The 72,089-nt window shown below is 47.7% G+C and overlaps 1 protein-coding gene across 1 annotated transcript; it reads left to right on the top strand.

Moving 5' to 3' along the window:
* The first annotated feature begins 42,912 nt into the window (after window positions 1-42,912).
* Window positions 42,913-62,410, top strand: LOC147748402 (CCN family member 1-like). The gene is made up of 5 exons (XM_086961207.1): window positions 42,913-43,123; window positions 46,603-46,816; window positions 56,042-56,365; window positions 58,655-58,857; window positions 59,709-62,410. The coding sequence occupies exons 1-5, from the start codon at window positions 43,073-43,075 to the stop codon at window positions 60,009-60,011; spliced, it is 1,095 nt and encodes a 364-aa protein (XP_086817333.1). The 5' UTR covers window positions 42,913-43,072; the 3' UTR covers window positions 60,012-62,410.
* The last annotated feature ends 9,679 nt before the right edge of the window (window positions 62,411-72,089 follow it).

Here is a 72,089-nt window from a genome sequence, read left to right as displayed (position 1 = left end):
GGGAAGATAGTTTAAGTGTCTCTGTGCCCTTAGCTTCTGGTAATGATGATCAGGAAGTGCTGGTAACTTCACCCATCCCCTCTGTACCTGTGCCCCTGAGCCATTTATCTTCGGCGGGGTTTCCCCTAACAATATAGAACTTCTTATTACCTCATTTACTGATATCCTTAAGAGCTTTCTAAATCCCCTTGCCCTCAAACTAGACTCAATCGAATCTAGACTAATAGCCCTTGAAAGACCAAGTGCGGGTACTTAGGTTCAGTCTGGGAGGGGAGTCAGTACACGGGCATTACAGGGGCCCACTGCCGGAGCATCCCATTCTCCCCCGACCACACTGGCCATAGTTGCAACCACATTGACAGCTCTCCCTGGGGAAAACATTAACAATAGCGCTATACCGGTGCGCCAAACAGAACCTGTACCACCTCCCAGGTCAGTCCCACCGATACCCGTTCCCAGGAGGTTGAAGCAATTAGCTTCGGCCACTTTACCTAGTCAGGAGAGACCATCCAACGGGATGGATAATGGCTCTAAAAGGCCGGATGGCCCTAAAACCAGGCATTAGGCAGTTCATTTACCTCCAGAGGCGGTGGGGTACACTGTAATCTTGATGGGGGCACCTGAGCTCGCAAGCGGCGTAATGGAACCTTATGATTCCTTACACAACAAGGTAATCAGCTGGCTAAATATTTATAGACCCCTACCACCGCATTTAAAGGGAGAGGTTCTTATTGTCAGAAGGGTCCCATGGGTTGGGTACACCGCTAAGAAAAGTGTGGGGGACTGTATTATTGTCAGCTTCAAGAACCCCCAGGTAGTCACATATATTTGTAACTGGCTTGGTAATACAGGTAATACAACTATTGAGTTGGTCCCTCTCTCACACTTCTATCCTAATGTCCCAACCCACACAGCGAGGAGGGACGAAGGTTGGACACGGGTGGGCTTTGCTGTGGATGGGACAAGATATAGGCCTAGGCACAACATCTTCCCCGCCCAAGTTAATTACGCACATCCCAACAGATACACTTGCCTTGATGAAGTGGATTGACTCTGTAGGGGTGTCCCCTCACAATCCAACGGAAACATTGAGACTGAATCTGTAGGACAGGGGTGGTAACTAGTGTGCTGGAGACTCGTAATAGAGACTTGGAACTTTTCCAAGGGAGTATACTAAAGTCCCCCATCGTTAGGGGGGTTGCAGTCACTTCACCCCAGAGTCAATCCGACAGCATCCCAACACCTCCAGCCCCATGTGTCCTTAACACTACTTCTATTTTGCAGCCCACTCTGGAAAGTCCTGTGCATCGTCACGCATCTCGACCAGTGGACGATGATGTGGAAATCCCATTGGGAACAACCGGAGGGCAGGCACCAAAAACTTCTACTGAAGTTCTTGTCCTGGAACGTGGCGGGTATTGCAAATAAAATCCACATAGTGGACTGGGATCTCCTAGTGGAAAGGAGCGATATCTGTCTCTTCCAGGAGACTTGGGCAAGGGATCCCCTGAGTAGAACGGGCTATGCAGTCTTTGAAATCCAGGCTAGGTGGAGTGGCAGGGGGAGGCCTTCGGGGGGTTTGGCGGTTTGGGTGGCTACTCACATTGGGTGTTCTGTGGAGAGTGTACCTACGTTCTCCCAGGACATCCAGTATGTGCTTCTCAAATGGCCAAATGCTGTAAATCTGGCAATTATTAATGTATATTCCCGCCCTGTTAGTGTGACCTTGGAATCACCTACTCTTGAAGATCTTTCGTCCTTCCTGGGCCAACTTCCGAGTGACTGTAAAATAGTGATGGGCGGTGACTTTAATTGTCACTTTGAACCTCTGGAAGGCTTAAAGGAGGGCGCCATCACCACTGAAGATGATTACTGGGGTGTTCCACCTTGCCAATCCCCTCACCCAAAATCCTGGTCCCCTCTTGCAGTTCAAATCATGTCCCTTACTTTAAACTATGTGATAAGGGCTTGTAACGGACGAACTCCCTCCGACAGCCCTTCATTGTGTACTTTTAACAGGAAGGACCATGAATCGAGGCTGGACTATATTTTTGTTGACATTTCCCTATGGTCCAAGGTCCAGGATTTTAGGATAGTGGCAAGAACAGACAGTGACCATAATGCACTGTTACTAGAAATGAAACACCCTGCCCCTGTTGGCGAGTCATCGTCTTCCAACCCTTGTGGTGACCCTGGGAATTTGGTTCTTACCTCCAACAGACGAAGGGTTAAATGGGGGAAAATAATTAGTGCAGAAGATAATATAAGTAGAATTTATGAAGTAGCACTCCCCAACCTTGAAGAAATGGAGGATTTAATTAATCTGCCCAGACAACCAGATTTTAATGAGCGTCTAGGCCAAATTCATGACAACCTGGTGGGAGCACTAGGTGAGGTTTTTTACCCCGTGGTAGCCCCACGACGCAAAAAGACCAGAACCTCAACCTGGTACAATTCCTCTTGTAAAAAGGCTAAAACAGAGCTCATCGCCTCAATTAAAGCAGGCGCAGACAGGGGTAGGGTAGTCGAACTTAGGCGGGAGTACAAGGCGGCCCTGGCACTGGCAAGGTCAGAGTGGGACTGGAATCGTTGGCAGGAGCTCTCCCTAGCACTGGAAGCCAGGGATCTTAAAAAATTTTGGTCCCTGGTGAATTTTGGTACAGGAGAACCTAAAGCTGCAGTAGAGCCAAACATTGCATCCTCTGCTTGGGAAGACCACTTTGGTAAACTATATCAAGAGATCGAACAATTCACAAATGATGAAAATGCCCCAGGCGATTTATCCACCACTGCAGCTGGTTTGGAATTCACCCTTGGGGAGGTGGTGGGTGCAAAGGAGAGGTTAACAATGGGGAAGGCCCCGGGACTGGATAGATTGCCTGGTGATCTTTTCAGACACCATCCGGAGATCTGGGGCCTGTACTTTTTAATTCTTTTCAATGCCATCTTGGGAGGCATGAAGATCCCCTGTACTTGGCTAGGGGCAGAGATAGTGCCCATTTTCAAAAAGGGTTCTCCCCTTCTCCCAGCCAACTACAGGCCGATCAGCCTTATAGATGTTCCCCAAAAACTCTTCTCCCGTCTTCTCCTGGACCATCTTATGGACTAGATGGAGGCTAATGAAATTTTGAGCCCACTCCAGGCTGGCTTCAGGAAAAACACATCCACCATGGATCAGATCTTCCGCCTCGTCCTCCTGTACTGGAAAACGGTGAGGATAGAGGGGGGGAGACTGTACATGGTGTTCGTGGACCTGAGGTCAGCCTTTGACATGGTCCCACGCAAGAAACTATGGGAGGTCCTAAAGAAGCTAGGTGCTCCTACACAAATACTGCATGCCATAATTAGGCTCCATGACAACAACTACGCGCAGGTTAGGTGCGGGAGGAATGGAGCGTTGTCATCAAGGTTTCCTGTTCTCAGAGGGGTGAGGCAGGGTTGTGTCTTGGCGCCAACCCTGTTTTGCCTCTTTGTTAACAGTGTCATATCCCACCTGGACAATGTTAGAGACAATGACGCCCCCCTTTTGGCAGGCAGGAGGGTGCCAGCTATTATGTTTGCTGACGACACCCTCCTGCTTTCCAAATCTCCGATGGGGATACAAAGGATCTTAGATGGATTTGGTCTCTTCTGTATACAGCATGGTCTAGAGATCAATACTGAGAAGACCAAAATCATGATCTTTAACCCATCCCTAAAGACCAGACCAAATCCCACCTTGGGCGAAGCCAGCTTGGAAAGGGTTACAACCTTTCAATACCTGGGGGTCACATTACATGAGAATCTATCCTGGGACCCCCAAATAGTAAAATCCCGGTTGAAGTTGTGCCAACTTTCAGGTGCCATCCTAAAGGCTGTGAACACTTCCACCTTTAAACCCATAAACCCGGCATTAGAGCTTTACAAAACTCAAGCTAAAGCGGCTGCATCCTATGGCAGCGAGCTTTGGGGGTATAAAGCGGGGCGTGTTCTGGCCAATGTGGAAAATAATTTTTTAAGACGCCTTTTGGCACTTCCTCGTGGCACACCTCTGCTCCCCCTAAGATTAGATGTGGGTTTACCCTCTATCGCTGTAGAACTGGGGTCAAAGCCAATAAGATTCTGGCACAGGCTATGGACTACCAGCGAGCTTGCTCATTACAGGCGTGATCTCACCCATGTAATGAGCCTGAATAAGTGCAAAAGAATCCCATGGCTGGCCTTTGTTAAAAAAGAATTGTACCGGTTGAAACTGGTTGAGCTATGGGAGGACCCAGAGCAGGGATGTCGAACTATTTTCCGTAAAAATCTGGTGCTAATCCACAAGGAATATAGTTTAGCTCTTCTCCTGTCCGCCTCTACCAACGGCACCCTGACTGACCGCTTTTTGGAATTTAAGAATTCCTATGAATTCGAAGGTTTTATGGACATTATATTCCCCATCCTAGCGAGAAAATTGTTTATACAGTGGAGGTTAGGCACTTTGCCCATAAAAACCTTCACCTGCAAATGGCTTAACGGGGGGGATAGATCTTGTCCTGGATGTAATACACATGACGAGGAGGAAATTCATCTTCTTTTCTTTTGCCCTGTCTACAATAGACCTAGGAAATACTGGCTGGTGCCCTTATGCAGGAACCTGGGATCTAGGTCTTGCCTGTTTGCATATAGAATTTTAAAAACAAGCACTTTGCCCCATATTGTATTTGCAGTGGCTAAATTCATTATGGCTATGTGGCAGATAAGGAAAAAACTATTACACGCCTAAATGTAGAATACATGAATGTTTCTCTTAATCAGAATTATCCTTTTTAACCCTGAAACTATTCTTCCTAAATCATGTAATTGATCTTTCCAATCCATTTTTATCTCTGGCATAACATGAAAGCTATTTTTATTTATTCTATTTTAAAAATGTAATGTGTTTTTCTAATGTGGATGTATAAATGTATTTTGTATGAATCTTTTATGGTCTTAAGGACCGAAATAAAGAAATTTTGGATTGGATTGGATAAATAAGCACCACACATGGATGATGTATGGGAAACATGACAAGGATTGCAAGGGGAACTGAATGAGGCCCGGGACACTCTTGGGAAACATGATTACAAAATCTACACTGAAATTCAATATGAACAGTGCGATCACCCAGGCCAACTCTTGGCTTGGTTAGTCAAAAGCGAGAAGGGCGGGAATGCGGTAGTGTCTGTTAAAAATGCAAATTGGGTGACCCTGACCACACAGGAGGGTATCCTGGCCCAGTTTGCTGAATTTTACTCAACACTCTATGCACAAACAAGTCAGGATGATGAGGCTGCCATAGCGAATATACTGAACGAGGCTCACCTCCCTGGTATAGATGTAGACACGAGAGCCATACTGAATGCACCATTCGATGAATCGGATATAAGTTGAGCCATTAAGCACATGAATACAGGAAAGACCCTGGGTACTGATGGGGTTTCTGTTAAGTTTTACCAGGCATATGTACACTTACTGTGGGCACCGCTGATGGCCATGTACACAGAGGCCTTTAAGACAGGTGTTTTACCGGCATTGTTGAGGGTGGCTAAAATAGTATTCCTACCTAAGCCAGGCTAGGTTTCCCACAGATTGTGAATCATACCGCCCGCTATCAATGATAAAAGTAGAAGCAAAAATACTGGGGAAAATATTGGCGCAGAGGCTGTCAAATATTGCAGAGGGGGTCATACATCCGGATCAACCTGGTTTTATGGGTTGTCTTATCACCACCATGACATCCGTAAGGCATTTCTTGTAATAGAACAGGCTACGGGGGAGGAACCCTGCGCGGTGGCTAGTCTGGATGAGCACAAAACCTTCCATATGATCAACTGGACATTTATGCACCATGTGCTCCATTGGTACACCTTGGGTGCAGATAATCTGCGATGGATGAAATTGCTATGTGTACAGACAGCAGAGCGAGAGTGGCGGTGGGTCACAGAATCTCGGACAGTTGGCCGGGGGAGAGGGGGACTCAACAGGGATGCCCCCTCTCACAGCTGATCTTTGCTTTAGTTATCGATCTATTGGCTCAACTTATAAGTCTCAGACATGAGGACGCCGGGATGATAGTCGGAGGCAAATGAGATCATCTCGCTATATGCTGATGAAATCCTGTTGACACAGAGGAACCCAATAAACACATGAAGCCCAGTATGCAACACACTGATGGAAGTGCTGTCAAGGTTCTGGCTAAATGCTGATAAATAAGTACGGTACGTTATACGGGTTGCTGTGACCGCGGATACAGACTTAGCTAATATAAAAGTACAACCAACACTGGTCAAATATCTGGGGTATATCTCAGCTCAGACATGCCTGAGGCTTATGCCTTAAATGTGGGTGCACTTCTGGATGGCCTAGAAAGAAGCTTATAAAAATGGTTTCGGTGCCCGATGTCCGCTATGGGCCATACAGCTTTAAGCAAAATGATCATGTTACCTCGGGTACTATATGTGCTACAGCACATGCCAATGCGAATTCCAGAATCATGTTTCTGCAAACTGGATGAGCTCCTAAGCCTATTATACTGGAGACATGGAAGGGCACGGATCAGTCTGGAGGCCTTCAAGAGTCCTTGGGACAGCGGAGGCTGCAGGCTCCAAATGTCGGGGTCTATTACTGTGCAGTCAATATCCAACACACAATACCATGGTTCCAGGAGGGGAACGCTTATCCTGTAGCCAGGATGTTGACTCGCATGACTCGACCCCGGAAGCTCCTAGTGCTGTCTCTGGAAACAGGCCAGAGCAGGGCGACTCTACCAGAACAAACTTGCACACTACTGCATATATGGGTGCGCACGCCAAGGCGGGAAAACAAAGAGTCTATATACATGCAACAGCTGGTTCCCTGGAGTTCTGGAATTAGTCCCACAATGCCCGCATTTCTCCAATGTCGGGGGGAAGGAGATGCTCCACGTAACTTAGGAGATCTATATGAAGCTGGTGGGTTATGCAGACTTCTGCACTTGATGGGATGTTGAGCGTAATTGTTTTTCTAGTGTATGCCAGTTTGGCAGCGGCCATCTGGAAGGCCTGGGAGGGGTTCCTGTAGGTACGGATACGCATGTACTGAACCAGGCACTGCTGGACATGTGGGAGAGTGCAAACTTATCACAAGCCTATTTGCCTTGCTCTTACCTTGCACAGCCACTCGTATCACAACCCTGAAAACACTATGGTAAGGCGATGTCGGTGAGGAGCTGGGTGAACGTGAGTGGGCATCCATATTAGGCAATTGTAGAAATATGACCCGTAATACATTCTTGAAGTTAAAATATTACAAGTGTGTGCACAGAGATTAGGTCATGCCTCAGTGGCTACAAAGACTGGACCCAAATAAACAGGAGCACTGCCCCAGATGTTGGTCGGCTACTGGGACCTATATTCATATATAATGGACATGGCCTTCTGTAACGAAGTAATCCAGGTGCTGGGAATGCTGACTTAGCTGCCACTATTGCCAACAATTCAGCTATGTCTTCTAGGTCTAGTAACCAGATCTAAACACACTAAATATGCAGAAAAGGTGTTGGAGTTAGGTCTTGCAGTGGCAAGGAACTGCATAGCATTACAATGAATGAGTAACCGACCACTCACTAGGAAGCAGTGACTCTGGGAATTAGCGAGATGGGTACAGGCGGAATGCATGATGAGACATAGATTGGTGGATAGTGGGACTGACCAAGGGGGTAGAATGGAGTCGAACCTGGTTGAGGTTCGCCTGCAACAGGACCTGGAGGAAACTGTTGTGGAGCAGGAAGCATATCCTGGAGAGGATTGATATGTGAATATGCCTAGGGATACACAAGGATTAGTGATGGATTAGTATTAACATATTTATAGGCACTATGTACAACCTATTTACTTTGCCTGCAAGCAATGTACTGGTCCTTATTTTCCTTTATATTTAAAGTGCTATGTCAGCAGGGACTTGCCTCTCTAGGCTTGTGGGGCGGTGGGTGAGAGGGGATGGGAGGAAGTGTTACTGAATTGAATTGTTATTTAATTGCAAAAAACAATAAATGAAATATGAGAAAAAAATAAGTAGTCACAGCATGTCGCTACTAGTTGGGTCCTGTACTGGTGGAGTAGATTAGGGTTCTCTGATTGGCCTGCATTATGTTGCAGATATCTTCTATTATTCCATGCCTCTTCCATTGGTGATGGCTGGTTTGTGGGCTAGTATAGTAATAAGTGATAGGCAAGAAGTGCAGCAGATAAGTCTTACATGGGTGTAAAAAGATTACGATTACAATTAAGCAGTGCCAGCTTATCCGCCCCACTGCTATTTCAGCAGTGCAAAGACGATAAAAAGAAAATTATAAAAACAGGACGTTATTATCATTTTCTTTTCTTTTGGGAGTCGGGCGGGGCTGGTTCTGTGACGCCAGAGCAGGAAAGGAGTGGTTTGCACTCGTCTAAGTGCACATGACGGTTTGGGCGGTCATCTAGGGCCAGCTAAAACAACATGTGCACTTGCCATGTTCTCAGAGAACATGCCCCGCCTCCCAAGGCACTGGCTGAGCGTCCAAACAGGACGTTCAGGCCAATCACGACGCTGCAGCGTCATGATTGGTTGGGACAGCCTGGAAGCCTGAGTATTTTCCGTGCTGTTGCAGACCTGAAAAGGACGGAGGAAAGGCAGCAGCCGCGTGGCGGAGAAAGTACTTTTTTTTGTACTTGTTTTTAATCCACTCACCCACCACCCCCCTTCCAAATGAGCCACCACTGCAATTAAGAAGTATCAGGGTGGTATGTAGCCTGTATGAAAAGCAATTGGATGCTGACCACTGAATGTTACAGAATTAGTAATAATGTGTGCCCGAAGGATTATATGTGCATTGCCATTACTATATAATGACCAGGCTAGCCACAGGTCAGCCCATTATAACCTACCTGGTTATAGAAAGTAGTGTGCTGGTTGGGCTATTCCATTTATCTGGGCTGTAAACTGCAGATTGTACTTGAAGGAGCAATTAACATTGTGGATTCTATCCAATGGTTGTGGGAGGAGGTAGTTCTTTCAGAAACAGCCATGTATTCAACTGTTTTCTAGAATGTATATGTTCCTGAATGTTTTCAGTCTTAGATTGTAGTGAGTCCCAGAGCTTGGCAGCGTGTAGTGAGAAAGCAGTGTCTCCTATGGATTTCTTAAAGCAAGGTTGTATGTTTTTGTTTTTAATATAGCCTTATTCATCTTTTATTCAAACATCACAGATATCGGCATGTACCACAACTGGGCATACAATACTGATTGATCAAATTCCAGATACAATTGACCATCGCCCAAGTACAATCGCATCAAGTTCAATCAGTATTCGGGCGTCTCCCCCTCCTGTATCTTATATATGAAGCCTTGGTAATGAACAATCCCGCAGCAAGGTTGAACGATGATCTATGGTGCAAACCTGAAGCATAGCAACCTGTTTGTTTGTGTTTCTTAAATTTTACTTGCAGATACAGCATTCCTTTTCGTTGGGAGGCCCTGTGGACAAGCAGAGTGCCTTGAACTTTGCCCTTCTAGCTATAGGCAGCCAGAGGAGAGATTGTAGGACTGGGGTTATGAGTTCTCTTGGGTAAAGACGGAGAAATAGTCTTTTGGCAGAATTTGGGATTACCATCTTTTGTATACGATGATATTGGATTGCCAATGTAAAAGCTTGGACATTACAAGTATAGGGAGATGTTTTGCAGTGTTGTCATTGTGTAGAAGGTGTTCTTTGTTGTCTTATTAACATGTGGTATCAAGGAAAGGTTTCAATCCATGTTTACCCCTAGATTTCTTACTTATCTTGATGTTGATGGAGGGGTCTTACGTTCCTTGTGCCATATGGCAGTAGGCTGGTATTTTGGACATTTTCCAGAGCTGGTGTTCTCTGTCTTTGTACTGTTGAGCTGTTGTACTGTTATTCGTCACCCATGTATTTATGCTGCAACGGTTGTTGTCAAGTTTTGAATTATAGTGGTCTTCTGGCCTTTCCATTTTTAGAAAGATTTGCATGTCATCGGCACAGTTGTAACAGGTACGGTTGAATTATTTAATCAGATCTGGTAATGGGATAGGTAGATGTTGACCAATAGAGAGATATGATGAACCCTGTGAGGGATGCCACAGTGCTGGGTGTGAGGAGCTGATGTGAAAGGTAAATGTAAATTGATACTTGTATAGCGCACTACTCACCCGCAAGGGTCTCAAGGCGCTTGTACGAATACCGCTGTGGAACCCATCCTGGCTTTCCCTGTGAGGGGTCCACTCCTGGGCACCCCCAAGGTGGAGGCCAGGCATCCTTAACGTTGTGGGGGCCGTTGTGGAGATTAAGCAAGCTATTGCCCAGAGTTGCAGAGTGGGACTCCATGATTGGAATAGGCACCGAGGCGAGAATTATCAGGTCCGTGGAATTTTGAGCCCAAGACCCGCCGAGGCGGGGAATTGAACCCTGGTCCCGGGCCAGACCTCTGCATCAGGGTCTGCCGCTCTAACCATTGAGCCACACTTCTCCACTGGTAGGTATACCACACTATGTCGTCGTGCCATGTAGAGCACCCTTGAGTGTAACCTTCGTTCTATGTAGAACATGTGTGTGATATCTTCATATTACAAAGACCCAGAAAACAATACAATGTGGACAAGCTATGGCAATGGCAGCAGTTATGGGCCACATGATATCACGAGTGCCATAAAGACACAGTAGAAATAGGAAAGGAGCAACCAACCCTGCAACAACAGACAGAACAAGCTTGTTTTTGGTAACTAAGTGTACAGCCACAAATCTACAGAAAACTGAAGTGAAAATACCTGCAGCCAACACTGAGATGGAATGACATCTTCAGCCGGATTTGGAATGGGAGACGCTATTGGCTGTAAAATGGAAAAAGAGTGACGGCAAATTTGCTAAAAGAACCTCTGCCAGGTAGAGAAAGGGGATCTTCACACTTATGGAAATCTGTGAAATATCATGAAATGGAGAGATATGTATGACCTTCCTAGGCTCTTAACCTAAGTCCTGTTTCTGTCTCTTTAAAATCATGTTCTAAGTATTTGAAGGTGATTTTTTTAATAAAAAGTAGTAAGATTCCTGATGAGAACCATCAGAAGATCAGCAATGTGCCTTATTGACTTCTGGCCTGGTTGAATTACAGACTAACAGCCATGTTTTGCAATATCTGACCTACAGCACCTTTGAGAGCTCTGATTTGCGCCTTGAAAAGAGTAGATGCTGATTTCTAGGAGCTGTTTGAATCACAAAATCCTGTGATACTTCTAGCAAGTTGACCGAAAGCAATTCTTCCTCGACAGCCTGGTCAATCTATTGCTTTCCAACAATGTACATTCAAATCACTGAAGAGACAAGGTGGCAAGGAACCACAGAGTTTATAAAGAATCACATCAGTCATATTTCATGGTCCTTCGATGATGATAGAGGTGGCCATATCTCTTGTTCCAGGTGGGCATAGCATTCAGCTTGGCAGCTAATGGTGGCTTTGTAGGGTGTAATGAGGGAACACCAGTCTGTTGATGGCTTTGATGGCTCTTGCAAACATAGTGAGATTGATTCTAGCTGGGGTAGGATCCAACAAGACCAAGGAGGGTGTGGCGATATCTAGCTTACCATATGCAACTGGCGTTCATCGTTGCTAAGATGTTTTTGGAGGACTAGCGCCCATCAGATTTTTCCTTAAAAACGGAGGTCACAGGGCATTATCATAACTCGGCCTTGGAGAGGGGGGAATTGAAGCCTTAACATAATATAAAGTTCAGAGAGAGACAGAAAGGATCTGATCCATTGGAACATGCTTAGTTAAATGGAACCCATCCTGTTGACAGATTTGGCTAGTATAATTCTTTACAGGTGACATACAAACAAAGACAGCTACAGGGGTTGCTCCAAGACAGGGAACCCATAATGACCACACTGTATGCAGAGTAAGACATTTATGCTACAGATAGTGGACATCAGCCATTCCATACTTAGTTTCCATGCACCCTACATATGAGCCTAACACACAATCTTGTGCTCAAACACACAGACTGCTACATGCACATAGGGGATGTGAAGGGACCTGTTATGGTGAAATTCCGGAATGACCACAGGAGACAAGGTAAGATTAGATAAGTAGTTTAGTCGGAGACACAACATGACATCCGACCACCTCGGGAAGACAGCTGCAACTGCCAAACCTCGAGTGCGGGCGTAACGTAACGACGCACGCGCTGTGATGCGGTGCAATGACGATACCTCAATACGATTCAAAAAAGGGGGGGGGTGGTGATGAACAGAGTGTCTGAATTAAGCAGACCACTCTTACCCAGTCCAAAGATCAGGGCTTGATCCATCACCGTTATTTATCTCACTGCCCCATCCCAGCTCAGAACCTGGCTATATGCAAATCAGTCTGTCCCTGGCCCAGTGCATCATGGGAACAGGGCAGACTAAACTACCAAGCCAATTCTTCACCAGAAAGGAGACAAGCTACCGGGGACCGGTTTCTGGCATTTCAGCCGTCTTCGGCCCGGCTTGCTTGAATCCTGATGGAGCAGTGAGAAAGGGACTCATGTCTGAGTATACCCTGCCACATCTATAGTGGCCAAAAACGATTCAAAAAAGGGGGGTGGTGATGAACAGAGTGTCTGAATTAAGCAGACCACTCTTACCCAGTCCAAAGATCAGGGCTTGATCCATCACCGTTATTTATCTCACTGCCCCATCCCAGCTCAGAACCTGGCTATATGCAAATCAGTCTGTCCCTGGCCCAGTGCATCATGGGAACAGGGCAGACTAAACTACCAAGCCAATTCTTCACCAGAAAGGAGACAAGCTACCGGGGACCGGTTTCTGGCATTTCAGCCGTCTTCGGCCCGGCTTGCTTGAATCCTGATGGAGCAGTGAGAAAGGGACTCATGTCTGAGTATACCCTGCCACATCTATAGTGGCCAAAAACGATTCAAACAATACATCAGGAACAGAAACCGAGTCTCGAGCGCAAGTCGTTGAGCGAGACTGCAGCTGTCACACTAATGAGGTGAATTTCTCCCAAGAGAAAACAAAAGAAGGCAGTACCTCAATATGAATATGAAGGAGAGACGAGCATCAGCACAGTGGTTGCACTTGGCAAGAGAACTCGAATACTGTCCCATGAAGAAAGCGCACACCAAACCGTCGGATCCCAATTTTTGCCAGATTGTGCCTCTTAGAGTGAAGAATTTGCCACTGAAGATCGCTGCCAAAATGTTATAGTGAAATTCTGGAATGACCACAGGAGACAAGGTAAGATTAGATAAGTAGTTTAGTCGGAGACACAACATGGCGTCCGACCACCACGGGAAGATAGCTGCAACTGCCAAACCTCTGGTGCTGTCAGTCTAACATTCTAGACTGGATATTCCAGGTAAGAACACGACATAACAGGACCCAGGAACGGGAGACTAAGAGGATTTTGCTGGGGTGAGGTTGGCAGGCCTTGGATGCACAAGAAAAGGCTAAAATGACCATTGTCACACATGTCATGGCAGAGGAGCGTCGCTCCACTGCTTTTAAGCAGTGCAAAGAAAGGAAGCATAAAATGATAAGACGCTGGACCCGGTGGACAGGTAAGTGATTCGTTTTTTAACTTTTTTATTTTCATTGCGCCCCCCCCCCTTCCCAACCCCTCCCCCCGCCAGCGAGCTGTGCCGGTCGCCACTGTTGACACAAATGATTTGGTTGCTACAATCGCCAACCCATGGCTCGAGTCGGGGTACCACGCTGGTGGACGGCGTCCCCCTACTTATTTTACTGGGTGGACGCCGTCCCCCCTGCCCAAAATTGCATGGAAGTATCCAAGAAGTACAAAAAGCTTTTACTTTCAGGGTACGACAATAACAACCAAGTGTTCCATTTACATTTTGCACTTGACTTGATGTCTGCCACGATATTGCGATGCGAAGTTGATAGCCGCCAAGTTATATCAGGTGCCAAGTGAAGCGGGACTCCCTGTAATAAGAGGGGACTGGTGGAGTCAGTTGTTGTGTCTTTGTTGATGAAGCGCAACAGGGACTACCTTTCGTGACGTCACTTCCTATCGTGACATCACTTCCTATGACACCACCTAACTTGGGCGTCCCCGCAATTCTTTTTTTAGGATTTGTGCCCTGCACCAACCCTACGTCTTTCAATAGTCTGTTTTGAAGTGGAAATAGCATTCTCTACAGTAGGTGGTAGTAGTTTGGGTTCCTCCTACGTCCAGAAAACCCTACTGCTCTGCTGGTACTGCTGGTAAAAAAATTAAACATGGAGTAGCCTTGGCGGGTTTGCAGATCATCAAACCAATGGAACGAAAAGTAAAGGGCATGCCACGAAAAGCCCAAACAGGTGAAGGGTCAGTCAGATGTCCTTGCTATGCAAGGACTTTTATCCTTACAGTGCTCCCTTAAGCCTGCCTGCATCACGCCATCCCTGTTACAAACATATGCTTATGGCCAGGGTCTGAGATGGCGAGCTGGACAGCAAAGACTCTCAAGAGAGCTATATTGTACCGTGACGGCCAGCCTGGTGAAGATGGAGCTATCTTATCTCATTGTTGTGGTTTCGGGTGGTCAGCTCTCTTGCTGTACCCTGGTAGTCTACTGCAATGTAGAGTTCCGCCCCAGCAGTAATCCGCACGCGGCCACCCATAGGCCCCAGGAGCAGGTCATAACCACAGGAGCAGTGCTCTGGCCTCTCCCCTTGCAGGCCTGGCCTGGCCGCTTCATTTAAGGCTTGTGGTTCGCAGTCACCAAGGGAGTCATTCCTTCATCGCCGGCTACTGGTTGGTGAGCAAAAAGCCCAGGCCTAGGGTCCGGCGATGAAGAGGCTTAGCTGCACTCCGTGTCACGCTGTTCTAATGGGGGTGTCGTCATATGCCGAAGTGGAGACGAAAACATCTGAGCCGGAGCCCCCGCTGCCAGAACAAAGAGAGCTCTTGTTTCCATTACAGTGCACGGAGCCCCCAGAGCTGCTCACACTTTGCGCCGGAGTCTGGGTCGGCTCCGTCTGGGTTCCGCTTGGCGTGAGCTCCAACTGGGAGGTCCCGGGGGTGGGGTGAAGGAATGTTCCGGTAGAGCCCCACTTCCGGTATTTTCCAGACTTTGGCCTAGGTCCCGGAAATGACCCTTCTCATTCTTTACGGGAAGAAGGCCGCTTCGAGGGGGAGCCGACGCCGAGGGGTGGGATATTCCTCGTTTCCGGCCACCCACCTTTGTGCTTCGCCGGCCTGACGCCCCGCCCTTTCACACATAAACGTGCCACATATTTCCCTCTTTAGAACATTCTATTCTCGCGCAGATGTAATATCTGAAAAGGCACTCACTGGTCCTGGGTGAGTCTATTGGGAGATACATACTGTGTGCGCAGATCAACGTACAGGCAGAGGAAGGACTGCTAATTGCGTGCACCTGCGCACATATTGAGCAATGATCAGCCAAGACCTATACCCAGGGCTCGAGTCGGGGTACAACGCGGGTGGACAGCGTCCCCCCACTTATTTTACCAGGGGCTCGATAACTGGAGCCACCCATTCATTCTTTGGCCTCTCTGGGGCGAGATCAGAGCCCATTCAGAACGCTGCTCACGCGCTGGCTTCTCTGATACAATCGCATCTAAGGAGTGAGCAAGGGGAGGCAATGGGTCTGATGGTGCAAGCCACTTTTCGTGATGTCACTTCCTGTCGTGACATCAGCGTCTCCCCCACTTCTTTTTTTTGGGACTTGTGCCCTGCGCGGCTACACCCCAATGCTCTGTGATGTGGAGAGGAGAATCAATGGATGCTAGGGCAGAATGTTCCTCTTTACTACACTACTGTATTTATTACGGCATGACTTCCAAAGTGGTCATAGAAACCTAATACCTTCTTGCACACCCTTGCACTTTCAGATGTGCACCCTCCCGGAAGGGTGCCAGAGAGAGGTGAGAATTCACATCCTTCGTGAATCCCACCCCTCACTAATGGAACAGACATGCTTTTTTAATCCTCCAAATTTTTAGAAATGGAGGCAGAGGGCAGTGACAGTCTACCTCTTACACACGCCAACACCCCCGTTCCTCTATCCCACGTGGTTACTTAGACCTACCTAGAAAGGGAAATCGGATATAGCTTGCACAGCCACCAATGAAAACAGTGCTCTTGTTGAATAATAAGTCGAAGCTTAGGATACAGTGCAGATTTCTGGTTTGCTACAGACATCTTGGGGATAGTCAGAAAGCTAATCTACAAATGAATTCCACCCGTTGCTCACCATTAACTTTGTGGTTTGTAACTCACATTTTCTGGCTTTATTTGCTCTAGGCTGTCCAGCTCAACTTTGTCCCTCCCATTACCCAAACCTTGTTTACTGTATTCTTCTGCAAACTCGCTTTCTGTAAACAAGCCTTTAAATCTTGTTTTTAACTTGTCACATTTGCTATGCATTCAAAGACAGAGGTCAAATGCCAGGCTCCCTCTTCCAGGGAGCTTGGCATTTATTTTTCTTTCTCTGACTTCAAAGTGAGAGAATTTATGTGACAGTCCTGCTGAGTACCCATGTAAGAGGAGAGGGTGTAGGATGTTTTTTGTTCAAGCACACAACAAAACAAATGAACTGTGCTGGGGTTTCAGAATATATAAAAATGAGTACAAATGAAGCGCAATTTTTGGACTATTGAAGTGAAATTGTAATTGCAATGTTACTTATATAGCACTTACTATCCCTGGTGAGGTGCTGAAGCGCTTTTCAGCCAGTAGCATGCTACTCTGGAACCCAAAAAGATAAGTGGTGAATTAGTATAGGGAAATATGAGTTAATTTGAGCAGTGGACACGTGAGATTGTTAGTTGGATTAAAAGGGATAATGTATGGATAGAAGAGGGAATAGTCTAGAAAGTGTTTATTGGGAGATCATAGGAGGAGGAGATTTGGGATGAGTAAGATAGATAGAGGAGAGAAGAGTCTTTATATATGGATTAGGGAGATCATAATAGTAAAATGAGATTTCAGATGAGTCTAAGGAGGGAAGCATAAGGGAAGAATTTAGAAAGGGTTGTTTGTAGATCATAGTAGTAAAATGAGGTTTGGGTGATGCAAGGTGAGATGGAGGAGGGAAGAGTTTAGAAAGGGTTATTTTGGAGATCATAATAGTTGAATGAGGTTTGGGATGGGTCAGAGAGTGGAGGTAGAAGATATATTAAGAGAGGTATAGGGTGAAACACAGTGTAATGGAACCAAATATTTGAGTACGATCAAAACACCCAAGTACACTAGGTGATGATATTTGCACTCATTATCGTTTGTGTGCAGTAAAACCTTTTTTCAGTGCAATTGTAATAGTAATTTCAAATGAAAATGTGTTGTCTATAATGGCAGTGCGCTACCACCCCATGCATACTCCACATTATGCCACTCTACTCTCCTCTGTGCCCTTCCATTCAATGCCATGCCACTCCATTGTACAACACTCCATTCTATGACATGCCACTCCACTCTATGCCCCTCCACTCTAAGATTCTCTGCGATACGCCACTCCACTCGACTACACACCACTCCAATCTACACCACTCCACAACACGCCACTCCACTCTACCCCCTCCACTCCACTCCACTCTACCTCACTCCACTCCAATCTATCCCACTCCACACCAATGTACCCCACCCCACTTCACAACAATCTACCCCACTCCACTCCACCCAATCTACCCCACTCTAATGTACCCCACTCCATTCTACCCCACTCCACTCTACCCTACTTTAATCTACTCTTCTCCACTCCAATCTACCCCAATCCACTACCCTCCAGTTTCCCCCTTCAACCTCACTCCACTCCAATCTATCCTAATGTATCCCACTTCAATCTACCCTACTCCACCCAATCTATCCCACTCGACTCCAATATACCCTACTCCACCACAATCTACCCCACTCCACTGTACCCCAAAATACCCCACTCTGATCTATTCCACTCCTATACCCCACTCCACCTCACTCCAATCTACCCCTCGCCATCCCAGTCTACCCTACACTACTTCAATCTACCCCAATCTGCTCCACTCCACCCCAATCTACCCCACTCCAAACTACCCAATCTACCCCACTCCATTCCATTCTGCCCTCCTATAATCCACCCAATCTACCGCCCTCCAGTCTACACCACTCCACTTCAATCTACCCAACTCCACTTCATTCGACCCCAATATATCCCACTTCACTCTACCCCAATGTACCCCAATTATATCCCACTTCACTCTACCCCAATGTACCCCAATCTACCCTACTCTTATCTTCCTCACTCCAATCTACCCCCTCTATTCTATTCCAATTTACTCCACTTCAATCTACCCCATTCCACCCCTATTTCCACCACTCCACCCCAATTCAATCTACTCCACTCCAATCTACCATGCTAATCTACCCAAGTCCCCCATTCCAATCTACCCCAATCCACCCTATTCCAATCTACCTAATCCGCCACACTCAATTCTATCCCACTTTACCCCCACTTCACTCCAATCTACCCAACTCCACTCTACCCCATTCCTCTCTACCCCAATCTACCCCACTCCAATCTACCCAACTCCACTCTACCCCAATCTACCCCACTCCAATCTACCCAACTCCACTCTACCCCATTCCTCTCTACCCCAAACTACCCCACCTTAATCTACTCTACCCCATTCCATACCACCAACCGTTAGCCATGCTGAACAGCAGATTCACTGATGTACAACATGGCTAAAGCATATCGTCAAAGCACATAGGTCTCGCATAGGTGAGACCTATGGGCTTTGCCAATGCTTGTTTCATTTCCTTGTACTTTGCGTAAATGATGCAATTTGTAATTTTCTACGCTAATCATTAACATTGCCTTAAATGTAATGTTTGGTGACAAGTTTCTTTAGTTTTGGGATGTGCTCTCTGTTTGTTTTTAAACATAGTGGGAGACCCCAATTTTGCCTCTTACCCCTGCCGGCTTTCTTTCACTGTCTCTCCGACGTTCAGCCATTTTTTAGGTCTCGCCGTGCGATAGCAGCGCATGCGCTGCTCTCGCCAGAGAGGACCTTTTGCAATCGATTCTCCGAAAGCCTTACATGGACACGCAGGGATGGATAAAGATGGCTGCTCTCGTCATTTGTCCAAACCTAATAGCAGGCGTGTGCCTGTAAGGACAGTGGACAGTCTGCCGCCATCTTGTTGAACACGCCGGCTCCTTTCAACTCTGGCTCCGGAGATGTGCACGCGCGCACTCATGGCGGCGTGCTTTCACTTTAAACACTCTGCGAGCTGCTTATCTGTCTTGAAGTTTCCCTTTTGGTTTAGGGTGTCATGCAGTAACTCGAACGGCAACAACAGCATTCCTTTCGTTATGTGGGCGTGACTTATTCTAGTTAAATTTGCGTTTAAAAATCCACAGCAATGAAACTACAATGTGCGTGGTGATCTGGCTTATAGTTTCAATAAACTGCAGCAGTGCCAAACTACTGTACAATCCGACACTCCAGCCAGGCACGCACCAAACGGGACAATAGAGACTCACGTTGCGATAATGAAGAGGGAATGATGTGTAATGATATTTATTTATTAAAGCGCCACTGACAGCAATATCAGCGGGCAGCTACGTGCGCCACGTCACCGAGGTCAGGCGAGCGCCGCTATCTTCCCCAGCCTGGCAAGCGCTTCCTTTATTCCAGTTCTACAAAGGAACCAAAACAATTGCTGCACTAATTGCGCTGCCACCTTTGGTACACCCACCGGTGCAGAGCTGCCCCCTTAGAAGATGGGAGAACCCTGACACAATGTCTCAGAAGGCCCCAATTATGGGCCTCTCTATGGGAAGCTCTTCATTTGCATATTAATAATACTGGCTCTTGTTCTTCTGAGGTCCTGGAGTGCTCATTCCAGCATGAGCGGCCATTAAAGACGCAGGTCCTAGTGACTTGCTAGGCGCTTAGCTGCCCATCTGTGGCTGGTGGAATACTGCAATATTCTCCTCAGCCCGGGGGTGGGCGTGTCTCCAGTCCACGCACGGTACAGAGCACGTGTATGTGCAATCTGAGCAGTGTCATCATGTATGTGACAGGGAGTATCTAGTAGCGGCCATAAGAAACATGTTAATCACTTGGTAAACAATACTCCACCCCATTTCATACACAATAGTCACGTCTACACACACAGTTTCAATACCCCATATCAGACCTGAACATTGGCCTGTTTTTACCTGTTAGGACCCTGATACACACCAGCCTCAGAGAATGTCTATAAATGTCTCATCGGCTGTGCACAGCCGTGCATCCCCAGCGGTTGAACGTGAGGGGTGGCGTATTGGTCCCTTTACAGAGTGTAAATGGTGGCTTTTAACCTCTCACACGTCGTTGCATAGCTGCAGAGTAGAGCCCTGAACTCGTTTTTGAGGTCTGAGTTTAACATGTGTCTCTCCTTGCTGCCGGATGGGAAGCAAGGCTTCTGCATCTCAGTGCCCATCACTCAACATAACACTGAAGACCCCTCGGGCTGCAAGCACCAGTCCTCCAAGTCTCCTCCAGCCTGGGGGACCAGAGATGCTCCAGCCTGGGATACCAGAGGTGCTCTAGTCTCAGTGCCAACAGCACTTTGCACAGAGGAATACGCAAGCAGGGCCGGTCCTAGGCATGGGCGGTATGGGCAGATGCCCAGGGCCTTGCGCTCAGGGGGCCTTGCCGCCGGCCCCGCAGAGTAGACCGCAGAGCAGGGGGCCCGATATGAAATGCGGGGAAAGCGCTGCGCGCACTCGCGCAGGCAGTAAGGCACTTAGAGGGGCCTCACATCTTCCCTTTCGCCCAGGGCCTCAGAAGGCCTAGGACCGGCTCTGTACGCAAGACACGCGGAAAGCATTCCAAGTGACGACAGCAGCAGACAACCATACCAAGCCAAACAGTAGCCTGCAACATCTAAGGTGTTGTGTAGTTAGGATTCACATTGGAATTAATCTGGAGGACTGAGAAATATTGAAAAAGATGTCCTATTAGAAACTGGTTTTATAACCCCTGATGTTTATGTGATTATATAGTTATATATGAAAAATTCCACCACTATGAACAATGCACCGTCTGCACTTTAAATATTTACCTGTTGCCTGCTTTGCATTGATTTGATAAAAGAGGCATTGTTTCCGTTTTTTGATACACTGATTGTTGAATTTATAGCATGATGTATTCATTTTCAAGGTACAATTTCTGTAGGTTAATCTTTGAATTAATTTCCCCGGCCAGCTGTCTACATATGTATCAATATTACCCCAGTCCTAGATAGTTATATGGGGTTTGGTCCATGTTTGAAAGTATCCCCATGCCTGGATCGGCATCAAGCTTAGCATGAATGTCAAACTTTAGTTTCTTGGTTTTGTGTAAATCCACTTACTACTTTTTGAGATAACTGAATTTAACAAGCATTAAAAATGCAATAAGTCTCGCCTTTAATTAAGTTAAAGCCATGTGCTTTGCTATACAATACCATTAGCAAAGCAAATGGCTTTAACTTAATAAAAGGCGAGACCTATTGCAATTTCAATGCTTGTTTTTCTTGCTGGCAATTTCACCGACCATTTGTCACGCTCTTGTATCTCGGTCGTTTGTCATGACTCAACAATGTCGACTGTGTTTCTCTTCCCTCATAGTCTGCGGACCTGCCTCCTCCACTGTACTCTTACCCCATCTTGACACTTCAACCATGGTGCGAGAAGCATAGGGTTGTGGAGACGTACTGTAACCCTGCGGCCATTTTCATGGTCTGTTTCTTATGAGAAAAACCCTACACATCTTACAAACTAAACCATTGTCCTCATGGGCGCAGCATCAAGCATAGACTGTGAAAATGGATGTAGTGTTTTGGAATTAGTTTTAACTGCATTTTTATATGCACTGGTGTGTCATTTTGGAAATCACACCTTTCGACAAAATATAGATTTTCAGTTAGAATTAAAGGTAGTTGGTACAGTTAAAATCGGAATATCATACAAGTCCTACATAGTAAATTTAGTAATTGCATAATTGATAGAAAATGTGAAAATCCAGGCGGTGGAAAAGCGCACTGCTCACATTTGCCTATGTGTTTGCAAAATCTAGCCTAGTATCAGCCTGAGGCCGGTAGCAACTGTGAATACATGCGATATAATGCACGGCATTGTTTCTGGAGCCAGCAGGAGCAGGTCCTTGGCTTTGCTCATGATAGGACACTAGATAGAAACGGAAAGATGATGTCTAGCTCAGTGATAGACAGATGATTTTTGGCAGGTGGTTTGAGGAACCCGCACCCGCTGACTAGTGCATATTTATGAGGTGAGCCATTAAGCTGCCCTGCTCCAGGAATCCCAAGCAGTGAGGCTGCCAGATGGCATCTAGTGACTAATATTTCTCATCAGAGGCAGAAGATGTGAGGTATTTCTCTTTCACACCGCATGAGCCGCTACTCTGGCTTTTGAACTCTACACGTCTGTCGTACATGAAGTCTTTGAACATAACAAGAAGACGAGCACATGTCATTTCTGCCCATTGACCTGTAGATCCTAATATAGCAGGTTGAGGCCAGCGGTGGTTGACGGTCATTGCTGAGTGCCTTGCCGTGGTTCGCTCGTGGAATTGATGGGTCATGTTGATTGCCAATGACCATATCTGACCCTGCCTTGCCATTCCTGCACCAGCCACTGGTTCGTTTTTGTGGCTTCCATTGGCTTTTTACTTCGAGGTTGGTCATTGCTGGCCAAGGGGGGTCAGACTAAAAATTCTCCTCTTACTGAATGAAATGTATTCTATATGTGCCTTTATTGTACACAATCTTGTCTGGTCCTGGTACATGTGTAAGAGTAGGTCTGGTGACTACATAGGCTTAGTGGAAACTAATTAATATTGTGTTCTTATGAAACGAGGTCCTCTCTTTGAGAAGCTTTAGTGCTCTGTACAGAGAGAGGGTATGCGCACTTTAGAAGGGTGCGATTCGATGATCATTGCAAATCCCCAAGCAAAGGAATTTTTACTCTAAACCGAGAGAGAGTAAGCAGTGCTTGGGCGCATAAGATTCAATGACTATTTAAATGGTACCAAAGAGGGACAGATTCACTTACAGAGTGAGGATCTGACACCCACTCCAAGGAGGGAAGGTACAGACACATGGAAAACACTAACTACTGGTAAGATTCAATGATCGGTGACAGTGGACTTAAGGAAGGAAGGGTATGCTGTAGAGAGAGAGGGTAAGTACAAACTAGCAGTACGATTTGTTGGTCATAACGAAACATGAATACATCATGCGTACTTCCCCTGAAACCTCTAGCCATGCCGGAAGAGATACCACCTCACACTGTGTCCCTCAAGGGCTCTTAAAGGTCTTTGATGTAGCTGGGCATTTAGTTTTTTTTTCACGAAGACGCAGATGCGATAGAAGGCAAGCAGGAAAAACCAATAACATCCTTGTAGGAGCCCACTCAATTCAGGAAAAAAAGCCTTTAGTAACAAGGGGTCAGTCATTATTTTTGCTCTTCAGTGTCAGTATCAATAGTACCAGACTGTGTGAAGTGACCCTCTGGGACAATATGTCAATATGTTGTGCCACTGAAGAGCGAAAATCACGATAGACCCCCCCCCCTCCACTTTGAGAATAAAAAGGCATTGCAGATCCACTGGTACTTTAAAACAAAAAGGGACAGAGGTGATCCCTTTTGCCCAACCTTACAAACACTAGAACCTCTGCCGTTAACACACTTTTCATAGCATGGGAATTGCAGTTTCGCGTGGAACTCCAGTTGTCGCCCCAGCCCCCCATGTCCCGTAATAATGACCTTGAACCCAAGCCCATAGTAACACTTCCAGTTCCACGTAACTTGATGAACCGCGTATCCCACTGGTGTCTAAATGTAGGACATATTGTTTCAATGTCAAGTTGCCAAGCGTTGACTGGTTTTTGTTATAATTGATAATATTTTTCTTCTTTTTGTTGTCAGTGCACATTCTTCTTCTTTATAAACTGCTGCTGCGGAAAGCGGGGGCAACATTTTCTCCATCCCAATGACCAATTTCAAACCCACCTGACTTCCATGCTAAAACTAAAGTTGGCCTTTACCTATAACAACTTGGTCATCCGATGGACCTTCGGAGAGTTGTTAGTGACTGACTATTGTTAAGACGGATAATGCCCCCCTTATGAGGACCTACAACAAAGGAAATATTCTACAGACAACTAAAATCTAAATCACATTAATCATATGCATCAAGAATGGCAGACTCTGATTACTTATCCATTTGCTTTTATCTATTTCTTTAGTGTATGAATGATCAATCCAACAATACAGCTTTGAATCACTGATTTTCACAAGAGAGAAAGAGAAAAAACAATTCACACTAACATCTCAAGTAACGTGCCATGAGTGAGTGGATAGGAGAAGAGACAAAATAGCATTGCAATAATATCAAAGCAATTACCGAATTTCATACAAACCTAGAGGAAACTATAGCACAGCGTGCTAATAGTCAGAAGAGCTAACCCTCCGGCCGGAAAGGAAAGCTAGTCAACCTCACAAAGTATGAGTAGTAAAGTTATAGACTCAGGATCAGTCAGACATTTACAGACAGCCAAATAGCAAAGGAAACATCAACACAGCTCTCTCCTCTAATCAATCGCCTTGCCTCTCCTACCAGAATACATTGCTGCACTAATAATTATACCCTAAATTATAAAGCCCATCCCTAATTTTGTAGCAAACCTCGATCATTCACAGTTCTCATTGCTCCAGAGACGTAGGGTGTTCAGTCACACCACTTCCATTGCACCTGACTTTCAAGAGTTCTTTGTTAGAAACATGTTGTCGTCATCATCCTTCAGCAGAGGAAATCATATTATCCTCCTTCCGAACCTCTCGCTCATATTCGCGATTGCAACAATTTATTAGTACAGTTATCCCCAGGAAGAAACATTTCCCTGGTCTGCAAAGAAGTTCCACAGTTTATCTCCACCGCATAACGTGAATGAATGAATGAATGAATGAATAGGAATTTGTATTGCGCAACTTTACCAAAAGGCATCAAGGCGCAATAAGGAATAATAAAACTCTCATTGTAAGAAACAAAATACAATTCTTTTTGCAGCCTATGTTAAAAAGAAAAGCAAATTAACCCTAACAGTGTATTGAGGCCTTCTCTGCAAAGTGTGACATTTCTCTAGGAAAAATAGAACAGGATTTCATTATTGGCTCACATAAATGCTTCATTACTGTTATTCTAACATAAACACAAATATTCCGAAACATACATTCTATGTATTAAACATTACATTCCTTTATAAACATGTTCTTATATAAGTTTTGCACTCTTCACGTTTCTGGTGCAATTTCTAACATGCACAAAGGGAAAAATCTCTTCTCTCTTATAAATAAAAACTCAAACACTAACTGCTGGTATGATTCAATGATCGGTGACAGTGGACTTAAGGAAGGAAGGGTATGCTGTAGAGAGAGAGGGTAAGTACAAACTAGCAGTACGATGTGTTGGTCATAACGAAACATGGATACATCATGCGTACTTCCCCTGAAACCTCTGGCCATGCCGGGAGAGATGCCACCTCACACTGTGTCCACATTCCAATCATCTAACATTCCACAAGTCATACATACAAGCTGAGCAGCAGGAAGATGTAAGATACAACATGTCCCTCAAGGGCTCTTAAAGGTCTTTGATGTAGCTGGGCATTTAGGTTGTTTCACGAAGACGCAGATGCAATAGAAGGCAAGCAGGAAAAACCAATAGCATCCTTGAAGGAGCCCACTCGATTCTGGAACAAATAGCCTTCAACAACAAGGGGGTCAGTCATTATTTTTGCTCTTCAGTGCCAGTATCAATAGTACCAGACTATGTGAAGTGACCATCTGGGACAATATGTTGTGCTACTAAAGAGCAAAATTCACAATAGAGCCCCCCCCCCTCCACTTTGAGAATAAAAAGGCATAGCAGATCCACTGGTACTTTAAAACGAAAAGGGACAGAGGGGATCCCTTTTGCCCCACCTTACAAACACTAGAACCTCTGCCGTTAACACAATCTTCATAGCATGGGAATTGCAGTTTCGCGTGGAACTCCAGTTATCGCCCCAGCCCCCCATGTCCGTAATAATGACTTTGAACCCAAGCCCATAGTAACACTTCCAGTTCCACATAACTTGATGAACTGGGTATCCCACTAGTGTCTAAATGTAGGAAGTATTGTTTCACTCTCAAGTTGCCAAGTGTTGACCGGTTTTTGTCATAATTGTTAATGTTTTTCTTCTTTTTGTTGTCAGTGCACATTGTTAATCCTCGAAATAAACTTGGGACTGCACTGAATGCATGTTATAAGAGAGAAAATTTAATAAAACAAAAAAAATTAATAATGGTCCAGTGAGGGGAGGATAACGTGCAGGTAGAGACTGCTAGAACGTCTCAGCAGTGTGACTCGAGGTCCAAAAGACAGACATGTACATTGTACAGAGAGGATAAACACACCTTGATAGTACCAGTCAATGATTTCAGGCAGTTTTCACAAGGAAGGAAGAGTTTGAAAGACCTGATGATGGTCAACAGTAGTCCCAAGAAGAATGGGCACGCTGTACAGAGAAACTGTCAATAGAACTTGCTAGTATGATTCAATGATCTTTGCCAGAGGGGATGACTGACAGATTGAAACTGGCTCCAAGGAAGGAAGAATAAAACAGGGGGAAGGCAAGCACAAGTTGGTACTCTTCAATGATAGTTGACAATAGTCCCAGCAAGATAGATATATATGTATTTAGTTGAGGCTTTTGTTCTGCTCCGGTGATGGGAGAAGCTTCTGAGCAATGATGTAGCTATGTGGACAAAGTCCAAGGGGATCCCAGTGTGTGGGCTGTTGAAGACGTGCCCAGCTAGGTAAGGAAAGGCTCAAGAAGGCAGCCGCAGGCCCTCGCTTTTGCTGGCTACAGTTGTGTGCGCTTGCTGGACGGGAACAGCCTTTACAACGCGGTCTTTTCAATGCAAGTCGTTACCACGACTTGCGCTGGAGGGCGCTGCAGGAAAAGGATTTTTTTTATTTACTATCCAACACCTTCCCTACTGTACGTAGGCTGGTGTTGGAATAGTAAATTAAACAATTCCTAAGTCTGCACCCCCTCCAACACAAGTCGTGGTAACGACTTGCGTTGAAAAAAACACGTTGTAACGGCACGCGTTGTAAAAGTACGCGTCGTAAAGCCGTACATCCCTTGCTGGAGAATGGCTGGAAACCATCTGTACTTATAAGTGATAAGGACTTGGTTGGTTCAGAGTTTAGTGATGTGGTGGTGAAAAAATAGACTGAATCACAGGAGACTAGGGGCATCCTTTTGACCCCAACAGAGAGTCCGTGGGTTCACCAGAGGGAGCAGAGGCCATGGCGTCTGCACGTCTGCCACAGGATAATCTACCCTATATAAAGATTCCCACATGTCATACCCAGATATCGGCGCTTCGAATGGAACCATGACAGAGGGGCTCCCTTCACACCACTCAAGGATTGGTAAGTGGGCGCCATGTTTGAAGTTTTTATTCTGTTCAGAAAATAAACCCCCAAACCGGGAGTATGCTTTCTCAGTGCTAAAAACATAAATTGCTTAATGCACAGGAAATTTCCCCCCTGCACATGGCTGGGGAGACGAGTGGTGATTGCCATGTCCTCAGTAAGGTGGGATGATCATCACTGTGACCTGCCAGACCGGTCACCAGATTACAGGTTTAGAGTGGCTGAGTTTTCCCAGCCTTAGCAGGTGGACACACGGCACTTCCCTCGAGTCTAATGAGAGGGTGACCACCACAAGTCTGGTGGAGCAGGAGCTCAGTGATACTTTCATTCAGTCAAACCCTAAACAAGGCCCTAAGTCCACCACCGGTGTTTACTGCGTTAACCCCTTCCAGCTCAGCTCGTCATGAGTTACGCCTGTCGTACACTCATGACGAGCTGAGCTCGTCATGTAACGCGGCTTTTTGAAAAAGTCAGCGCACAGCGGGAAAACCCACAGCGCGCCAGGGGTAAGACTTCAGCGACAGTGGTCTTATGAGTTATTTGCATTAAGTAGGAATTTCGCAGGAAGCCTCATGGTTTGGAAATGTAACTGGTGCTTGATGATTAGTAGCTACTAGTCTCTTGACTCCGCCACCAAAACACTGAGTATTTATTTATTTATTTAAGAAGCTTATAGAGTACGCAGCTACCCAAAAGGGACTCCCGGCGATAGAGGCAGACAGTAAGCAGAGATGCTAAATCCAGCAGGAGCCACAGCAACATACCCAGGTGACAAAGAACTCAGTCAGGGCAGTTGAAGAGCATGGTTTTTAGGGTCTTACGGAAAGTAAGCAATGAGTTACAGTTCCTGAGAGCTACAGGAAGAGAGTTCCAGAGTTTCGGTCCTAAAAAGGAGAAGAAGCTCCCCTTAATATGAGCTCGATGAACCCTAGGGGTGGTAAACAGTGCAAGGTTTGCTGATCTCAGTGATGGGGTAGGGACTTAAGGAGACACCAGATCTAGGATATAAGAAGGGGCGAGACCATGTCTAGTTCGAAAATGATTGGCCAGTTTACATAGCTATTGGGAATCTCCGGAGAGACCCCTCCCCAAAGAGTTTGCACCTCAAAGTATGTCAGAGTTAATTCGTTTATATTCCTCAAATGACTACTGCCCGCCTAACAACGTGCTGTATCCTCGTGAAGCTACAAATATGCCTCCTTGGACACTTCAATTCCTGGGTACTTTCAGCTAGATGCAATGAATTTTTCCAGACCGTAGGAGTTTTAGAGATGTCCTGGTCATATCAAGGTTGTATCTCGTAGGTTTCCTGCTGGTGACACAGGAATCTTTGCTTCTAAAGCCGCCTTGATTCTTTTGGGGGGGGCATAATCAAGCGGGTAAGGCCTGGTTCATGGGAGGTCGAGTGAAGGTTGAGGTCAGCTACAGAGTAACAATTGATTATCGCAAACACAATAATGGCCGAAATCCAGGCAGAGATACTACTTAAATTCAGTATTTCTTAAATTAACACATTCAGCAATGTAACTGTGAATTTAGCACCTCGGATAGCTCCAAACCTGTTATTTCTCTGCAGCTTTTCACATGTTAGCCTGTGGACAGCAACAGACCAACACCACATTCTAAAACTTCCTGAAGGTCCAATCCTGGACCAGTTTTCACAGTCTCTCTGAGGTTTTGTGCTTTTTTTTAGAAGTAACAAAGAGTGGCAAAAAGAAAGTTCTGAGCAGTTATTGCCAGTTGCCACTGGTTGTAATTGGAACATTTGGATGTCAGTTTCTAAGTTACCATGGGCTAAATAGTCCTGTGTCTCAATGCCAGATTTCCTGATCAAGCTTTTCAGGATCCTAGCACATGCTGATACCTTGAAATTACAGTACCACCCCCCTTAAAAAAGTTAAAATTCTGATATATTTTGCCAATGTCATTTTGGTCAAAGAACCCCGTCACCCCTGAGGTGCCGGACCATAGGCATACCTTGCAGTTAGAGAGAGAAGCCAACCTGCACTTTAAAATCTCAGGGCTGGACAGTTGTGGCCATGAAATTCCTTTGCTTGGAATATAGCAGCGGTGGCCGGCACATATAAGCGCGGTGAGCGGGGCAGGGCACGGCAGGGGGGAAGTCGACAGACGACTGAATAGGTATTATTTATTTAAATATACCTATTCAGTCAACTTAATCCCACCCCACCCTCGACCCTCCTCACCACGTTTACATATGCTGGCTGTCGCTGGTAAATAGTAGGCCCTAACGAAAGGCGCTAGAAACAGTCGAACTGTTCCTGGTTAGGTTTTCACAGTTCCACTGGGATGCTTCAAGACTTCTTTAGGGTGGTGCCACTGGGAAGCCAGTTCCTGACAATAGGAGTTTGTGGTCAGAATTCCTAACTAATAAAGTGAGTATGAGTGACTTCATGTTCTTGAATGGGAGACAGAAGTTATAAAGCTATGAGTCTGTAACCCTCCGGGCAATTGGTTGCTGATACCTGCGCAGCCAGATAGATCCACTGGAGGTAACTCAAAGTATGACCAAGAACACTCTTTCCGCCTGCAAGCCAGGGAGAGAGTGAACCCTAAGCCCAGGACTATGTGAGTGCAGACTAGTCTGGACAGGGGTGAGTGTTTCCTCCATTGCAAAACAAAGTTGATACTGGTAGGTGGATTGAGCTTGATAGGCGGAGTCTGCACTCCAGAGCTGGCCATGTCTTTTTTGCAGAGTTGGGGTCCGGATGTTGGGGCGTACTGGAGGTCTGAGGCAATCTGTAAGGGTTCTGATGGGGGGGCCTTTTTGCCAGCGAGGGTCACTGGGTCAGCATACACTCTAAGGCAGAGTTATTCAAACTGTGGGGCGCGCCCCCCTGGGGGGGCGCGACGCCATCTCAGGGGGGGCACGCATCCACCAGCTCCATAACATTTTAACTTTCATTGTTTCACACAGCCGCAAGGCAGAGTGGAGCTGCAGGGGCCCTAAGAAGGGGTGAAGACTATCAACACCTCATTAACATGTCAAAAGGTCTTTAAAAGACCGGAAACACTCATTACATCGATGTCAAAAGATCGCGGTGCGATCACACCACGACTTTTACATCCCAGTATCGTTTGAATCGCATGCATTCACTATGCATGCCACAGCATTTGGTTCCTTTCTCCCCATATCTGGAATCGCAGTAACCCCATTAGGGTTCGTGTATTTTTTTCCTCCTTTTACCTTTTCCAGTTTTGTTCTTGCAAAATGAATTCTCCGCATTCCACAACATTGAAAGTTGCAGTGGGTTAGGAAGTACTCGGTCACCTGCAGCCATGGTAATGTACCGAATTATATCTTTGGCCATGAATGTTGTAGACTTGTTTGTGACTGTGGTCTCCATCTTGTAAAGTAGGCTCCTCTTGCAGCGCCACCAATTGTGTCCTTCCCAAAGCTCGCATTATACAACACTTTTTGTAGCAGGTGGTTTGATTTGTCATTCATTCTTGCCAGCATATTTCCCTGAACCCTCTCGCTATCTTTTCTTCAGGCTTGCTAGATTGACCCAGCCAAGGCACTGGGGTTATTTTTGAGAAATGTTGAGTATTGCCGTGGACAGCAGCTGTCATAAATAACACTATTTAATCAGAATCCATTTATCAAACTATTTTCGCTCCCTGTTCATTGTTTGTCGTTTTGTTGAATATGCATATAGATCAAAAGTTATTGGGCAGATCACTTGCAGAGAATATGCAGTTGTTTAAGGTTTCTGACTTGCAGATATTGGGAACTCGTGAAAGTAATGTCCCTATCTGTAAACAAATGCAATTGTATCACATTAAGAAATAATATATTTACTCCAACCATTGTTTTAGAAGACAACTGCAGGGGCTTCTAAATCAATACATTTTATTACGCAGTAAAAAGAAGCATCATATCAAGAGACAACCAGCCTTTAACATCGCATGCGATTACAACGCTTACCGCGACTGTAAACTTATTGTAATGCGGTAACTTATTGTAATGCGGTGTCAAATGCCAAACACAAGCACGAGGCTAGGTTCCTGCAGTGTCAACTTATTGTAATGCACAAGAGGTTCCTGCTCTAGTCGAGGCTTTGGAAACATGCAAGTACGGCATGAAAAACAAAACACAAGCACGAGGCTTTGTGAAATAACTATAATTTTGCATGAAATAAGTATAAACTGCATTACATTATTGTGTGCCAAGAGGTTGGTGGTGGATGTATGGGTGATGGGAAGGATGGATGGATGGATGCCTGATGGATGGATGGGTGCATGATGGATGGATGGATGCATGGATGAATGCATGGATGGATGAGTGTATGGTGTATGGGGGGTATGGATGGATGAATGATGGAATATATGGATGGATGATGGATGAATGCATGATGGGTGGATGGGTGGATGGATTGGTGGGTGCATGATTGATGCATGGATGGATGATGGATGGGTGGATGTATGGGTGCATGGATGCATGATGTGTGGCCGGTGGATGTATGGCGGGATGGATGGATGGATGGGTGCATGTGGATGTATGGGGGATGGATGGATGGATGCATGATGGATGGATGGATGGATGGAAGATGATGTTTGGAAGGATGGGTGCATGATTGCATGATGTGTGGGTGGTGGATGTATGGGGGGATGGATGGATGGATGCATGATGGATGGATGGATGAATGATGGATGGATGTATGATGGATGGATGGATGCATGATGGATGGATGGATGGGGGCATAATGGATGGGTGGGTGCATGTGGATGTATGGGGATGGATGGATGCGTGATGGGTGTATGGATGAATGATGGATGGGTGGGTGCAGGATGGATGGATGGGTGCATGTGGATGTGTGGGGGATGGATGGATGCATGATGGATGGATGAATGGAAGATGGATGTTTGGAAGGATGGGTGCATGGATGCATGATGTGTGGGTGGTGGATGTAAGGGGGGATGGGTGGATGCATGATGGATGGATGGATGAATGATGGATGGATAGGTGGATGCATGATGGATGAATGATGGATGGATGGATGCATGATGGATGGATGGATGGATGCATGATGGATGAATGGATGGATGGGTGAATGATGGATGGATGCATGATGGATGGATGGGGGCATAATGGATGGGTGGATGGGTGGGTGCATGATGGATGGACGGATAGATGGATGGATGGATGAATGGATGGATGGGTGAGTGGATGGATGCATGGATGCTGCGATGCCAAACACAAGCACGAGGCTTTGGAAACATGCAAGTACGGCCTGAATAAATGCGGTGAAATAAAAAATGTGGTGAAATAAATGTAACTCTACAGTGCTTCTCAGTGGAGAGCATAGTCTTTGAATGGTACTCATTTTATTGACCACAGAAGTTTCTTTGAGGAGACTTTGCAAGAATTAAGTGGAGAACCTGTTACAATTTGCATACATTTTATCTTGAAAAATGTAGTTTTGGACTGTGTAGTAAGCCTCTGTCATTTCACCGCACCAACTCGCAAACCTGCAGTTTTCTAAACACTCTACTGTGTTTAACATTATTAGCCAGATATGGACTGGGAAATGCGGATGATGGTCGATTATGTAGAATACCAGGTTCCAGAATTTTTTGTCAAGTGGTGGGGGGGCCCGACATCTAAATAAATTCAGCTAGGGGGGCTCAACCTAAAAAAGTTTGAAGACCTCTGCTCTAAGGCGTGCAGACATGGCAGCACAGGAGTAGGCAGATCTCTGTAGGCTGTAAGCTTGGTCCCAACCTTGGGTGGCCGGGCAGCATGCTGCTACAGAGACCAAGAAGTACCTCCACAGGTCCATGCTGGTCCTTCTTTGACCCCACAGCTTTGAGATATTGCCTTTGGACAAGCATGCATTAGTGTTTTTTAGGAGCAAGATCGGAGTTCAGCTTCAATCAGATCAAGAGCAAAGTTCAAACTTTGGGAGGCCAGTCAAACGGAGGGGTTCATGCGTCTGCCCACCGCAACCTACAGCATGGAGCAATGGGTCATTCCAATTCAGCCTTTAACCTTATATGCTGTTAGTGACTGTGTTTCGCGCTTGCTCGCTTGTGTATCCACATAGAACATCGTCAACTTTAGTGCTAGGAATGGTAGGCCTATCCCTGCTTTCATTTATTTCTATTTAAATAATTTTTATGATGGGTCGCTTTTTACTTCCTTTTTTTTGCAAACATTTGAAATTCCTTTTAGACATTTCTATATTTTCACGTTTTATTACTTGTCCACTGATAATTTCTTGCATATGTTTGAGAAAAATAAAGGTTTGCCTAGCGAGGACCTCTGGCTTTGCCTGTGCTTGTTTAAAGAGATAATCTACGAGTACTTTCAACTGCTTTGTAAATTTGAAGGCCAATGATCATCAAGGGTTTTAATCCTGGCAAAGGCATAGCAGATAATTCTGAAATGCAAAAAATTGTGCCCAGTTATGGGCACAGGAGGTACCCTATTGAGTGCAGTCGGGTACTTAATCACCTACAAAAGATAAAGTTATGTTAGAGTAACCACATATATTCTTATCTGCTATTTATGAAAAGATATATACTGTGCTATACACTCAGGTATGGAGATTTTAGTTTATGGTGTTTTTTGTTGTTGTAATTAGCTAATCAGAATCATTCCATCTAAATGATGGGAGACAGCCAGTGAAGAGAAAAGTACAGCTGTCTTTACCCAGTCCTTTATCACAAACAAGAAGCATTCTACAAGGTTCCTTTATAGCCTTGGAGTCCGCTGTAGCAGGCTCTACCGGCTTTTAAAACCCAGCTCCTTCGGCTTGGGCCTTTAACAAGGGACTGGGCCGGTAATGGCCAGTAGACCCGCTACGGAGAGCTCTAAGGCTATTAGAACTTCGGCCCCTAGAGGGAAGCATGTTCTAATTTGTAAAACAAAGGCCTCACAGAGCCCGAGGGGAGCTCCGTGAGGCCTTTTATTCACAGCAACACCTGTGAACAAACATTGGAATGTTGGAGCTCCGGGCTTCTACCAGCCATTAGAAGCCCAGAACACTCCATTATCTTCGATAGAACGCTCAGCATTCCAATGTTCTAATGTTTGATCAGTCCTGCTTGGGTTTTGTGGCCTACTGTGACTTCATTCATCAACTGACTCTTAGAATGCAAATGTTTGGACACAGAGTCATGCCTCGTTCTTTCACTCGGATTTCAATGAGAAACGGGTGACTCTGTGCATCTGAAGTGCATTTCCAAATGGTATCACACCCACTGGCACTGCCAAATCCTAGGGTACAATCAATGGCAGTAGGGTGAAGATATGTTGTAATCTAAATTGAAACCTCTGCCCTGATGGTGATCATTTCTCTCAAATTCCTACAGCACAGAAAGTGTCTAATGCTGGAAGAATGAGAAAACCGGTCTTGGATAGGCCTGTTGAAACTCTTATTAACCCAGGTTTTCATCCAGAAGAAAACATTCAACTCCACCCCAAGGGAAAGAAAAAAGCAGCCACCTGCCATCTCACCCAGCTCTCCTGGCTGACACCCAATGTACCTGTTGCTGCATAGTAACTCCCGCCCTCTCTGCAGTTCCTCAGGTGAACGAGCATGCCAGGGAATGTCAACAAGCTGTCTCAATGCTTTCACGCCCCATACTTCTAGTTCAGAGTTTTTCAGTGTGACTAACGCTTCTCGACTTGTGGCAAACCTATCACCCTGGGATGAGCTCCCCCAGAACAACCTCAAACAAATCCATCAGGCCCCACTATTGTAATTGTAATTGCATTTATATAGCACTTACTACCCATGCCGAGGCGTCGAAGCGCTTCTCCAGCAAGTTGCGCCCTACTCTGGAACCCAAAAACTATTAGTGGTGAATTAGTATAGGAAAATAGGAAATGTATTTGAATAGTGGACATGTTAGTCTGTTATTTGGATTAAAAAGGATAGTGGAGGTTTAGAAGGGGGAAGGGTTTGCATTTATGGACCCACATCACCTCTGATATGTGTGAGTGATTCAAAATGATAAGCTTTTCAAGGATTTTTTGGCAAGAAATTGCGGGGCATATTACCAAGCAATAGCGATAATTATCGCTATTGCTTGGTTAGAGACAAAAATTTACCGCTGAGCTGCGGCGATTTTTACCGCAAATAAACCTTGGTATTACCAAGGTTTATCGCAAATGCGATAAAAATCGCCGCAATGCATGAATATCGCTGAAAAGTCAGCGATATTCATGCATTACCGAGCTAATGCTCTTAGCCATGTTATCCACCTCCCATTGGATAACATGGCTAAGAACTGCTCAGGGCAGGTGTTAGCTTTTGGAGATATTCGCGCTTAGCGCGAATATCTCCAAAAGTTGGTAATAGGAGATAGCGATGTTAGCGACTGTTTTCAGTCGCTAACATCTTGGCACGCCCACTTTGCATATCATTAGTGATAAATATCACTGACATGCAAAGTGGGGCCCAAGATGGTCGCTATCTCCTACTAGCTGTCGCTAACTGGTGTTAGTGACAGCTAGGTAATAGGGAGATAATTTTATCTCCGCTTTCTTGGCTTTTAAAGCCAAAAAAGCAGAGATAAACCCCCTTGATAATATGCCCCCGTCTTACTTATGCAATGAAGACATGTCTTTAATGAAGTGTACCCATAGGTATAAGTAGTGGTGCCAAAAGTACATTCATGTGAGCTGGATCTTTTCCAGATTTACAGGATTTTCATATAAGATAAATTTGCATAGAATACATCTGGGTGGATGTCATCTACATAGTTAGTGATTATACTGAAAATCTGGCTTAGATCAGGATCTCTTTTGAAATCTGTGTTTTATAGGCTGACAACCACCCGGTTTACCAGGCATTCTTTTTCTTCATCAGATCCTGACTACAAGAAATTTGCCTTTTCTCCTTGGCCACCTCCAATTTGTCACCTTATCTCTGATTGTATATTTTTGTTGGCTTTAGAACTGTATGCACTTTACCCCTGCTAACCATGAGTAGCACACCTGTGTGCCCCCTTTAAACATGATTTAATTGCTTGTTCCTAATTGGCACCTTTAACATGCCCGTAGGTCCCTAGTAAATGATGTAGAAAGTGCACCTACAACCTAGAAGTTATATGACACTTTTGAACTGCGGCACCTTTTGTGCCATCCACTACAGTGGAGAAAAAAATGGCTTCAGGCCTAACCTCTGTATCCTGACTGCTGCAATCTAAACCCTGCAGTACAACCTGGTAAAATGAACCTTTTTGAGAGTTAAAAGCCTCCCTTTTAAATATTAGTAAGTCACCCCTGTGATAGTCTTAAAGGTCACAAGGTAGGGTGCATGGTATTTAAAAGTGAAACATTTAGAACATTATTATTACTATGTCCTTACAGTGGCAAGGTCAAAAAAGCTATTTTTACTTTGTCAGGCATAGCTGTCCTATGTAAAACACTCCATCCCCTTGATGGAGTATCGGTCCTCCGAATCTAGAGATGTCCGCTGACCCTATGAACATATCTAACATTGGCTGAAACCGCCTTCCAGGCGATACATGCCAATGTATTAAAAGTTTGAAAACAGCTCTGTCAACAAGACGGTACCATCCGTCAAATGTTATATCTGTGTTTTTTATCTTTAAAAACAAAATGCCAAAGGAGGATTTTGTTTTTGAAAATAAAAAAACTCACGACCACCAGACCATGGGAGATGTATCCCATGGTGTGGGTGCCATTTTGTAGTTTTCACTATCCCTTACAGCTAGGTTTACCTGGCGGTGGCAGACAGTGAAGCTGACCATTTGACCTCGCACTCTGAATTGGGTGAGTGGTCGAATGTCCAAACCTCCGAGGGTCCTTACTCCAACGAGCCATCAGAAGTCTATGTCAACAGTGAAGGCAATGTAGTCTCCTTCACTGACATACTGACATTTCACCGGACTCTAAATGAGGTAGGAAGAACTTCAGTTTACCAAAGAATGTACTCCGTCGCTACTGCGATGGAGCACCCTCTCCGAGAAACTCTGAAACAGGGCCTGAGTCAAAAGGAAAAATCTTTGTCTGGGACCAACCTGGTTGGTGTATCCTACTCGTGCTCCATCGCAGTGAGCCTGAAATTGTTCTTAGGTTCCGGTCAACCGCGACCACAGACTATTCTTTGCACCTATCACTTTTTGGCCCCTTTTCTGATTTAAACTTTACAAATTCATATCTCTGGTCCCTCTTATTGGATTTTTCGTTATATTGTTTATTACATTTTATTTTATTTTTCTAATTTGGTTAGGGATTTTTAATGTTTTGCATTGTGACTTTATTACTGTTTTAGTACGGCATACACATTACCCAAAATTAAGCCTGCCTTTCTGTGCCATTGCTACCAGGGGGTTTAGATCAGGTTAAAATTAGTGACTTAAAGGATTCACCCTAATAAGAGTTGTGATTATTCCTTGTGGTGGGCAGTCGCCGACCCCACATAACAATCCAGTATCTCACGCTGACCTTTACTCTTCAAGTCTGGCATTTGACCAAGGCATGAAATCCAACTTACATCCAGGAAAGCATAATCTGAGTTTGATTTTTCAGGCAATGCACTGACTATGTAACTGAGTTCAAATAGATTTATTGTATACAAATGTACCATATGTGGAGAATGTGAAACCTTGGCACGGATTCACTTTACGATGCCTACCGTATTAAGGTCTGTGCCATATCTGCCTTGTCAGAGAATACATTATCTCCTCTCATGATTTACCAAAGTCTTCTCTCTCAGGGGCTGAGCAATGTGTGCCCTCTCGATGTCTGCCCTCTTCTTTACTGCACAGTGCCTGCCCGCTCAGTGACTTTACCATGTCTTTCCTTCCCTCTCAGAGACTTTTCCAAATCCATCATCTTACTGGTTGTTCAATCCCTGCCCTCTGGCAGGCTTTACCAAAGTCTGCCCTTTCAGTGTGTGTGCAATATGTGCCCATTCAGGTGCTTTGCCATGTCTGCCCTCTTCTCTGTCGTACTATGACTGACCTCTCTTAGGTCTGAAGTTGCACTGTACCTTAGGGTGAGGCTGTTTGGCACAGGATGGAGTAGGAAAGATGGAGCCTGCCTCCCTGCCTGGGGGGCATGTTCCGCTGCTGCAGCCAACGGCCAGCCATTGGTCTGAAAAGGGCACTCGACAGTCTTGGCAGAGTTGGGCAGAGGCTAGCTGGAAAGTGCTGAAGGCAAGCCTTCAAAGACGCCTTTATGTACCTGGGAGGGACTGACGAACATCTTGCCACATGAAAGAGTCTTAGAGGTGTCTGACAACAGAGGCAGGGACTATTCTCTAGTGTGGAAAGTGAAATTTAGGAATGGCAGCGCTCATACCCTCCTACCCCTTACTAAGGGCCACTAGAATTATATGGCAGCAGTGGGCCAAATTATACAGCAGGGTTTACTAAATTATGCGGCAAGGAGATCAATTATTCAGTGCAATATGGCACATTTTGTGATAGTATTACCTCATTATTTTGTCATATTTATATACTTTAATACTATCTGGGCAAATGTTTCAATTCATTAGTACCAGTCTGACACCCAAATGCAGCAATAAGCAATAGAAAGATGACCAGTCGACCTTTGCAAAGAGCTTCTACTGTGCAGCAACATTTGTTGCTGTGTTGTTAATGACTTTTGATTAGGGGTGGGAGGAATGTTTCATTCCGCCCACGGAATTGGCAGAATTTGGTGATACTGCTTTACTCTTGTAACGCGGAGTCCAGCCAAATTCCGCCTATCGCTACTTGGCATAAAAAAATTCCTGCAAGGCTCCAGAAATGCGAGTTGGTATGCGAGATTTGTCATCCGCTAGCGTGAATTTCTAACATGGGCAGTCATGGACAGCGGTTGCAGTCAACAGGCAGCTTCTCAAGTAGATTTGCTGAAGTTCAAGTAGATTTTTCTACTCTAACGGCAGCAAAATCAACTTGAATGTCAACGCGCTCATGTGCATTGCATGGTGCCGTTCACACTGATTTTTCAATGCTGCTCATGCTACTATCACTAATTTACAGTGCAAGCAGCGTGACATGCATATTTTATGCCTATTGGCTAAACTCTGTTGAATCTCTGGGAGTTTTTTATGTACCTCCACGGAATTCCGCCGATTGAAATTCTGCAGAGTGAAACTCACCGCTACGATCCGTTTGACCTAAAAACATCTTTGTCGTTGAAATCTTCAAATTGTGCAGCAGATGATAGATTATGTGGCAATTATGGAAAATACATAATTATATGGAAAACGCAGCAGCCGCAAAATCACATAATTCTAGTGCCCTGCCCTTACTGCACTCTTATCTAACCTAGAATTCAGTGATGTCCTTGCCAATACCCTCACTGTCCTCTCATCTCCACTACAAGTCAATGCTAGTCCCCATATCCCTCACTTCCCCCTCTGCAGCTCTTACCCTCTCACTGCCCTCTTATCCCTGACTGCCCACAAGCAGCGGCCTGTGCAGGTAAGAGCAGTGGGATGGTGGAGCTGAGTGGGGGTGGATTTTGACAGACGATGACGAGGGAAAATTAATGATGCTCTCTAATCCCTCACTGCCAGGGTCAGACTATGACTGACAGGAAATATGCTGAGGCGCCATAATAAAAGTGGACTCATTAGTGAATTAGGAATCGATAATAGTGGTCCATGTTTGCAAACTGGGGCAGTTTTAAAATTGCAACGGTTCGCTGCGCAAGGGTTTTGCACGGTGTGGGAGACTGCATGGAATTGGGCTTCCTTCTGGCAATGTTTGTTTTAATAGCGGGGAAGTCAACAGTGAAAACCAGCAGAGCAGACCATAAAAGCGGCCTACAAACAGCCAAAAACCTACCCTCACTGATCTGTCAGACCAGCCTGTGGGGCACTGCCAGGTTGCCCTATGAGCCAGTCCAACCCTGCTCACTGCCCTATAGTCACTCTAACCTTCTCACTGCCCCTAATCTCTCACTGCCCCTTACTTTAAGTAATGTCTGTACCACAGCTGTTTCACCCTCTTACTGCCCCTTATTTGGCATATATTTGAGAGATGCCTGCACCCCATGTGCTCCCCCCTCAAATTCCATCTCCTTAATAAATGCTTTCCTGAACGTCAACTAACCTAGACCTCAACATCCCGAGTTGACTCCCATTCCAGGATTGTTGGCCAACGGACTAGGCTAATCACCTTGTTTTTCTTTTTTTTCTCTCCCCCTCCGTTGCACAGTTATTTATTGTTCATACTGTATTTTTTATCTGTGATTTGCTTACTTACTGTCAGCCTTCTAGGCAATGTAAGGCCCTTCGGCTTTGCACAATATGTATGTGAAGCGCTCTGATACCTAAGGGTCTAGCTAGCGCTATACAAAACTTTAAAAATAAAATAAAATAAATAAATAATGCTTCATAGGTGAAAGTCCTTTTCTGGGGCACCCCACACCTTCAAGGACAGTGAGGGCACGGGGGTGAAAGGGAACATGACAACGGGCACGACCCCACAGGGGAGGGCGGTGAACAATGACCACTCTATCCATTATAATGTGTAGGTCAGCATCCCCTTAGGAGAAGCTCCTACGACCGACAGTATCCGACGCAGGAAGAGGCCAGGGAACCTGTCAGTAAGACACCCTTCACCTCCAAGACATCCTGCACTTGTGAGTCTGTCACGACTGGGGCTCAGTGACATGACTTCATTATACTGTTACCTGCTTGTTCTGCTGCATGCACTTTTTATCTCCTGAACTACGAGTCAAATAAATGCTTAATACCACTTCTTGGATGTCGTCTTATTGGTGAAGAGGTCACTACACATCTCTAACCACTTGTATCTGAGGTGTGCCAGTACCCTGCTATTGCCAACTCCCTCACGCGCTCAGTCCTGACACGCCCATCCTTCCATCTGGCCTCTCTGTGACCCACTGATCGCTACATGTTATAGACACCTTCACGTGCCCTTCAGTGGTCGGGCATCACTCTCGTTCCCCAGTGCCTCGTACCTCCATACATTTCAGGACGACCCCTTACATTTCAGCAATAAAGGCCAGTGTTGCAAAGCTCCCCTGCCCTCACTAGCCTCCTCGCACCATGTCCGCAATTACCATTAATATTTCTTAAGTGTTTATTCAGATGGAGTTATCCAATACTACACCGCTGATGTCACTTCCTCCTCCACCAACGTTCTGAAGCGAGCGCCCCTGTGAACGTTCTAACTTGGAACGGAGCATGACAAAGGCAAGGAAGGGGGGAGGGGGGGGGGTAACGTAGGGACGATGCACCGGGGAATGTACCATTCAAGTATAGATTACAACACCCTTTCACCCCCTAACTCCCAGCTCAGTCTTGCCCTCCGTGGCCCTTTTAACAGGCCTAATGCGTCCAAGGACCGGGGGACTTGTCCCCTGATCTGGTGGTAATAAATAACAGTGATAAGTGGGGCGCAGTGGGCCTCTCAAACCTTTAGGGCCCCGGTGCCACTACACCTGCTGCACCACTGACATCCGCGACCCTCATCTTCTCTTCTCTCCACTCCTCCCCAACCACGCCTCCTCCTTCCCTCGTGTGCCTCGCCTCTCCCTTCCTTCTTGTCCCTTACTCTCTGTCACCTCTAGGGCCCCTCACTGCACCTCACTTCCTTCTCTCTGGCCCCTCGTGCCCCCTCGACACTCTTGGACCTCCTCCTTCACTCTTGCACCCCAATCCCCTTTTCCCCCAGAATCCTCCATCTTCGGGCCTAAGTGCCCCCCGCCCCGCCCTCTGGACCCCGAATACCTGGGTATAAAAGAGCCTTCCTTGTGTACTGAGGGCTGGCACTCTGGGGTTTGCCCATCACCCCCCTCATCGCCTCTTCCCCTCACACCGCCCCCTTACCCCCCCCCCCCTCCACCGAGTCCTCATCCTTTAGGGGTAACTGCCAGTGTATTGGGGCCTCGCCCCATAAAGTTCAGCCCCAAATTCGACCGCCTCACGCCCCTGCCTCTTTTAGTCCTCACTGCCTCTCCCTACCTCATCTTGTTGTCTGGGGGTGGCCCCTAAATGTGTCCCTCGCCCCTTATTCCCTCGGGCTCCCCAAGTTCCTGAGCCAATGTGCATGGGTATAAATGCTCTCTGTGTATTGCCCCCCCTCCCCTCCCCCCGTTGCCCCATCTCCTTCCCCCAGGCCCCCACCTCCTTTAGCCCCTGCTCACTGACACCCCGTACCCCTGCGGCTGGCCATGAACGCGCCTGTGTATTGGGGGGCTGGCCCGGTGCGTGCGCTCGCTTCTGTTGGGTTTTATGAATGGCCCCATTGAGCGGGCCCCGCCTCCTCCCAGGAATGTCTGCTCAGATGCAGGGGTTGATCTTGGCTGCGCCCGGGCTGGAGCCGTGCCCGGGGCGGGGGGCGGGCAGTGCTGAGGTATGCCAGCCCCTATATATACAGGACAGGCCGAGTGCAGGCTCAGAGCAGGACTCGCTGCGGACCAGGAGACACCCACCGGATTCACGTCGGGTACCTGGGCTTATTTTTGGGTTTCATTTTTGAGCATCCGTTCACCGCCTCTCGCTGATTTACTATCCGAGGGAGGAAACCGGGCGCGCAGCACTTCACGACAAGCCGCACTTTGACTCAAGGATGGACTCTGTGGCCGTGCTGCTTCACTTGCTGGCGGTGTGCACGGCGCTGGTGAGTACTCGGAATTATTCACTATTCCCTGCGCGCGTGTGTGCGCGCACTCCCGTGGCACGGAGTGTGCCTCCCGTGGGAGACGGAGGCAAGCGTGCACTTGAGTGGCAGACAAAGGTGCCTACCTGGGAAGGAATGGAGGCACATGTATGCCACGTGCGCACATCTGCTTACCTGGGTCATGGAGTTGTAAGTGTGCAATGCGTGTACAGATGTTGGAACAGAGACACACTCGTCATGTGTGTGCAACGGCCAGAGCTGCCGACTTTGGAACTGGGGAACCAGGTTCGAGTCTCGGCAGGGGCGCTCAACATCCCGTGATTCTGGGCGAATCACTTAATCTTCCCGTGCCTACTAGTAATGAATTTGTCTTTGTGTAATGTAACTGGTGCTCATGTATAGCGCTCCAATATCTTCGGGTCGACTTCGCGCTATATAAACCCGCAAAAAAATGATGGTTAGTGGAGGCAAGGGGTGCAACGAATGTGCATCTTTGGGGGACAGAGGCAGTTGTATAGGGGGAAGTGATGGGCCTATGTGTATCTGGGGGTAATTGAGACGCGTGTCTACTTAGGGGTGATAGACAGTGATTGTGCACCTGAATTATACAGTCGTGTGGAAAGTGTGAACACCTGCGAGGCATAAGGCATGTATGTGTCGTTTAAGAGTACCTGGGGGGCGAAGAAGAGTGTGTGTAGACCTGTGGCTGTCAGAGGCAAGTGTGTACACGTGTGGCACAAAAGGGCTGTGCGCAATGAAATGTGATGGAGATGTGTACCATGTGTGTACTCTGGGAGATACAAAGGTACATCCGTGAATATGTATATGAACATGGGCCAGTGAGGCATGTATTTACTAGCAATGCAGGATAATGTGTGCATGCCTATGGGGTACATGTGTCATGTGTGTCTGTATCTACTCGTAATTATGTTCCTGCGGGCCATAGACCACTTGCATGTGCCTATGGGAGATGGAGACACGTGTGTGTCTATGGTGTGCTCGAAAGGTACATGTGTATCCTGGGGTGATGGGGACGTGTGTCGGCAGTTGAGGGGTACCTGTGTGTGTGTGTGTGTCTGGAGGGTGTATCGAGGTGCGTACCTGAAAGTGATGGAGGCGTGTGTATGTGAGAGAGAGTGAGGGGAAGAGAGAGAGGGAGAGAGAGAGAGATGAAAGTGTGCGCCTGTGGTGAAGGAGACGTGTGCATGTGTTGGTGGTCGAGACATGTGTCAAAGGGTCTGAGAGACGTGTACATGAATGGGGGTTATAGAAACATACGTGTGCCTGGGAAGGGAGCGAAGTGCACGGGACACACAGCATCCAAACCCCTAGTCTTTCAATGGCTTCCAAGACAACAAATACAGGCGCCAAATCCGTAGACGCCTTCACACCCAGAAGAGTGGACATTAAATAAAACCCGCGGAAATACAAACAAAATCACATATGGGAAAGCCAGAAATGACTGTTCCCTTCACTATTAAAGGTCGTCGAGAGCTAAGAACACTGTTCGAATGACAACTTCGTGCTCTAGCAAAGCCCACTGAAACCAGTGGCAGCCTTTTTGTAACATAGTTTTATCCTCGTTTTTTAAAAATTCTCCTCCCCTTCCCTTTTGCTACTTACTATTCCTTTCCTATTTCTTAAAAGTTGTTTTAAACGCTGTAGAATGTTATACATTGTAATGGTTTTAACTAACCAAGCAATAAAGAATTTACTTACCTTCACTATTAAAGGTTGGGACTTGTCCCACCCCGCACGTAAACCCTTCTTTCTTCCCTTCCCGGCTTCTCCTGCGTCTCGCTATCTGTAAACTCACAAGAAACTCCAGGTTACACCTTTAGGCAAACCACACACAAGTCTAATACGATAGGAATCACTCTACAGAGTAACGACCTTTGTGTGCACTCAGCTTGTTTGTAACCTTGCAACGCTCCCTCGGCAGATTCCGTCCCTCCCTGAGGCAGGGGTGATTTTTTTCATTTCTCCTTTCTGTGTGGCTTAGTTTCATCGCGTGCACTTACCTCTCCATGCTGACTCCGAGCACACTCAGATACCTGTAAGCCACTGACAGCTCCACACTAAGAAATCTTTGGGCTGGAAGTGCAGGTTTGCAGAGGCTCGACTGGTCTGTTGAGGTAATCGACAGACTTGCCACTGAATGACCGCTGGGGGTGGCCACAGTCAGTCACATCTCTTGCTCTCCGTCACTGACTGGCTCTGCCCCAGCCCAACCTGGCTGTTAGTTTTCCTCGTCGATGTTACGTGTTTTACGTGTGGTGGTATATATAATGTCATTATCAACACACAGCGCGCGGTGAAGGGTATGACTCGCTGTACTGAGACTGTTACAATGATACTTCATTAGGGACCACCAATAAACGCCCACACTTGTCACACAGCGGAGGAACACGTCACCCGGAGCTCACCTTGTATACGAAGAGGCTGCTTAAACACTTGTATTACGTCATTATACAGGCACGCGCTCGTCTGCTTTCTCTGTGTAGTGTACAGCAAAAATGCTCACAACATTATCGTTTTACAACCATTGTTACACGTTATTGCGTAGGTTAAATAAAAACCACACATGTATGTTTGTCAGTAAACTAACAAGATCAGCGATCAGTCGCTAAGGGCGTCTGGCTCGAGTGGCGGCCCTCCTCAGTGGCGGCTGGAGGCACGGGGCGCTGGAGGCGTGTGTGAGTGTGTTTGCAGGTGGGGACATGGGGGTGCCTGGGAGCGGTGGAGATCGTGTGAATGTGGCGCGCAGGCGCGTGAGTCGGCGGGTTATGCATTACAGGGGGGAGCAATGGTGACACGTGCGTCACGGTGGGGAATAGAGGAACATGTGCATTATGGCGAGGTGTGGTGGGGGGGGGGGCGTGTGCAGGGCGATGGGGACACGTGCATCTACAGCTGAAGGAAAGGTGCTGGATTCAGGAGCTAGAGCGATCAGGGACTGCTGAAGAAAGAGAGGGGGGACACACCTAGTCATGAACTAATGATAAGAGAACGTGAAGGCTGCCGTTACATGGGGCCAAGGAAGAACAGGGGAGCAAAGGGTGGTGAAGGGCTGGGGTGTTGGGAATAAGACTTGCCTACACCAATAAAAGGTCAGATACTGCAGCAGGCCCTGTGCACTCTTCCCCTTGCCTCACCACGTGGTCCCTTCATTAGAACATCAGTTAAACGTTCCCAGATATGCGAATTACACCGCGACGCAAGAATGCGGCAGGCAGCTACTCTGCAATGTAGGCGAAAGTTAGGGGGTCCAACAAGCGGGAAAGTAGAGAGGAATGCAGCCCTGGTGATGAAGGTGATTAGCTGAATCCGGGAATGACAGGCCTTGAGCGGACCCCCCTGCTGACACACCGAGTGACCTTGGGCAGATTGCCAGCTGGTCCCCATTTCACTCGTCATTTCAGATGCTCTTGGAAGCTGCTGGCTTTTGACGCCCTCTGTGTCTTTCCTTCCCCCTCTAGGTGTCCTGCGCTTGCCCCAAGGAATGTACCTGCCCCCCGAGGCCGCCCCGCTGTGCACCTGGGGTCAGCCTGGTGCTGGACTCGTGTGGCTGCTGCAAGACCTGCGCGGGGCAACTGAACGACGACTGCAGCCGCCTGCGGCCCTGCGACCACCACAAGGGGCTGGAGTGCAACCTGGGCGCCGACCCGCTGGCTGCGAGGGGCATCTGCCGAGGTGAGTCCGGGAGGCGACCTTCTGGTTTGCAGTCTTTGGAGGGAGGGGGCGGTCGCATTGGACATAGAGTTGGTTTCCACTGACGTCTTTCTTCTACCTGATCCTTTCTGCTGGACATTCTCTCGTCTTACAACGTGGAGGGTTGGGGCTCTACCATTTAGAGGCGGGCGAGGGGGGAGCCCAAGGCGTGGTGTCCACGTGCTGAATACCGCACACCAACAGACGGAGGAGGTTCAATGTGAGCGATATCTCTTGTCCCAGATCTCAAAAGGTCTTGAGTGAGTGCGTCGAGAAGCCGTTTATAGACCCCGACGTAGGAGCATCTCAGGACACAAGCACTCCCCTACCCCGAGCCTGTACACACCAGCACTCCCCTGGCCAGAGCATGCAGACACCAGACCTCCCCTGGCCAGAGCATGCAGACACCAGACCTCCCCTGGCCAGAGCCTGCAGACACCAGCACTCCCCTAACCAGAGCCTGCAGACACCAGCACTGCCCTAGCCAGAGCCTGCAGACACCAGCACTCCCCTAGCCAGAGCATGCAGACACCAGACCTCCCCTGGCCAGAGCCTGCAGACACCAGCCCTGCCCTGGCCAGAGCTAGCAGACACCAGCACTCCCCTAACCAGAGCCTGCAGACACCAGCACTGCCCTAGCCAGAGCCTGCAGACACCAGCACTGCCCTAGCCAGAGCCTGCAGACACCAGCACTCCCCTAGCCAGAGCCTGCAGACACCAGCAGTCCCCTAGCCAGAGCCTGCAGACACCAGCACTCCCCTAACCAGAGCCTGCAGACACCAGCACTGCCCTAGCCAGAGCCTGCAGACACCAGCACTGCCCTAGCCAGAGCCTGCAGACACCAGCACTCCCCTAGCCAGAGCCTGCAGACACCAGCAGTCCCCTAGCCAGAGCCTGCAGACACCAGCACTCCCCTGGCCAGAGCATGCAGACACCAGACCTCCCATGTTCAGAGCATGCAGACACCAGACCTCCCATGTCCAGAGCATGCAGACACCAGACCTCCCCTGGCCAGAGCCTGCAGACACCAGCACTCCCCTAACCAGAGCCTGCAGACACCAGCACTGCCCTAGCCAGAGCCTGCAGACACCAGCACTCCCCTAGCCAGAGCATGCAGACACCAGACCTCCCCTGGCCAGAGCCTGCAGACACCAGCCCTGCCCTGGCCAGAGCTAGCAGACACCAGCACTCCCCTAACCAGAGCCTGCAGACATCAGCACTGCCCTAGCCAGAGCCTGCAGACACCAGCACTGCCCTAGCCAGAGCCAGCAGACACCAGCACTCCCCTAGCCAGAGCCTGCAGACACCAGCACTCCCCTAGCCAGAGCCTGCAGACACCAGCACTGCCCTAGCCAGAGCCAGCAGACACCAGCACTCCCCTAGCCAGAGCCTGCAGACACCAGCACTCCCCTAGCCAGAGCCTGCAGACACCAGCAGTCCCCTAGCCAGAGCCTGCAGACACCAGCACTGCCCTAGCCAGAGCCTGCAGACACCAGCACTCCCCTGGCCAGAGCCTGCAGACACCAGCACTGCCCAGGCCAGAGCCTGCAGACACCAGCACTCCCCTACCCCAAGCCTGCACACACCAGCACTCCCCTGGCCAGAGCATGCAGACACCAGACCTCCCATGTCCAGAGCATGCAGACACCAGACCTCCCATGTCCAGAGCATGCAGACACCAGACCTCCCCTGGCCAGAGCCTGCAGACACCAGCCCTGCCCTGGCCAGAGCTAGCAGACACCAGCACTCCCCTAACCAGAGCCTGCAGACACCAGCACTGCCCTAGCCAGAGCCTGCAGACACCAGCACTGCCCTAGCCAGAGCCAGCAGACACCAGCACTCCCCTAGCCAGAGCCTGCAGACACCAGCACTCCCCTAGCCAGAGCCTGCAGACACCAGCACTGCCCTAGCCAGAGCCAGCAGACACCAGCACTCCCCTAGCCAGAGCCTGCAGACACCAGCACTCCCCTATCCAGAGCCTGCAGACACCAGCAGTCCCCTAGCCAGAGCCTGCAGACACCAGCACTGCCCTAGCCAGAGCCTGCAGACACCAGCACTCCCCTGGCCAGAGCCTGCAGACACCAGCACTGCCCTGGCCAGAGCCTGCAGACACCAGCACTGCCCTAGCCAGAGCCAGCAGACACCAGCACCCCCGTAGCCAGAGCCTGCAGACACCAGCACTCCCCTGGCCAGAGCCTGCAGACACCAACCCTGCCCTGGCCAGAGCTAGCAGACACCAGCACTGCCCTAGCCAGAGCCTGCAGACACCAGCACTGCCCTAGCCAGAGCCAGCAGACACCAGCACTCCCCTAGCCAGAGCCTGCAGACACCAGCACTCCCCTAGCCAGAGCCTGCAGACACCAGCACTGCCCTAGCCAGAGCCTGCAGACACCAGCACTCCCCTGTCCAGAGCCTGCAGACACCAGCACTCCCCTAACCAGAGCCTGCAGACACCAGCACTCCCCTGGCCAGAGTCAGCAGACACCAGCACTGCCCTAGCCAGAGCCAGCAGAAACCAGCACTGCTCTACCCCGAGCCTGCACACACCAGCACTCCCCTGGCCAGAGCATGCATACATCAGACATCCCCTGGCCAGAGCCTGCAGACACCAGCACTGCCCTAGCCAGATCTATCTATCTATCTATCTATCTATCTATCTATCTATCTATCTATCTATCTATCTATCTATCTATCTATCTATCTATCTATCTATCTATCTATCTATCTATCTATCTATCTATCTATCTATCTATCTATCTATCTATCTATCTATCTATCTATCTATCTATCTATCTATCTATCTATCTATCTATCTGTCTGTCTGTCTGTCTGTCTGTCTGTCTGTCTGTCTGTCTGTCTGTCAAGAGTGAAGAATAGTAAATCTCTTCTTACCTATAAATAGTTATCTTTGCGATATAGTGGTAGTCAGCACTGTATAGTGCTAGTTGACAAGCTGCTGGTGGGTCTCCTGCACTCAGAGTTATGGTAGAGCCCCCAGGGCTCGCAGGACACTGAGAGCCATGCGAGTGGGCCTTCATCCAGAGAATGAGCAGTAAGGTCTAAAAGTGGATGAGGGTGGCGATGACGGGTGATACTGCAAACAGGTATGCAGGGCATTTCACCCATCACCAACCCTTTGAAGTTGGGTGTTTATTTTTGTCTGCCACAGTCTCAGCACGTTCCTTCTGTCGCGTCGCGAGTTCTCACCACAGCCCTAGCTGAGGTCCTTTTCAGGGGGGGGGGGGGGGGTTATAGGGGATGCTACACAGGAGATCATTGCACTGTCGTGTGAGTGCATGATGGGTCTAACTCTACCTGGCCTATGTTTTTTGCTAGTTTTGTATGGTCCGTCCGCAAGATTCTAGAATAGCCGAGAGGAGATCATGGTACCCGAACTTTGGCCAAAACAGCAAGCAAAGTACTTCTCGCTTTCACTTCTTCGACTTTTTGCTAGGTTCAGCCACCTTCTTACCAAAGACCAGAGCTCAAACACCCTGAATGGCACATCTGTGAAGCATTCACTCACAAGCCGACTCAACCTTCAGAAACCATGGCACCCGAAGACTTGGGAGGCATTGGTTGCTTGTCTCGGTTTCACCCTCTCTCCACTACTCCAACACATATCCGTACCATTGTTACGAAACTTGTTTGAAAACTGGTGTCCTCAAGACCCTTCTTACGGCCTACTTAGGAGCTCTGCATTGCCGCTGTCTGCACAGTGTCCAGTCTATGCGTGATTGAAGCTTGCACTGCCGCTGCCTGCACAGTGTTGAGACTCTAGGTGAGTGAAGCTTGCATTGCCGCTGCCTGCACAGTGTCCAGTCTCTGTGTGAGTGAAGCTTGCACTGCCGCTGCCTGCACAGTGTCTAGTCTGTGTTAGTGAAGCTTGCATTGCCGCTGCCTGCACAGTGTCCAGTCTGTGTGAGTGAAGCTTGCATTGCTGCTGCCTGCACAGTGTCCAGTCTCTGTGTGAGTGAAGCTTGCACTGCTGCTTCCTGCACAGTCTTCAGTCTATGTGGGAGTGAAGATTGCACTCCTGCTGCATGCACAGTGTCCAGCCTCTGTGTGAGTGAAGCTTGCACTGCCACTGCCTGCACAGTGTCCAGTCTGTGTGAGTGAAGCTTGCATTGCTGCTGCCTGCACAGTGTCCAGTCTCTGTGTGAGTGAAGCTTGCACTGCTGCTTCCTGCACAGTGTTCAGTCTATGTGGGAGTGAAGATTGCACTCCTGCTGCATGCACAGTGTCCAGCCTCTGTGTGAGTGAAGCTTGCACTGCCACTGCCTGCACAGTGTCCAGGCTCTGTGTGAGTGAAGCTTGCATTGCCGCTGCCTGCACAGTGTCCAGTCTGTGTGAGTGAAGCTTGCACTTCCACTGCCTGCACAGTGTCCAGTCTCTGTGTGAGTGAAGCTTGCATTGCCGCTGCCTGCACAGTGTCCAGGCTCTGTGTGAGTGAAGCTTGCACTGCCGCTGCCTGTACAGTGTCCAGTCTCTGTGTGAGTGAAGCTTGCACTGCTGCTGCCTGCACAGTGTCCAGGCTCTGTGTGAGTGAAGCTTGCACTGCTGCTGCCTGCACAGTGTCCAGTCTGTGTGAGTGAAGCTTGCACTGCCGCTGCCTGCACAGTGTCCAGGCTCTGTGTGAGTGAAGCTTGCACTGCCGCTGCCTGTACTGTGTCCAGTCTCTGTGTGAGTGAAGCTTGCACTGCTGCTGCCTGCACAGTGTCCAGGCTCTGTGTGAGTGAAGCTTGCACTGCTGCTGCCTGCACAGTGTCCAGTCTGTGGGAGTGAAGCTTGCATTGAGGCTGCCTGCACAGTGTCCAGGCTCTGTGTGAGTGAAGCTTGCACTGCCGCTGCCTGTACAGTGTCCAGTCTCTGTGTGAGTGAAGCTTGCACTGCTGCTGCCTGCACAGTGTCCAGGCTCTGTGTGAGTGAAGCTTGCACTGCCGCTGCCTGCACAGTGTCCAGGCTCTGTGTGAGTGAAGCTTGCATTGCCGCTGCCTGCACAGTGTCCAGGCTCTGTGTGAGTGAAGCTTGCACTGCCGCTGCCTGCACAGTGTCCAGTCTCTGTGTGAGTGAAGCTTGCACTGCCGCTGCCTGCATTGTGTCCAGGCTCTGTGAGAGTGAAGCTTGCATTGCCGCTGCCTGCACAGTGTCCAGTCTGTGTGAGTGAAGCTTGCACTTCCGCTGCCTGCACAGTGTCCAGTCTCTGTGTGAGTGAAGCTTGCCTTGAGGCTGCCTGCACAGTGTCCAGGCTCTGTGTGAGTGAAGCTTGCACTGCCGCTGCCTGTACAGTGTCCAGTCTCTGTGTGAGTGAAGCTTGCACTGCTGCTGCCTGCACAGTGTCCAGGCTCTGTGTGAGTGAAGCTTGCACTGCCACTGCCTGCACAGTGTCCAGGCTCTGCGTAAGTGAAGCTTGCACTGCTGCTGCCTGCACAGTGTCCAGGCTCTGTGTGAGTGAAGCTTGCACTGCTGCTGCCTGCACAGTGTCCAGTCTGTGTGAGTGAAGCTTGCACTGCCGCTGCCTGCACAGTGTCCAGGCTCTGTGTGAGTGAACCTTGCATTGCCTCTGCCTGCACAGTGTCCAGGCTCTGTGTGAGTGAAGCTTGCACTGCCGCTGCCTGCACAGTGTCCAGGCTCTGCGTAAGTGAAGCTTGCACTGCCGCTGCCTGCACAGTGTCCAGTCTCTGTGTGAGTGAAGCTTGCACTGCCGCTGCCTGCACAGTGTCCAGGCTCTGTGAGAGTGAAGCTTGCACTGCCGCTGCCTGCACAGTGTCCAGGCTCTGTGTGAGTGAAGCTTGCATTGCCGCTGCCTGCACAGTGTCCAGGCTCTGTGTGAGTGAAGCTTGCACTGCCGCTGCCTGCACAGTGTCCAGTCTCTGTGTGAGTGAAGCTTGCACTGCCGCCGCCTGCACAGTGTCCAGGCTCTGTGTGAGTGAAGCTAGCATTGCCGCTGCCTGCACAGTGTCCAGGCTCTGTGTGAGTGAAGCTTGCACTGCCGCTGCCTGCATTGTGTCCAGGCTCTGTGAGAGTGAAGCTTGCATTGCCGCTGCCTGCACAGTGTCCAGTCTGTGTGAGTGAAGCTTGCACTTCCGCTGCCTGCACAGTGTCCAGTCTCTGTGTGAGTGAAGCTTGCATTGAGGCTGCCTGCACAGTGTCCAGGCTCTGTGTGAGTGAAGCTTGCACTGCCGCTGCCTGTACAGTGTCCAGTCTCTGTGTGAGTGAAGCTTGCACTGCTGCTGCCTGCACAGTGTCCAGGCTCTGTGTGAGTGAAGCTTGCACTGCCACTGCCTGCACAGTGTCCAGGCTCTGCGTAAGTGAAGCTTGCACTGCTGCTGCCTGCACAGTGTCCAGGCTCTGTGTGAGTGAAGCTTGCACTGCTGCTGCCTGCACAGTGTCCAGTCTGTGTGAGTGAAGCTTGCACTGCCGCTGCCTGCACAGTGTCCAAGCTCTGTGTGAGTGAACCTTGCATTGCCTCTGCCTGCACAGTGTCCAGGCTCTGTGTGAGTGAAGCTTGCACTGCCGCTGCCTGCACAGTGTCCAGGCTCTGCGTAAGTGAAGCTTGCACTGCCGCTGCCTGCACAGTGTCCAGTCTCTGTGTGAGTGAAGCTTGCACTGCCGCTGCCTGCACAGTGTCCAGGCTCTGTGAGAGTGAAGCTTTCACTGCCGCTGCCTGCACAGTGTCCAGGCTCTGTGTGAGTGAAGCTTGCACTGCTGCTGCCTGCACAGTGTCCAGGCTCTGTGAGAGTGAAGCTTTCACTGCCGCTGCCTGCACAGTGTCCAGGCTCTGTGAGAGTGAAGCTTTCACTGCCGCTGCCTGCACAGTGTCCAGGCTCTGTGTGAGTGAAGCTTGCACTGCCGCTGCCTGCACAGTGTCCAGGCTCTGTGTATGGCAGAGGCATTACACCGCTGTTGTCTGCACAATGTCTCTTCTCTATATGCCTGAAGCACGCACTGATTCTGACAGCTCAGTATCTGTTCTGTCTGTGCTGGATGGTGCATCACTGCTGCCGCCGCTCTATCTGTTATGTGTGGAAAAGAAGTTTACATTGCTGCTGTCTGTAGACTATATGTTCTAGTGCTGCCATTGCCTTCATAGTACCTGCTGTTTGTGTGAAAAGCACTTTCGGTGCCCAGTGCTTTTTCTGTGTGATCGAAGCTTGCACTGCTGCTGCCTTTGCCTATGTGTTCTATGTGGGAGAGACTTTTGTGATACTGTTGTCTGCATTGTCTAGCCTGAGCGTGAATGGTGCTTGTGCTGCTGCTGGCTGCATAGTATCTTCTCTGTGGGTGAGGTACACTTGCATCCTTGTTTGTGAGTGTGTGCCCCTGTGTCTATGTGAGAGAAAGAGAGATGTAGAAGCTTGAACTGCTGCTGCCTGCACCCTGCCGCTTGTTTGTGTGGGGTAAGGTTGCATTTCTGCTCCTTAAATAGCCGTCCTGTGTGAGAAGGAAGCTTGCACTGTTGCATATGGTCCCTGTTATGTATGTAGTCCCGAATATCAAGAATAGAATATCGAGTGACTACAATTTCGTGACCAAAATATTGAAAACCAAAATACTGAGGAGACAAGTTCATATAGATGAGTATAGATTTACTATTCTTAATGTCACACCTACACACCTTGAAGAAATATGTGTGTGTGTGTGTACGCACACAACAAGGTGCATATATATGGAGTTAGCCTGTCAATATTGTTGTGCCCAATGTTGTGGTCACGATATTGTGGCTGCGCCATATTCTATGCGTGTACAGTGCACCCCAATCTTACCACACACATGTTCAGCTATTTCATATTGATATAGTCGACATGTTCACATTGGTTCCTCTACATCATGCTATCTAGTGACCTCAGTCTAACCCCCTTAGGAAAACCAGCAAACATTCAAATAAACATTCCCACGTGGGCATTCTCCCCCACCCTTTCCCCTCCTTGGCCTTTGGACTTGTGTCGTGTAGACGCGAGTCGGAGGGGTGCAGAAGTGTGGGTACAGTGGCCCAGTTCGCCCTTGTATTTTCTGCTCTGTGTCTAGAACGCCCCACCGTCGCCCCGAACCCCTTCCCAGTAGTCCCTGGAGCGGGGGACGTCCGTGGAGCCAGACAAGGTTGCTTCAGTAACGCGATCGGCCCTTCCTCCCCAGGAGACATCCTGTTTTCCAGAGGTTATTTAAAGCCTTGCGTGCCACCCCTCCCCCTGCTGGCAGCATCCAGCTGTCTGGGTTCTAAAGGGGGCAGTGTGTGGGGGCACGGGGGGCATGCACAGAGAGGAGAGGAGGTCAAGTTCACTGAAACCTTTATTCATGACCGGGGCCACCCCCTTCCCTTTGAAAGTGGAGTCTGCCGAAACATGATACGTCACCTTGGTTGAGTCGGGCTGTCAGGCTGCTCGGCCAATGAGGAGTCTCTGGCCGGGCGGCGGGTTGTTTGGACTGACAGAGCACCTCAAGGGTGTTTTCCAGACGTCGAACTAGTCTGACCATGAATCAAGTCTACCCCGTGCCCGCACGCAGTCATCCTGCCCCTCCAAGGGAAGGTGTGAAACTCCTGCTCGTGCACGTGGCGTTTTGGCGTGGGGGCGGGGAGATAGTCATAAATACAGACAAATGCCAAAGGAGCAGGAGCTATAAGAAAGAAACGTGCTGCTGGATAAGAATTGCTATTATGTGAATAAAATAAAGAGATTTTGATTTTTTTTATGGATTGTTCTAAATGTGTTTTTAGTTAAATGTGTTTTCCATAGAGGCTGAGAGGGATTGTGTTCGGTTATTGCAGTTGTTTGCCCTTTCCACCACCTTAAAGTATAATTTGGGGGTCCTCTGTTGTCCAAGTACAACCTCTCAAACTCTTTGGGTGAGTTGGGTTGGGTTCCACATTCACCACGGCGGCCATTTTGTGTGGGAATTGATATGCAATGATGCAACGGAACCAATGCCTATCACAATATTCCAGGAGAGTTAGAGTCCAATCAGGTGTGGGCAGTGTCTCCTTTCTGACATTCTTCAGATGCAGCCATTGGCTAGATCTTCAGTCACATAACCATCTCAAAAATTCTGTTGGGAGAATTTGCTGATCAAGGAAAGTGACTGTAGTGGGCATTCTGTATTCAAATTTAGTTGGCCTTGGTTGCACTAGGCCCCTGGTCACCGTGCTACTGTGTTTGCTGCTTGCTTTGAGATGTACTAAGGGTGGCTTTTCATTTTGTCTCCTTGTAGCCAAACAGGAGGGCCGGAGTTGCGAGTACAATGGACGCATGTACCAGAACGGCGAGAACTTTCAGCCAAGCTGCAAGCACCAGTGTACCTGCATCGATGGGGCCGTTGGCTGCTCCCCACTCTGCCCCCAGGAACTTCCGCTCAACACTCTCAAGTGCCCTCACCCCCGCCTGGTCAGCGTGCCCGGCCAGTGCTGCAAGAAGTTTGTGTGTCTGAAGGGGCCGAAGAAGTTTGGAGTGGTGACAGAGGACGTGCTGGGAAACAAAGTAAACAGCAATGAGCTTATCTATGTGGGCAAAGACAGCCACTGGAAGAACATGCCTGGTGAGTGTTCATGGCCTGGCTCCTTATCTAAGCAACACCCCTTCCTGTACAGTCACTTCCTGTCCCATCACTTTCTATTCCATCGCTACCAGACTCTTCACTTACTGTCTCAAGACTTCCTTTCCCATCACTACTTTTTCCCATCACTTTCTGTCTCCCTGACAGACTGCTGGCCATCCCTACATTTGGCAATCCGAGTAGTCAAGGCTAAAAGGGTTAGAAACATGTTGTGCTTATTGTGATAGGTACATGCATAGATTTTGACCTACACACTACCTGAAAATGTATATATATATATATATATATATTCTCGCTCCGTTGCACCAAAATCCGGGTCACTCGCAGGCGGGTGCCTCTCGTGGCGGCGCCCCACGTGATAAATCACAGCTCAAGTTTCTTTCAAGTCCCAAGAAAGAACACGGGAAACCTCACCCGGCCCGGACACGGAAAGGATTGACAGATTGATAGCTCTTTCTCGATTCTGTGGGTGGTGGTGCATGGCCGTTCTTAGTTGGTGGAGCGATTTGTCTGGTTAATTCCGATAACGAACGAGACTCCTCCATGCTAACTAGTTACGCGACCCCCAGCATGTAAATAGCGTTTCTCACGGAGGTATAACGTCAGTCCTCTTTCTATGTGCATGCACAAATGTGATGTAAACCTTTTAAACACGCTTCCTTCCGTGTCAATGGTAGACACTGACGAAGGAATACCGAAACGTGTTTGTCTGCTGAGCGAGTAAAAACATACTGAACACTTTCCCTGTGAGTGCCGTAATTTCTTTCTTGGGACTTGAAAGAAACTTGAGCTGTGATATATATATATATATATATATATATATATATATATATATATATATATATATATATATATATATATATATATATATATATATATATATATATATATATATATAACAATGTAATGCAGATGGCTCCTGTGTCTGTTAAATTGCTGCACTGAACACAGCGTAACTCAGTTGACTTTAGTAAATTCTCTGGTTTCTAAGGAGACAGTAATTATATACCGTTGCTTCTGAGAAGCATAGATGGTCCTAAAACAGAAAAGAACCAAACAAGTACATTAGTTGTCTTTCCCACTAGAAAGAATTTGCTAAGCCAGGCACCGCTTCCCAGGCAATGCCCATTGTTCTTGGCCAAATGGCAAGCGTAGGCATGGATGCCTATACTATCCAAAACAATAGGATGGTTAAGCACTGGGGCTCTCTTTTTAGATAAGACAAAAACTGAATTTGCACCATTCAAGACAAGCGTATCGTCTCCTACACACATTTGGAGGGCCTTGGATCAGTCTTCTTTAAATTTTGGCTTCTTTTGCTCTTGAAGTACCGCCACTGGCTTGAGACATTAACACATATGGTATCGGCGCACAGGAGTATTTTACATTCATCATTTTTCTATTGGCTTTTTGGGTGTATTTTTCCATCTCCCCTGGTTTTGTGAGAGGAACCATTTTAAATCTAAAATCAGTCGGCAAGCGGCCTGGTAGCACCAGGGAGTGAGCGCTAACAAAAGTATCTAAAAATGGAGGCTTCAGTGATATGTGATTTGAGTTTCCTGTCTTGTTTCCCACCTCATTAGAAAGCTCATTGGGGTATATTGATGCGCTTTTCTTTAGCCATATGTAAAATTTTACGTGATGATCGCAAAAGAGGTGCCATCAACCAGAAACAAAGTAGAATAAAAGAGTCATCTCCCTTTTTGTGGTTCCATGTTGGGGTCAGTAGGTGTGGGAAAGATAGAAAGCAGGACTCATGAGATGAAGAAAGAAGTGGTGGGAGATCTAAAACCAACACCACACACAAGTTACATTTTCAGCAAATCAGACGGGTATTCAGGAGCTACTGAAGGCACATTAAAGATGGGGTTGTTTTCCTACCTCAAGAAAGTTGAAATGCCAGCCATAAATCCTTAACTCAGAATTTCCAAGCACGAATTAACAAACCAGTCCTCTATTCTCTGACCAATGACAGCCAGACTCCATGGCTAGCTTCCAGTTAGGAATGGGCAGTGGGAAGGGGTGAGTCACACTCGCTACTGAAGAGAGCAGTAAAAGCTTTAAGCAAAGCTATAATGCTGTCTGCTCCTGGGTTTTCTGACTCCTGGTTCTTCTCTCGGGTGGCATTGCCCAAGGTTCATTAATGTTTTCTAATGGGGAATAAGCAAAGGATGGTTTTGAAATTAGTATTTTGCGGTCTATAGGTGGTGATTTGCTATTTCCATTGGCCACAACACCCAATAGCAATGTTGTTTTGTTTGTATTTTCCAGCTTGGAGACCGCTCTTCGAAAGCCGAAATATTGGGCAGAGAAAATGCCTTACCCAGACGACGGAGTGGTCTTCTTGCTCCAAGACTTGTGGGATGGGGTTGTCTACTCGAGTCACCAACAACAACCCGATGTGTAAACTGGTGAAGGAAACGCGTCTGTGCACTATTCGTCCTTGCAGTCGCCCCAACTTCGCCAAGCTAAAGGTAAGAAGATAATAGATGTCGGGTGCACAAAGTGCATTATGAGCAATGCATATATACTCGAATACAGAGACACTAGAGTGAGGATGGTAAGGCAAGCTTCCCACACATGCACAAACCAGGTAATTTATAAACAGCAGCGGTGCAAACCTAAAGACACACACATACACACAGAGCAGGCACAGCACAGTCTGCACCAGAACAAGCTTCCTTAATTGACCCAGTTGCACATAGCAAGTACAGCATAAGCAGCAGCGCTAGCCTTCCTCCCAAACAGAATATGTACAGCATAGACAGCTATAGAACATGCAGCAGCAGAAGCCTCCTGCACACAGAGAACAGATATTGTGCACATTGCAGTGACACACAGCAGTTACAGCTCAGGATTCCATCACATACAACAGGTACAGTGCAAGCAGCACAGCACACTCCTCCCTTACATGCGTAATAGATACAATGCAGACAGAAGGAGTGCAAGCTTCAAATACATGTGCCAGATACAACACCCACAGTAGTAGCACTGTTTTAATAATGGAACAGACAACACAAGCATGAGGCATTCAGGCAGAAGACACACAGCCAGGTTTGCAGTTGTGCAACCTTCCATCACACTGAATACACAGAGCAGTTGTGGAGGTTGGCCAAATTCCATCCTCTCTCTGTTGGCTTCTCAAAGGTGATGAGTCAGATCTTGGGTTATATATTCACTTAATAATTTCTTTATACTTCAACACTGCCCTGTAAGAAATAAGAGATTATTTTCAGTTGGGCTCAGATAAATGTTGTCAAAGGTAAATTCTTCAATGACTGTAAGTTGAAGAGTTTCACTTAAAAATGTTCTATTGACCTTTCAGAAGGGCAAAAAGTGCCTGAAAACCCACAAGCCCCGGGAGCCAATACGCTACACCTACGCCGGCTGCAAGAGTGTCCAGCGGTACCAGCCCAACTTCTGCGGCACTTGCATTGATGATCGTTGTTGCGTACCTCAGCAGACCCGCACTGTCAGCGTGCGCTTCCGCTGCCATGATGGCGACACCTTTTCCAAGAACGTCATGACCATCCAGTCGTGCAAGTGCGGCACTGAGTGCGGACACCTGAACGAGGCCTCACAGCCAAACTACCAGCTATATGGAGATATGCACAAGTTCAACGAGTGAGGGTATCAGGGCGGTGTGATGACCTCCGCTAAATACAGCAATGCCCCACACTGGAACGGGACAGTACAGAATCAGGAAGCACCTCTGAGAGTGCCGCAAGGCATGGGGGACAGAGAGCGTAAATAATCGAGAACAAAGCGCTAAACTTCAGAGGAAGCCCCTTCCCCAAACTGCTGTAAAAATTATCCTGCCTCCATAGAACAAAGATGTTCGCAAGCCACATCATTTGAAGAGTGGCGATAAGCCACATGAACAACAGGGGTGTCTACTGGACATTTTAAGGCAGTTATGGACATGTGCCCAGGATGGACAAGGGCTGGGGAGGTGGTTGCGTGGTGCATAGATGAGTAAACATGCCACCCTATAGCATCGATTTAATTGAGGGTATGCTGCGGCACAGTTTACAGTCTCAGCACAGTACCAACCTTGGGCGAGGATCAAAATACTCAACAAGTTTAGTTGGCAAGGAAAAGACAAGATGAATATCTTATTTTTTAAGTCTGCGTCTATGACCAGTGACTAAGTTTGAAGCGTACCTGTTCAACTTATCAGTTGGTAGGTTGTTTGCTTTAGTTTTCGGCGCCACGCTCCCAGGATATCCAGGCTATTTTAGAACCCGCCTCCGCATGACGCGTTGGATGCTGCCTTTCTCAAGTTGCGCAGATGTTTAGATCGCAAAGTCATCAAGTTTTAAATTAACCTGCTATATATAGAAATATATATATATATAAATATTTTAAATCATTTGAAAATGATGTTTAAAGCTCTTTGAGTTAGTCGAGACGTCAAACGATACTGTTGCCATTCAGAGATGACAGCTATGGTAGAGATAGCAGCCAAGCTGCAGCGGTGGACCGAAACAGAGATGTTCCCTCTTTAGGGGGTTCAGAATGAACTTTATGAAGGTTTGCACAATATCAGCTTCACAAAGGGAGCTCTTGGCTAAGTTATGGCTTCGTTAACGGAGCGTTGTTTTTTAACATTTTAAACCATTTGTACCAAATGTTTAAATTAGCCTTTGTGTTATTTTTTACACTGTTCAAAAGTCACGTGCAAACTGTATATCTAAGTATTTAAATGTATTTTTTATATATTGTCTTATGTATGTTTATGTTTTGAGAGACTATCTTTTCTAACACAGTGTGAATGAAACATTAAGGTGTTGTAAAGGAGGGATTGGATTTCTGTCTTTGCTCTTGAAAATGAGGTACATTGTTTTAAAGACTTTGAAGTCACTGAAATAAACCTTTTAGGAAAGGCAAAATTCAACCACAAGAATACATGAAAGTCCAGCCAGAGACCCCTTTGTTACGGTTCCCAGTATGGAGACCAAAAGGATTCATAAGAATCAGCTCATGTTCTTTCGCAACTCTCTTCGCGTTGGATTTGCAGCTCCCTCTTTAAACTCCGACCAGTCTAAACTACACGTTTTGCTCACTCCTGTCATCCTCAGCCTATTTGCCTATCCATAGGTCTCACTCCTTCCCATATTCCTCACCTCTTAGCCTATCATAGAAGCTCACTCCATCATGCACTACAACCCTTGTGAATTCAATTGCTATTTGAGCTCTTTTTCACAACCCGTTCCTAATACGCTACCATGGTGTTTGGTTTTTCCTAAAAAAATGTCCCTTCCTTCCATCATACATTCCATTTTTCCTTTTCCCATGGGCTGCCATGGAGCATCATCTCTCTGCCCACAACCTACTCTTCCTCACACAGGTCATCCCTCCTGTCCTCGTGGGCTGAAATGACGTCTATCTACTTCCCACATGCCTATCTTCACGGGTTGCTGTTGTGTATGTCTTCTTCTCATGGTCTTCCATAAAGAATCTCCCCACAACATTTGCTTCCTCACAGAGATCCCATTGTTCCTCTCCTTGTAGCCTGCCTTGGGGTCTCTCTTGTCCTACATCCACCTCCTCACACAGATCCCATCACCCTGCTGCCATGAAATGTACCTACATCACTTATCCCTCGCCTTATACAGACACCATCACCACTGTCTTCGCTGGGTCGACCATGGTTTCTCGCTATTTCCTCAGCGAGGTCCTGTCACCCTTCTCCTGAAAGGTTTATTTTAGGACATTCTTAGGGAGAGGAATTTAGGGGCAGCACTCCTAAGCATGGTGAGGGTGGCACCGGAGAAGCAAGATTTAGCAAAACCAGGGCAGACGATGGTTGAAGCAGCTATGGCCAGTTCAAAAGCTGTGTCACATGATTTCACAACATATGTGCCCTAAATGTCTCCAATCCTCCTGTTCAGTGTGTTAGAAACCTGTTGGCTCAGAAGAGTATTTATCGAGAAGTAGTGTCTACCATGTCCATTTTGGTTCTAATAAGATGGTATCTATTTGCAGTTTTTATTATTTAACCATAAATTTATTTTACTGAACATTCTCTCCTTTGTCTTGATTTTTATTTCAATATTTTTAAACTGGTGTGAGATGGTTTTTACATACACGGTGCATTGAGGTCGCGGGATTAAAAAACTGCGACATTTCATCACTGGTTTTTCACTCCACAGCCATGAGCGTGAGATTGGAACCCAAGAGCAAATTTTCAGAGTTGTATAGCAATGGAAAGTATACAATCCAGGGGTTGCACACAATTTTAAGAAGGCGCTATGTGAGGCTCGTCCTATGAACTCTCAGAGAGACTTCACTGGCCTCTGTGGGCTTATAGGCACTATGGAGACAACAGTTCTCACCAAGACTGTACACCACAGAGCTCAGTTATTTTCTGATTCGAAACCAGCCGAGTGACCATCGTCAAAAAGAAAATAAAGAGAAAGGTTGAATCTATCTACAGATCTATGTTAAAGCTTCAGACATTATAGGCAGAAACCTCTTAGTGCAACTCACTATTTTGGTAACAAGGAGGCATTCATTCCAAAGCAGCACAGATGTCCAATAATTAAATTTCTTCATAAATCCCTGTGGTCAGAATTAGATTTAGGAAGACGTTTCTGGTTACAAGGATCAGTACTTGCAGCATCATTGGGTTTGGGTTATTTCCAGAGAGCTTCGATGGGGCGTGTAGCTGCAGGACCCTTGCAAAGCGCATTATTCGGGCTTGAGGGAAGGTGGGGACTGATGACTAGGGAACTATTTATTCCTTTGTGATGTGGCAGAGTTGACCAGTCATTAATATGCTCAGAACTGAGTCGTGCAAGCCGCTTTAGGTCCATCCTCCCCACCACTGAAGGCCCTGGGTGTTTCTTTGACTCTCATGGCGTCTTATCTAATCGATTCCAAATAAGGTTCTGGCAACAATGCATTACAAGAGCAGCAGTAGCTGCACATCGCTATAGGCCATAGGTTGATGTTATCATGAGCCCCATAGTACAAGTTCCCTTATAAATTGATGTAGAACAAGAGAGAAAGGCATGGTGGGGATTTTCAGCAACTTTGAACCTTCATGATCATGGCTCGCATTAAGTAGTGTGGTACAACTCAAATTGGTGGTTTCCACTGGGCTTGGGAGGAGTTCACAGAGTTCCGCGTAATTGACCAAAAAACTCCACTGCGCTACACAGAGTTCCGCAAGTGGCGGAGTGCGTTCGTTCGTTCCGTTCGCGCTGATTCTTAGTGCCTGCTGTTTTGTCCCATGCTGGAAAATCAGCGCGAATGGCACCATGAGAAATGCAAGAAGGCCCTCCTTGTTTCTGCCGCCCGAGCAGATTTTCTACTTGAGCGGCAGCTTCCTCAACGCAAACAGATGGATGCTCAATGCGAACGATCTCGATCATTTGCGACCGCCCGCGCTGAGAAATCTCGCTGGGAGGTGGTCTAGCGTTGGATTTTCCTCACTCGGGCTCACCAACCTAACGTTGGCGAATGAGGAAAAAAAACTCCACTCCTGGAACATTGCATGCTCCGCGGAGTGCGGAAAACTCTGCAAACCCCACAAATGGATCAGGGTTCACCACCCAGGCCTAGTTTCAATTGCAAAATGTCCCCAAGGAGTCCAACTTCTCAAGCATTCACAAAATGTTTTAGGCTTCACCATCCTGAGAGTGTGCCCTGCCACAGGAGCTGCTGTGGGCATTGTGGTGTCTTTGGCAATGAGTAACTCCTTTCTATTTTTTTTGGGGGGGGTTGCAGGGTAAATGGTGATGGGTCACCAACGTCTCTTGCATGTTCCACACCTGGTTAGCAGACACACAAGGGTGCATTTCCCATAACACAGGATTTCAGTGTTGCTGTCACTGGCGCTGTCACTGTGTGTACTCGTTCAGATACATGGAGCAGAACCAAACATGCTCTACTCGTCCCGTGGACCACTCAGTGTGCAACCAGAGTGCTTTGAATGATATTCTCCCAGTGGCGCAAAGCGGTGCCAAGTTTTGGGTATGTCTATAGCCCTACCCATAGTCCCCGCAAGGCCTGCTGGACTCCTGGATGCCCTCGATGTGCATGTTTGAAAGGCTGTTGTTTATGGATTGGCCCTATGGAATGTGCTCATTGCAGAAAAGTGTGAGAATCGATACAGCCACACATACATATAACTTATTTTGGGAGGACAGTGGTATCCGGCAGGGTGGGACTGGGACAATAAATCAGCCCAGGCACTAAAATAAAAGTGGACCCCAGTAGTTAGTGATATAGATTAAAAAAAAGTGGACCAGTTTGCAAATTGGGGTAGTTTTGAACTTGTAAAGATGCATTCTATAAGAGGTTTGCAAGGTATGAAAGACTGCATGGATTTAGATTTGTTACAGGCAATGCTTGTGGTAATATCAGGGAAAACAACAGTAAAAATGGATCCAGAAGACTATAAGACAGGCCCACAAACCGCGTAAAATTCGGCCTGTATACTGCCCTATACCCTACACGATTGCCCTATAGGCCAGTCCGACCCTCGTATCAGGAGCATCTGGGGCCGCATTACACAAAGTGCCCTGGGGGCGCAACAGGTGTTTGTGCCCGCCCCTGTGGCACGTTGGTATTACTGAAGGGAGCGCAAATTCTTGCGCACCTCCTTCTGTAATACTGAAAGCACTGGTGCACATACAGCACCAGCGCTTTTGCAAGAGAGCGTTCCTGCTTTGGCATGGGGGCTTGGCCCCATGCAAATGAGGGAATCCGTATGTCTGTGCAGCTGTGATGCAGTAGAGATGTGGGTGCAGAGGCAAAGAAGCTGTCAAGAGGCGCACTTACAGTGGGTCCCCTGATAGCAGCCCTCTGGAGGGGGGAAGGAGGTCCTATTGACTCTCCCAGACATCCCCTTGCAGGCTGGTGCAGTCACTGACTGCACCCACCAGCAAGGAGATCTTTAATCCCCTTTAAACGTGCAGGCAGATTGCTGCCTGCACAGTGAAAAATGGTGGCATATTTACAAATAAATGGTGCAGTGCTGCGCTGTAAGCAATTAAACTGTGTCACGCTGCGCCATTTACAAAACGGTGGGATGCGCCATATTTACAAGAATGCGGCACACCTGTGGATGCACTTCTGTTACACACCCGGACAGTTGTCAGAGTGTGGTGGGAGACGTCGATGTATGTAGGTTGGGAGGGGAAATTGACAGCCTTGAGCCTGCTCTGGTGCAGCGACAATCCGCATGAAGTAGGGGCCCCCAGGGGCATTACAAAATAAGATGGTGTCATTTGGCACCCAGCAACGGGAATATGATATGGCGGGGTCTGAGCACGACAAGTATATACAGCTAAGACATTCCCTTCATAGACACATAGGGGAGGGGGAGCAAGTGCCGGAGGTGACCCCGCTGGAGGATCTTCTTATTTTATCCCTGGACAGTAAAGGAGTTTCCATGTCCTACAGGAAGATAATGAATAACTCTCCTGACCTCTTGGTTGGTCAGAGGGCATCCTGGGAGACAGACTTGGGGCCCCTGTTTGATGAGGACTAGATGGAAGCCATTCAAAGTCCCAGGAAGAAGGCCATACGGGCACGATTTAGATTGATCCAACTCACGGTACTCAATAGTGCATACGATTCCAGGGTTCTCTTACATAGAATGAACAGGGGAGATATGCCTTTCTGTCTGAGGGGTGTGGGCAGGAGGGCACCTTCTTCCACATACTATGGGAGTGCCCCATGATTCAACTGTCCTGGAAAAATGTCCTGCAAGTTATGACTGTCGAATTTCGTTGAGTGCACTGCATCCCCAAATGCGATGCAGTGCACGCAACGAAATTCGTTTTATTTATTTAAATGTTTACTTACCTATAAAAATCCGTAATCCATACATTACTACCCACCACCCTGCCTCTCCCCCTCCCCACGTCACCGCCCTGCAGGTACTCCCAATGCCGGCCGTGGCTGAACACCCGTATCCATTGTTTTATGCATTATTTTTGGCTTGTACTCAAAATAAGAAGATCAAAGAATATGGCGCACCCCTGTGTTTTCCCTTGTGCTGGCGCTTAAAAAAGCTGCCTAGCGCCAACACTAACACCCTTGTGCCATGGTGCAAGGGTGCCTATGTTGCAGGGATGATTGTTTATGTGCATGAAGGGACACCTTTCTGCACATAAACAATATTTAAAGGGGATTTCCTCCTCCTATATGTGCTGCAGAATGCATCACACATAGAAAGAGCAAAAATGAGGGAAAATACAATTATTTTTCCTCATTGGGCCAATTTAACGCCATCTAATCAGTGACATTAGTTTTGGGCTCTGCCTAATATTTACAAGTCCTTGTAAATCTAAGGCAGCATCAAAAAGCAATAGGTGTTGCTGTGGGAACACCCACAGCAACACCTATTACACGCCTCTTTCAGGCAGACATCTGTGTGAAAGGGTACAATATTTACAAAGCGGCGTTAAGCCACGCAAAGTGGCTTGACGCTGCTTTGTAAATATTGAGCAGGACATTGCCTCACCGGAGTGTCCTAAAAAGTGAAGTGGCACATGACCTTGTAAATATGCCCCACTGAACAGCTGCTTCAACATCGCTTTGTTTTTCACCTGAATGCGCTGTTTTAACCCCTTCACTGCGGCGGCTATTCCGCCGCAGTGCTTAGGGGAAGGGCGGCAGGCGCATGCTGGTGACGGAACCGCTCCGTCACCAGCGTCAGTTGCGCTGTGCTCATGACGGAGCGGTTCCGTTACGGCCCCGCCAGCTCAATAGAACGCACCGCGCAGGGGCGAAATCAGCGCCGCGCAGGCGCGGCGGCCGGGCCATGACGGAACCACTCCGTCATCAGCACAGCACGACCGCGGCTGATGACGGAGCGGTTCCGTCATCAGCAGGGGAGGGGTTATTGGTTCACCAGGTGCAAATAGGGAAAGTGCGCCCTATACACAATCGGGCTCCTGGGGTCTGCCTCGGAGATACAGATGTGCAACAGATTGGAGTCCTTGTTAAACCACCATGGGTGTTATGTGAGTCAACTCATTCATGTGGTGTCATCTGCTCTTACACTAAGGTGCAAAAACCACAGTTGATGGACAGAATCCAGAACAATGTCATACATTCACCCCAGTACAGAGATCTGGGCCTAAATCCATTGTTTCTTTGCACTCCACACCACCCCAGTTCAGACATGGTCATATGCAAATCAGTCTGACCCTGTGCCTCATGGGAACAGTCCAGCCCAAACTGCCATGCCTTCCCTGGACCGGAAACACGGTTGAGCATACCCATCCCACTCGGGGTGACAAATGCAAAAACCACAGTTGATGGACAGAATGCAGAACAATGTCATACATTCACCCCAGTACAGAGATCTGGGCCTAAATCCATCGTTTTTTTGCACTCCACACCACCCCAGTTCAGACATGGCCATATGCAAATCAGTCTGACCCTGTGCCTTATGGGAACAGTCCAGCCCGAATTGCCAAGCCATACCTTCCCTGGACCGGAAACAAGCTTCCGAGGACCGGTTTTTGGCATTCCAGCCGTCTTCAGCCCGGCTTGCTTGAATCCAGTGGTGTGGAGAGCATGGCTATGATGATTGATATTCAGTAGAATTAAGGTATTTTCACTAGTAAATGCACATCATCAATTTTCAGATGATTTTGTTTTTTTGTTTCTATTTTTTAATATTTGCTCCTGCAGCATCAAAAAAATGAGCCCGTTACCTGGTACCTTCCCTGTTCAGATTATTAAATGCATTAACGAGAGAAGCCACCTGTGGCCTCTCCTCTGTGGGGTGTATTAATTGCATCCCCAAAAGATGCCCCTCCACAGTGTATTGTTTACATTAACAGGGAAGGGAGTGCACTGTGTGCCCCCCCCTCCGCAGACCATTGTTTACATTAACAGAGAAGGGAGTGCATTGTGTGGTCTCTCCCCAAAAGTGCATTGTTTACATTAACAGAGAAGGGAGTGCATTGTGTGGTCTCTCCCCCGCAGTGCATTTTTTTACATTAACAGGGAAGGGAGTGCATTGCGTGGTCTCTCTACCCACAGTGCATTTTTTACATTAACAGAGAAGGGAGTGCATTGTTTAGCCCCTCCCCGGCAGGGCACTGTTTACATTAACAGAGAAGAGAGGGCACTATGTGGTCTCCACCACAGTGCATTATTTACATTAACAGAGAAGGCAGTCCAATGCATTGTTTACATTATCAGAGAAGGGTTGTGCATTGTATGATCTCTCCCCCGCAGTGCATTGTTTACATTAACAGAGAAGAGGGAGGCCATTGTGTGGTCTCTCGCCTCTTCAGTGCATTGTTTACATTAGGAGAAGGGAGTGCACTGTGTGGTCTCTCCCCTGCAGTGCATTGTTTACATTAGCAGTAAAGGGAGTGCATTGTGTGGTCTCTCCTCCGCAGTGCATTGTTTTCATTAACAGAGAAGGGAATGTACTGTGTGGCCTCTCCCCCGTAGTGCAATATTTACATCAGCAGAGAAGGGAGTGCACTGTGTGGTCTCTACCCTGCAGTGCATTGTTTACATTAACAGAGAAGAGGGGGGCCATTGTGTGGTCTCTCGCCTCTTCAGTGCATTGTTTACATTAGGAGAAGGGAGTGCATTGTGTGGTCTCTCCTCCGCAGTGCATTGTTTACATTAACAGAGAAGGGAATGTACTGTGTGGCCTCTCCCCCGTAGTGCAATATTTACATCAGCAGAGAAGGGAGTGCACTGTGTGGTCTCTCCCCTGCAGTGCATTGTTTACATTAGCAGAGAAGGTGTGTGGTCTCTCCCCCGCAGTGCAATGTTTACATTAGCAGAGAAGGGAGTGAACTGTGTGGTCTCTCCCCTGCAGTGCATTGTTTACATTAGCAGAGAAGGTGTGTGGTCTCTCCCACGCAGTGCATTGTTTACATTAGCGGAGAAGGGAGTGCATTGTGTGGTCTCTCCCCTGCAGTGCATTGTTTACATTAGCAGAGAAGGGAATGTACTGTGTGGCCTCTCCCCCGCAGTGCAATGTTTACATTAACAGAGAAGGAAGTGCACTGTGTGGTCTCTCCTCCCGCAGTGCAATATTTACATTAGCAGAGAAGGTGTGTGGTCTCTCGTCCGCAGTGCAATGTTTACATTAGCAGAGAAGGGAGTGCACTCTGTGGTCTCTCCCCTGCAGTGCATTGTTTACATTAACAGAGAAGGGAATTTACAGTGTGGCCTCTCCCCCACAGTGCAATGTTTACATTAACAGAAAAGGGAGTGCGCTGTGTGGTCTCTCACCCCCGCAGTGCAATATTTACATTAGCAGAGAAGGGAGTGCATTGTGTGGTCTCTCCCCCCACAGTGCAATGTTTACATTAGCAGAGAAGGGAGTGTCTTGTGTTGTCTCTCCCCCCCGCAGTGCATTGTTTACATTAACAGAGAAGGGAATATACTGTGTGGACTCTCCCCCGCAGTGCAATGTTTACATTAGCAGAGAAGGGAGTGCATTGTGTGGTCACTCGCCCACAGTGCATTGTTTACATTAGCAGAGAAGGGAGTTCACTGTGTGGCCACTCCCCCACAGTGCATTGTTTACATTAGCAGAGAAGGGAGTGTATTGTGTGGTCTCCCCCCCTGCAGTGCATTGTTTATATTAAGCTTGAAGGGAGTGCTTTGTGTGGTCTCTCCCCCCACAGTGCATTGTTTACATTAACAGGGAAGGGAGTGCATTGTTTGGTTTACCTCCTACATAGTGCATTATGTACATAAGCAGAAAAGGTACTGTGTGTTCTCCGCCCTCCACTATAGTACATTGTTTACATTAACAGAGAAGCAGGGCCTCCCCCCCCCAGTGAGTGCATTGTTTACATGAATCCCTAGCGAGCTGCGTGAATTTTTTCGCTGTGTGGGCGAAATGAAGAGTGGGCGGGGTTCGGACGGCCCCCGGTCGTCCTCCGCACACACCCACCGTGACGGCCGGGGGACGTCCGCAGCACGCAAGGGGTTAACAGAGAAGGGGGCTTTGTGTGGCCTCTCTCCCCCAGTGAGTGCATTAACAGAGAAGAGGGGGCATTGAGTAGCCTCTCTCCCCACTGCAGTAACAGAGAAGAGGGGGCCTTGTGTGGCCCCTCCCCCAGTGCATTACCTACATTAACAGAGGGGGCCTTGTGTGTGGCTTTATCCTGGGGGGTGTAGGTAAAGTTTGTAACCAGCAGGAGGCCATCTTGTGGTTTCTCCTCTGCTCTATGTGTAGACAGACGGGTTACAGACTATAAGGAAAGAGAAGAAGCCAGAGTGGAGTAGCAGCAGTACTCTTAAATAGCCGCACAATCACGCTCCATGCATCACCACCGAAAGGTTTCGCAGCAGTAGATGGACTCAGGCATCGCCAGGAGAGGCCTCGACCTGCGCTACAGAGGACCAGCAACCAGGTTTGCCTGTTAGAATATTGTAGTAAGGAGGTCCACGCAGGTAGGATGTTATTCAGGATGATTTATTCAAGCAGGTAACATGTTGAATAGTTCCAGACAACAGGTAGTTAAGTTGTGAAGGGGAGCCACACCAGGAGCAGCCTGCCTGCTGCTCAGCCCATGCTCAACTGTCACTTCGCCTCTTTGTGTCCCAACATTCCGAGGCACATCAAGACTCCAACATTCTATTGAGCACAGAGCAGAGGCACTGGCTGAGCAGGAGGTGTGAAATATATTACATTAACAAATGCAGGATACTACAAATATGCCCAGCGAACAGAGGGCTCCGGGTGCAAAGGATTCTTCGGAAAAAGACAGTGGTACGGCATCCACCGGCATGGCTTCTGCAGAGGACACGCTGGCCCTGTCCCCTTTCTAGGTGGACACAGGGCCTGATTATGATGGCGGGACTGTATCGGACACGGGACAGCCCTACAGTCTGTGAGCGGCATATGCGTTACAATGCGATCGCCACCACGGCAGTCTCTGTGCCTATATTTTGTATTGCGGCGTGTGCTGCTGGCTGCAAGACAAAAAGGGGACACTGCACACATCCCTGCACTACGTGGCAGGCACCATGGGGTGCATGCTACCTGGTGCAGGGATATGTGAGGCAGCACCATAGGTCCCCCCCAGGTCCCATGTCTTGGGGGAGGGGATAAGGGGGCCGTTATGGGCCCCCAAAGTCCCTTTCCACCTGCCTTTTTATGGCAGGTTACCAGCCATGAAAAGGTGGGCAGAAAGAGACATTGTAATCCCTATGGCGGTGCCTGGCGGACACCTCCACCATTGTATGGAATGCAATTCCCTCCAACACACTGGCCGGCTCAAGGAACCAATGGGATGCATGGCGATCGGGCATTCCGACTGCCAACACATCACCCGCCATCCTAATGTGGCAGACGGTGAACTTGGTTACGATGGTGGGGAGACCGCCACCAACAGCCTGTCAGTGGCGGTCCCCCCACAATCATAATCAGGCCCAAAGCTAGTTCCTGGGAGTTGATTCAGAAGCAGAGATTGAGACAATACTTTAGGGGAAAGCACACTGTGATGTCTTTGGAGCTTGGCCTCCAATGTCCACAGGAGGGAAATAATATGGTTATTCAGTACGAGAAATAAACAACGCTTATTACATTACAAGTAACTATATATAGCATACATCGGATACGCATGCTGGCATGGTCTACACAGTATCTAAATTACAGAATGCACACATACAGTTCACATCGGCTCCCACACATGTAACCCACTGGATTTCCTTTACACTGGTACCCCATAGCTGTGGTTCCTTGCCAATCTTG

Source organism: Lissotriton vulgaris, chromosome 1_1, assembly GCF_964263255.1.
Source record: "Lissotriton vulgaris chromosome 1_1, aLisVul1.2, whole genome shotgun sequence".
In the NCBI taxonomy this organism is placed as follows: Eukaryota; Metazoa; Chordata; class Amphibia; order Caudata; family Salamandridae; genus Lissotriton; species Lissotriton vulgaris.
Note: the sequence above shows the minus strand (reverse complement) of the source record. Positions and strands in the feature narration are given on the sequence as shown.

Excerpts from the sequence above, each read along its gene's own strand:
- LOC147748402 (XM_086961207.1), top strand. The coding sequence starts at position 43,073 with ATGGACTCTGTGGCCGTGCTGCTTCACTTGCTGGCGGTGTGCACGGCG. Across the intron at positions 46,817-56,041 it reads TGCGAGGGGCATCTGCCGAG|CCAAACAGGAGGGCCGGAGT; the intron begins GTGAGTCCGGGA and ends GTCTCCTTGTAG. Across the intron at positions 56,366-58,654 it reads CCACTGGAAGAACATGCCTG|CTTGGAGACCGCTCTTCGAA; the intron begins GTGAGTGTTCAT and ends TGTATTTTCCAG.